This window comes from Desmodus rotundus, chromosome 3, assembly GCF_022682495.2.
Source record: "Desmodus rotundus isolate HL8 chromosome 3, HLdesRot8A.1, whole genome shotgun sequence".
Classification (NCBI taxonomy): Eukaryota; Metazoa; Chordata; class Mammalia; order Chiroptera; family Phyllostomidae; genus Desmodus; species Desmodus rotundus.
Window position 1 is genome coordinate 118,325,212 of NC_071389.1, and position 72,089 is coordinate 118,397,300.

Below are 72,089 nucleotides of genomic sequence, written 5' to 3' on the forward strand. Positions count from 1 at the left end.
GGGGTATCACCCCACAGGCAGAACAGAGTCAAAATTGCTTCAAGAGGTTAAAAGTCTATTTTTAAAAGGAAAGAACACAGAGTATGCCTTTAACTTGGAGTTAAAAATAAACTCAGCTGCCTTCCTTACACTGCCCACCCCCTCCCAGCGCCTCCCACACCCGCCCGTAGGAAAGAAAGAGTGCTTGTGCTTCACTCTGTTTCTTCTCCTGAGTTTCTCTTTTTCTTATTTTTCTTACTCTTAGCCACATATGAACTACTTTGGTTTTCAGTTCACAAAACAAGGTGCACTCTCTCTCTCGAAAATTCTTCAGCAACCCCCCCATAAAGGGGGCTGGATTATAATTTAGAATTAACCCGGATTCTGGGGTTGAGGGAAAAATCTACATGGAGATAAGCAAAATGGAGCCCTGCCAGCTTGCCCTGGGGCCTGGGAAGTGTCTGCAGGGACAGCTGCTCAGGCAGACGGGCCTTTCACTGAATGTGGTTTAATATTGGGCACAGGCCTTTCCTGAGGCATCGTTATTCATAGAAACACCGCTTTGCTGAGAGAGTTTCAACAAATTCCTCTAAACAACCATGAAAATCCTACAGATTAGATGTGCTAGTCTTTGTCCTTAAAAAGGCCAACCCGTATAGCAGAAAAGCTGCTGTCTGCACTGAGTGATCTCAATCTTTTGTTGTGCAGAGATGGTAGAGGGATGGCGAGACCCCAGGGGGAAGGATGAGTGCTGAAGGGGTCTCTGGAACTTCCTTACTTAAAAGGATTTTTTTTAAAAAAGCAGCCCTTAACCCACATAAGATAAAGAAAAAAGCAACAGAATTCATTTTAAGACATAAGTTCTTGTCTCAGGTCAGCCTCTAACTTGAAGTGTGACCTCCATCAAGCTGTTCACTTCCCTATAGTTTCCATCTTATAAAATGAGATCACCACCTTCTTAGATCTATTCTTCAATGGTATATGCAATTGCTGAATTATATGTAATTGATAAAATATTACATAAAGACAAATATTGAATACTAAAATCTCAGTACAAATGTGTACATAATTTAAATATTGTTAGAGTCAATGACCCATGCCTAGAAAGTTAAAAGGGAAATTTTATCAATAAAAGTTGAGTTTGAGCCAATTGTTTCCCATTTCTCACAAAAGGTCAATGCCCTAGTGCAACAGCACACTGGGGGCACCAGCACTTACCTAAAGATGCCTTCAAAGCCAGGGAAAGGCAGAATGCAAGGCTCCTGCGTGCGAGGCTCAGCCACCGGGGCACCACAGAGTGCAAGAGGTCTTCTGTCCAGATGCTCACAGGCATTGCCTGGGACCGAGTGGAGAGAGACCCTGCTTTCTCTGCGTGTATATACAACTATTTTTCAAATGGATATAGAATGATTGTGATCAATAAAATATAATAAATAAATTACAAATTGATTAATTTTATTTTTACATACATACTAATAAAATACAAACTCATTTATAAGCATTACCAAAATCAAGTAGGTTTTTGACATTTTTTTTCTTTTTTTCAGCACTGACCACTGTGGATTTCTTTGTGTTCAATTTACATGTGCTCAATTTAGCGCCTTTCCTTGATCCTGACTGTATGCTGTGCCTATATTTTACAAAAGCAAAAGCAGAAACACAATAAATGTAGTAGATAGGAAGGTGTATAACAGGCTGATATTAAAACATCAGGACTGCCTCATGTCTGGTAATTTTCATTTTAGCAAACACTACTTCTCAGTCACTCACTATCATTTCTGATGACTCGCTTACTCTTAAAATGTGAATCTGATTTTTTTGATCATTGGTATACTTTTACTGAGACATAATTGATATACAATGTATTAGTGTTAGGTGTACAACATAATGACTTGATATATGCATGTATTGCAAAATGATCACATAACACATTTAGTTAACATCCATCAGCACACACAGTCACAATTTTTTTCTCATGATGAGAACTTTTAAGATCTACGCTCTTAGCAACTTTCAAATATATAATACAGCATTGCTAACTATAGGCACCACGCTGTACTTTACATCCCAGAACTTGTTTATCTTATAGGTGGAAGTTTGTACCTTTTGACTCTCTTCTTTGTCTGTAATAGAGGATGTGTATCTGGTGCGATGAAGAAAAGAAAGACAGAAAGCTGTTAGGAATCCATTGCATGTGTCCAGGCATGAGGCAATAGCTCTAAGGCAATAGCCTAGACTGGGGTGGTGACAGAGAAGACAGAAAGAAACACAAAGCTATATGGGAGGTAAATGCTGTGGGACAGGCATTGGATTGGATATGGAAGGCAAGCAAGGAGACATCAAAAATGGTGCCCCAGTTTCTGACTTGGGTCAATGTATACCAGCAAGCAGCACAGCAGAGAGCTTAGAAGTGTGGGCTTCGATTGACAGTCTGAAATCAAAGCCTCGCTCTCCTGTTCACTAGGTGTTGAACCTGGGTCACAGCACCAAATCATTCTGTGCCTCAGATGTGTGAACTGAGGATAATAACTGTACCTTCTGTACCAGGCTGTGGAAAAGGTGAAACGAGGTAACGCATGTCAGATGGCTGGAACTGAGCCCGGGCCATCGTGAGTGTAGTCAATCACAGTTGGTGTTAGAAAGACAAGGATCTCAGGGGAAGGCACAGCCGCGGGCCTGGGAGCACCACAAACTCTGACCACACGTGGCGTGTTAGGGATGTCAGTGGAACCAAAGAATGAGGGGGTCTGGACTAGAGATGTGGATTTCATTTTATTTTTTATTACTAGTTCTTTTGGATTTTATTTTAGAACCATCAGCAACAGAGAGGGCAACCGAAGCTATGGGAATGGGTGAGATTGTCCAGGGAGTGTAGGTAAAATGAGAACAGGTAAGAAGCACAGGCAAACCCAGGGGGATGGCGACATTGAAGTGACATTTCAGGAAGAGAGGCCCAGGAGGGCAGCAGAGTAAAGCAGTCAGAGAAGCAGGACGAGCATCAGCAGGGGCAGCAGTCCAGTTGTGGGGGGGAAGGACAAATATTTCATAAAAGTAGGGGCTGGACTGAGCATCTTCATGTGACTTCACACTCTTTATCCTCCTCTCCAGCCAGTGGTCAGGTGACGTGGTAGCTAGAAGTTCGTCTCGGCTGACAGTTTTTAGTTTCTTTTTTTTAACTTTATTTTTATTGTTGACACTATCACATTTAAAAGAGCAAACGCCAAACGTCCGTGTCTGAGTTGTGCTAATCCGGAAGCACTGCTGGCTCACGTTGGAGACTGCAAATGACACAGCCCAGTTTTTCTGGCCCCGCCACTGAATCTTAACCTTTTCCTTCATGTGGCAAACTGTATGGCAGATATTCCTTCTGAGCCCAAATGGCTGCTGCTGCGATTGCGAACAAGCATGAGTCTGATTCCTCCCCTCTCCTGCACATAAAGCCATTTGTAGGTTACTCGTGCCCTTCCCGAGGTCCAAAAGACGCTCTGAGTAATTGTACCCCCAAATTTTTCTTTTTTTCTTAAAGAATCTGATTCCAGAATGTTGTCCACATGCTGCTCGCTAGAATCCCAAGACCCAAGGCCTCCCTCCCAGGATCCTGATGGCGATGCCAGCCTGCTGGGAGCCCGGGGTGGTGTTTGTTGGAGGACACCCACCGGGAGGATTTCTCTGCGTTGATGCAGAAACGTGGTGAAACCACATTATAGTCCGTCTAGCACAAGCAGGCAGTGGTTGTTATTTTTATAATCATCAGAGCCTCCTACTACGTACTTTTGGGCAGTGGTGATAAAAACCAGAGTACTTACCTCTTGAATGCTCCTACCGTCCGAACTTTCATTAACACCCAATTAATTTTAGCCAAGTTCAGCGTTAAGCTCTCTGCAGCACTTTGGTGCTTGGTAGCAGCTGTGCATTTGGGAGGACACAGTAATTTCTTAGTCTTGAAAAAAAAATCACTCTGGCAAAATGAGTCTTTTTGCCTGAGATGAACTGGTTCCGGTTCTCATTCTTCCAACCTCAAGGTTAATTGGGTTGCTGAACTTCCACCAACTGAAAATAAAGTACTAAACAGTGTCCAGACCAGCCTGGAAGGGACAGAGAAACACACCAAGACCGAGGCTGACCAGCCCGAAAGCTGGCACTGTTGTTAACAACCTCCCATCTATCAGTACACGACCGATGAAAAGGGGGGTGGCATGATTTTTTTTTAATTTCCATGAAGAAACAAATATAATTTTAAAATAAATTGTAAAAAGATGTTCATAAAAACAAGACATTGTAACGATGTTATCATGCAGCAATGACATAAATAACAATCCACTCTCACAGAATATTTATGTTGAGATTAGGAGATGGTAGGTAGCACATTTAAACACAAGAGCTAATGGAAACCCTAAATTTAGATTATGCTCCATCTGGCTGCCAAAAGCCTGCCTCAGCACATCAACCAGAGGACCAACCCAGAGAAGGGAAGAGCTTTAAAAATGCCAAAGAGAAGAGATTCACTTAGAATTGTATCGGGTAAAACAACATTAAGCCATGGGATGAGGCGTCATCTCTTTCACGGATTACTTATGACTCCAGTGTTAATGCTGATCTTCTTGTGAAATAAATGGAGAGAAAAAAAAGAGATTTTTCTCCCTTTAAACTTGAAAGAGTTTGGTTGCCAAATGTAATTCACTGGTAAGTGGCATTCAGTTGTTTAAGGTAATGTTTGGGGATTTTGTTGCAACACTCCCTACATTTGCACCATAAACAGAGCTGCTGTTTCTATTCCTCCAAGACCATTTAAACAATAGCCCCATGGAGACCCCGTCCCCTTAGCATTTTGCAGGAGTTATGTTTTGCACTAACTGAACAGCAAGCTTGTGTCTACAAAACAAAATTCTCTTTTCCAGCTTTAGTTTTGCTTATAACAAAGTAAAGTAGATATGTCACAAGCCAAAACTTCCCCTTTGTTTATGGTGAAAGATCTTGACCCGGACGAAAAAACAAAATCCATTGATGATTACAGACAATCACCACCACACAGAAATCTCTCTCTACAACAACCCCGTGGCACACAAGCTATGGTGATAACCAATGTACTCACAGAAAGTCAGCAGTGCCTACTTGCAGTTGATCCAGTTCCTATGTTTAGGAGATTTTTATGACATAGATTACAGAGTCTTAAAAAATGTGTACTTATGGTTGACTCTTTATGCTTTTCAGAATTTGTTTGGAGTGTTGAGGAATGCTCTCCTGAGTGTGTTGGTTTCTTTTTGTGCAAACTCTGCTGAAAAACAGGGACAGTGTACAGAATGAAGAAAGTTTACTTCAGGGCGTGTATTGATAGGGAAGATCACCTCTGGGTCTAGCCAGGGGTGCTTCAGCTCTTATTGAAACCTCCGGGGAAACTCTGACTCCCAAGTTCGATCAGAGCTGTAGAACCCTGCTCATCGGGCCCCTGCCAGACCTTTTCCTAGCCCTGTTATGGGATGGATTGCGTCCTCCCAAATTCACGTGTTCAATCCTTACTCTCCAGCACCTTCCATTGTGATTGTATTTGGAGACAGGTATGTAGAGAAGGAATTCAACTAAATGAGGTGACATGAGTGGGCTCTAATCCAACGTGACTGGTGTCCTTAGAAGAAGAGATTAGAACACAGACACAAAGAGAAAAAACTACGTGATGGAGGGAGTGGTAGGGGGAGAAAGCGGCCATCTATAAGGCAATGGGAGAGGCCTGAAAAGAAATCAGCACTGCTGCCCTGGCCAGTGTGGCTCAGTCCGTTGGAACATTGTCCCATACACCAAAAGGCTGCAGGTTTGATTCCCGGTCACATACCTAGGTTGCGGTTCAATATCTGATCGGGGCATGATGGGAGGCAACCATTCAAAGCTTCTCTCTCACATTGATGTTTCTCTCTCTCTCTCCCTTTCTCTCTATATACAAAGCAAAGGAAAAAAAAAATGTCCTCAGGGGAGGATTAAAAAAAAAGGAAACCAAGTCTGCTAACACCTTGATCCTGGACTTTAGCCTCCAAAACCATGAGAAAATATATTTCTGTTGTTTAAGCCACTCAGGTTGCCGTCCTCTGTTCCGGCTGTCCTAACTGACTAATACAAGCCTGCTCCCTTTCTGTTCCCTCTCCCAGCCCCACCCACCTTTGCCTTCGTTCTTCTTCTTCCAGTGTGCCTGACTGGTTTCCAGTGGCGGTCCCTGGCACTAGCTGTGCCCTCGCCTGGTCTTCATGGCGGCTCCTTCTTGCTTTTCAGGTCTCAACTCCAATATCAGATCTTCAAAGATTAGATCATCTGGAGTCACTCCCCTGACCCCCACTCTCTGTCTTTTCACCCCTTTAAAAGTTGAATCATAGCACTTATCACCACCTGCTCTTCTTATTTTCTTCCCTTTTGTATCCGCCAATGAACTACATGCCGGCAGACACAGAATGTTTATCTTGTTCATCACATGCTCCTAAGTCTTCAAATACAGCCTGACATTGGGGGGGGGGGGGGGATTCAAGACATAGTTAACGAATGAATGAATGTTGGGGTGAATAAACAGCAACTGAAAAAAAATTTTTAAGTCACTAAAATCAATTAGCTGGCATGAAATGCCTGCCACATGTAAAGATAATAGAGTTGGCTGAAGCCACTTCAGCAGAACTGAACGGAACCAAATTGAATTAGGCAAATAAAAACCAACCAATTTATAGAATTCGATTTTAAAATTTCATTCTAATTCTCCATGATCTAGTCTTGACAATGATGGCTTTAGTTCTCCAAAATAAAGCAAAGGAGATATGTAAGATGGTAATAAAAGAAAAGACTGTCTGGTGACAGTCCCACATGGACAGAAAATTAGGAGAAAAAGTAACAGGGAGATCACAACCCACCTGTTCTCTTTGGACTGTTGAAAACTTTTTACAGTGCACATATAACCTTTAGTAACAATTTTTTAAAAAGATAAAGCAAAGAGTTGAGCAATTACTTGCCTTAAGGATGTCAATGGAACCCTGGCCCTTTCCCCACCCACCCCAGACACACCATCATTCCTATTTCTGCCCCTCTGTTCCTGTTGCTAAGGCTAAGAGGACATTGCCTTCTCCCACACCTCTTCCGCACGGTGCCCTGTCAATCCAGAATCTCTCGTACATTCCTGTGGCAGGTAGATCACTTTGAATTATAATTGTTTGCTTAGCATATCTGTCTTAACTTGAGCAACCATCACCACTCTCTAATTCCAGAATATTGTCATCAGTCCGAAAAGGAAGCTCAAGCCCATTAACAATCACTCTCCATTTTTCCTCTCCCACCAGGCCCTGATAACCACTAATCTACTTTCTGTCTTCATGGATTTGCCTATTCTGGACATTTCATAAAAAATAGAATACAGTAACCATCCATTTGTTTCTGGCTTCTTTAGTATATTGTTTGAAAGGTTCATCCATATTGTAGCACGTGTCAGCACTTCATTCCTTTTTGTGGTTGAATAATATTCCATTGTATGGATATGAAATTTTGTTTATCTTTTCCTCAATTCATAGACATTTGGATTGTTTCCAGTTTTCTGCTATTATAAATAATGTTGCTATGAATATTTGTGGCTAACTTTTGTATGAACATATGCTTTTAATTATCTTGAATTATATATATCTAGAGTGGAATATCCTGGGTCATAAACACACATAATAACTTTGTGTTTAACTTACTGAAGAATCGCCAAGGTTTTTCCCTAGTGGCTACACCATTTTACATTCTCACCAGCAATATAGGAAGGCAGAGGGTTTTTTTTTAGAGATTAGATAATCATAAGTAAAGGACATTGTCCTTTAAAGATTGCCCAAGGTCAAAAGAGAGAGGAAAGAAATGTTTTATTAGGAAGAAGATGTTTTATTAAAGGAATGAATAGCTCACAAAGCTCTGTGGATTTATTTTCAGACAACTCTACCATGGCCTTGCTTAACTCACATTTTGACCCACAAACAGCCTGGGTGTCTAGGGCATTTTTCCCAAGCAGCATAAGCACCAATGAAACATCGTTTAATACGTGTAGCTTTGTTTCCTGTTCTGTGAGGGGGAATAGGTCTTCTTTTGCTCACTTGGCTTTATTTCTGGAAGTGAGCTTTTCAAAGAGCAGGAAGTTCAGGCTTGCTTTAAACAACCAAGCTGCCTGAATAAATTTCACCCATTATTTGAGTTTTTATTTTAAACTTAGCCTCAGAAAAACTTCATATGTCTAAAAGACTTCTGGAAGTTAAAAAGACATCAGGGGTGGTGTGCACGTGGGCCCACACCTGTGTTTGTGTGTGCGTGAGCACGCACCACGGAATGAGGGGCACATGCTGCCCCTCAGGAATGATCAACTAATTAACATCACAGAAGGCCACCACCTACCCTGTCTACAGCAGCCACAACCTTCTACCACACTGGCAAATACTAAGTTTCTGGGCCTCCTCGAGAGAATGTAGCCTAGATTGTTAATTAAAAGGATTCCAAATCTATGGGGAAATGGATGTAACTTATGGATGGAGTACCAACAAGTGGAAGAAATGTATTTACAAATGAAAGGGAACCTACATTTACTTCGCTAAAATTGATTATTTTTTCTCATTATAGATTTTTGTACTCATACTACTTAACATCCCCAAAATAATCAGCATAAAAGGCCACAAACTCAGCAAAACTTTTCTGTTCATAAAAAGTCCCATTCTGACTCCAAGTCAACACCCTAAACAAACACGCATGCCCTTGCCCCATGCCCTAGGTGGCAATCTCCTAAGACCTTGAACCTACAGAGAGCCTGTTTCCAACAAGAGGCCATTCCACTTGCCCAACTGTTCTCTGACCACACAGCTCAGCTCCAAAGACAGGCGGTGGCAGAGGCTCAGCTGATCTTGGCAGTGCAGCTGCAGAGACAGGGCAAGAGAGCCTGAGAAGGGAAAGAGAGCTCCCCAAGCCAGGACATGAGGTAGCAGAGGAGGCGGGCTGTCAATCCAGTGTCACTCCACAGCCTAACTGGTGATGCTGTCCTTGCTTAGGCCACGGGAGGTGTTCTGACTGGTGGTCTAGGATAACTGCCTCCTGGTGAGTCATCAGAGGCCGGGGCATCCTGTGATGAGCTCTGAAATGCTTTGTTGCGATGGAACACTATACAAGCTCCAAGAAGAACCTGGTTCTGGACCCTCCCAAACCACATCCCTAAGCCTCATTCCTGCAGCTCCAAAGTGGCAATAGGTCAATAGGACATCTGAGAGAATGCATGTATGAATGTTGCTAGGAAATGAATTACAAACTCGCTAATTCGACATCAGTGGCTTACCTTGAGCATGTACCAGAATCACCTGGAGAGCCTGTGAAAACACAGATCGCTGGCCTCACACTCAGAGGTTCCAGTCACTAGGTCAGGAGGAGGGCCCAAGAGTTTGCGTTTCTAACAATTTCCAGCAGGGGATCCTGCTGCAGCTGGTCAAGGGTCCCACTTTGAGAACCGCTAAAAAACACAGGACAAACGCCAGCTAGAGTTACAATGGGCAATCATTAGGCTCATCCAGGCTGAGCAGTAGAAAGAGAACAACTCTACTGTCCAGGAGAAACATAAAAATAATAAAGCATATAAAAATAATGGAATATATAATGCTTGAGTTGCCAGTAACAAACTGTTGCAATTTGGTCTTTAAAGTCGGAAAGGCCAGGAATTAATCAAACAGACATTTTGAACAATTCCTGTCCTCCAACTTAACAGAAACAAAGAGATCAAGTCTACCATCCCCTTGGAAGCCCTTGGCCTTGTAGCCTTGGCACTCTCCCTTCACAGAAGAGGAATCTCATTCCCTAATTTACACGCAACAGGGAGAGGATAAGAGCTAAAGGATATGCCCACCACACCCTGGCTAGTCACTGTACTAGTGACCAGTAATGGGTATAAAACTTTATGATTTTAAAAAACTTTCCAGTGATCAAGACAGTGTGGTTATTGGTAAAAGAGTAGACAAACTGGTTAATGGAACAGAATCGAGATCCCAGAAATAGACTCACACAAATACAGTCAAGTGAGCTTAAAGAGGCAAGGCCATCCCATATAGAAAGAAAAATCTTTCCAACTAATGGTGCTGGAATAACTGGATATCCACTCACAAAAGAAGGATGAGGAGGAGGAGAGAAAGGAGAAGGAGAAGAAAGAGAAGAAGAACAAGAAGAAGAAAAAGGAGGGAAAAAGAAGAAAAGAAAATAATCTAAACAAAGATCTTATATCCTCCACAAAAATTAATTCAAAATAAATCATAGACTAATATGTAAAATGCAAAACTATAATACTTTTAGAAGATATCCCAGGAGAAAAATGTAGATGAGTTGGGTTTGGAGGTGCCTTTTACATACGACATGAAGGAAATAATCCATGAAAAAAACAATAGGTTGAACTTTATTAAAATTAAGAACTTCTACTCTGTGAAAGACATTGTTAAGAGAATAAAAAGACAAGCTACAGATCAGGAGAAAATGTTTGTAAAACATATGAAGTAAAGGACTGATATCTAAAAATACAAAAATAATTAGTGCTTTGGATTTCTGTGGCTAAATCCCCAGAACAAGGATCACTGGGTCATAAAGCAGATCCATTTTTAATTTTTTGAGTCATCTCCATACTGTTTTCCACAGTGGCTGCACTAGTCTGCATTCCCACCAGCAGTGCACGAGGGTTCCCTTATCTCCACATCCTGGCCAGCACTTGTCATTTTTGGATTTATTGATGATGGCCATTCTGACAGGTGTGAGGTAGTATTTCACTGTGGTTTTAATTTTCATTTCTCTGACAATTAATGACGTTGAGCATCTCTTCATCTGTTTATTGGCCATCTGTATGTCCTCTTTGGAAAGATGTCTATTCAAGTCCTCTGTTCATTTTTTAATTAGATGGTTCCGGGTGTTTTGGGTTTTGTTTTGTTTTTTGGGGGGATAGGTGTTGAGTAGTATGAGTTCTTTATACATTTTGAATATTATCCTCTTATCAGATATATCATTGGTGAATATTTTCTCCCATTTAGTAGATTGTCTTGTTTTGTTGTTTTTCTTTGCTGTGCAAAACTTTTTAATTTGATATAATTAATCTTTGTTTAATTTTTTCTTTTGTTTCTTTTACCCAAGGAGATATACCAGAAGAAATATTGCTAAGAGAAATGTCAGAGATTTTACTGCCTATGTTTTCTTGTAGGATTTTTATGGTTTTTGAATCTAGCATTTAAATTGTGAATCCACTTTGAGTTTATTCTTGTATGTGGTATAAGAATGTGGTCTAGTTTCAAATGGAGACAACTCTACCTGAACAACAATTTTAAAAAACACTATAAAAGCAGAATGTGGTCTAGTTTCATTTTGGCAACAAAGTCAGTTGCAAACCAAAATTTGGACATTTATCTTCCGATTCGAACCTCTGATTCTTCCCATTGCGCCAGATGTGTGTGTCGCCTGTGTGTGCTACACTGGGACAACCGCACCTTCCTACCTCCTCCTGTTTACCCCTCACAGACGCTGCTGAGGCCAAAGAGAGCTCCAGAGAGGCCAGAAAGAGGAATGGGCACATGGACAGAACCAAGGGCACATCGTCTCTCACTGGGGTGAGCCCTGATTCCCAGGTCTGGTCTGAGCACTGACACCCACTCACCAAGTCCCCACTTTTATGCATTACTTCATAATACAGCAACCTGAAATGAGAGGCTTTGGGGGTTAGTCAAGGGAAAAGGCATTAAATCGCTTGTACATGCCTAAATTATTCAGATTTTCCTAATAGGGTATTTCCCAAAGTTCAGTCCTTTATATCCCATCTTCATAATTTTTGCCATCCCTGCCCATCACCTACACCATTTTTGCTTGATATTTTCTTTTATTTAGGCCCATCCTAAACAGTGTCAACTCATGAAATCGGAAGTGTTCGGCACGGTACCACTTCAAACCACCTTGAGCACCCAGGGGCTCCCATAACACACTTGAGAATGGCCACCCGAGGGAGATTGCCCCGATACTCAGAGCCCACTAGATGGAAATCAAGCGGCTTGCTCTCCTCTGTACTCCTACCAGCCATCACAGTCTCTGGCACACAGGAGGTGCTCAAAAAAAAATGTGTGGAATAAATGGATAAATGATAAAACAACTGACCACTTTGTTGCTCAGTTTCTCGCAGCCATTTTAAATCTAATTTTTTAGTCAACATCTCTAACCAACAACAACTGCCCAATGTCCCCCAGAGCTATTGGCACCCCAGACCCTGCCCCAGTCACCAAGGACAGGCTCAGTCCGGATCACTTCCAGCTAAGGCAACACACAGTTGCCTCTGGCCCCACACGTTCCAGGCCCTTCAGGTTCTTCTCTGCTTTGAGGGCTCTGGCCCACGGTGCCCTGACTATCCAAGGAAACGTCACCTTTTCTGGGACACTTTCCCCAATGTCCCCTGGTGGAACTCTCTCCTTTTTGCGCTCGTAATAAGAACTCTCCTGCTCTTAATATTCTATATTATAATTGTCTATTTCCAAGAGTGAGCTGTGTTGGGTCAGGGATCCCATCCGTCTTATGGTCCAGTGCCTAGTTCCATAGTGCCTGATAGGCGCTCCTGAATGAAGTTAATGCTGCTCATGTTCGCCTTCTCCATAGATAGGGAGCTCCTGTGTCTGATTCATCCTCAGGTCCCCAGCACTCACCACATGCCAGGGACATAGGAGATACAATGTCATGGAAGAAAGGAAGGAAGGAAGGATGGACAGTAGGAAGGGAGGGAAGCAAGAAATGTAAACTGAAAGTACAATGTTTTATTCCATTGGTCTCATAGCTGGAATTCTGTACACAAATCCAGCCATGAACTCTCTGCTGTCTTCAGCTATACTAGGTGACAGCCAGAAAAAACCAAACAATAATTAAGTGACTAGTAGAAGCCAGGTATCATGTTAGGTACTTTCCATAGCTTATCTCATTACTCCTTAACTATATACAAAAGCTATTATTCCCAATTTACATACAATGAAAAGTATTTTTTCTAGTAGTAGCAAATTTTTCTACATGACTCCTACACGATCTGGGGCTGCAGCCTCACTTTCCTACCAAAAAGAGAGGAAGCTAAAGAAAACTCTTATTTCTTCTCTTTGAGGGAAGCAACCTTCAAATCAACCTTCAAATCAGTCACCCTCTGCCCTTTCAGCTCTCAGAGGGAGAGACTCACAAGGCAGACGGTGCCCCTGGGACCCAGAATCTTCTCTTTCATGTTCTTTACCTCCTTGCATGGGGAGCTCAAACATGAGGCTGAATACAAAGTCAATGTCACTGCAAAGTATACACAGACCCTGCTGACAAGTTCATGAAAACCTGCACAAATTGCTTAATGAAAGAGGTGCATGTCACTAGTATGCCCAGCACATCCTGTGTTGGAAGCAGTACTTTTCATTAGCAGTAACCCTTCTTCTGACCTTGGGGCTCACCGAACAGCTAAAATCAGGTGATATTTATGTGTGGAACATGTGACACAGTATGCCCTTTTGCTTAGTGACCCATACAGGAACCGAATAGAGCCAGACTAGAAAGCAACGTCAAATTGTTCAAATAAATTCCACTTAAAGAATGGTGACTTGAGGGGATTTCTCAGCCAGAAAGAATTCTCCCAAGATTTGTTTACTGCAAAGAAGAAGAAAAGAGCATTCTAACTCTGGTTTGAAATGACATCTGATGGAATTACGTGAAGGTGATGAAACGCCATCCCCTGAGCAACGGTTGGGACTCATTTTTGTGCCCCCTCTCTCCTGCTTCTCATTTTACTAAAGTCACTAAAGACCTTTTCATATGAGAGGCTAAGAAAACCAACCCACATAAGGTTTAGTTGAAACTGAGCACTAGAAACTTATGAAGAGCAATCCATAATTAAGCTTAACAATTGTCTCTTGAAAATTAATTGGCACCAACTCTGAGCATTGCCATAAAGTTATAACATGTCTAGCATCCCATTTGTTTGTCCCTTCACCCAATTCTCTCTCAGATCTCTTTCTCTCCCCGCCCCCACATATTTCTTATTTAGTAAACCTGTTTGCAAGAAAGGCTTCCTGGGTTAGTCATTCATACTTCAGTACGAATTAAAGTCAGTGAGTCAACTCTCACAGCAATGAGGATTTCAAGCCATAGTACTAACTATGAAAGAGCTGTTTTTGAATACTTTTAAGGATATTTTGTGGAACAGCTAAATACAAAGAAGAGAAACTGTTGGAGTCTGCCTGTGCATAAAGGCAGGCTTGAGTCCAATTTTGAGAAAGGAAAGCCTTCAGCTGCCACTTCCAATTGAAAGTGAATTCAAATTAATTCAGACATTGGGTGAGAGTTACAATTTTCCTTCAGAGATTTACTGGTTTCAATGCCCTCCCCTTCCCCTCTAGGCCCAGGAAACAGATCTATTTCTGATGGCCTGTGTCAGTTCAGTAGGATCCGTTCTCACTTGACACCTGGTCTGTCTACTCCAGATGCCCTTTCCCCACCGGCTCTTATTTGAAAAGGCACAACAGGAGCTGCCTGGGCCAAATGGGGCCGTGAGTCCTTCAACAAGTGTTCTGCATTGAGTGCGACCCTCGGAGTGGAAAGCTGATAGCGCTCTGACATGCGGCCGGTCCCCAGAGGCTCTCATCCTCTCTCAGCCGGAAGAACTTCAAAACTAAGCCAGTGGAAAATTCAGTCTGTTCCAAGCAAGAGAGACAAGTGTGCTCCCAAAATGAATACTGGCATTTGGTAATGCCCTAGGGTATTATAAATATAATCTTTCTGAGGTGTGAGTGTGTGTCAGGGATGGAACGGGGTGTGTGTGTGTGTGTGTGTGGTGACAGAAAGAGGAGTGAGTGCAGGCCTAGAGCCCAGAAGTCCCAGTGTAAGGAATGCAAGGCCAGGCATAGAGAGGAATGTCCACTCTGTGCCCAATTATTAAATTCAGAATTTTCTCTCTCTTCCTCACTGAAGAAATGGGAGAAAGGGAATCAGAGAGAGAGGGTGGGGGAGGAAGGGGGAAGAGGATGATAAAGAAGAGACAATGACAGAGAGAGAGCTAGAGAGAGGAGTGGGGCTGGGGAAAGGAATGGGAAGTGGGGAGCTTTTCTGGACATAGACCAAAAGGCCTAGACTGTGAGAGACAGAATGAGAGACTGCTGGTAAGTCACATGTCCCTCCGCCAGCTACAAGTGATTGATTTCAGCCTCTACTGTGTGTTGCATCTATCCGGTTTCATGGCCAAATGGCCCACCTTCTATAGTGCAGTGCCAAGGCTACTCCACCATCCACAACACACTGTGTTTCCTGCCAAAAAGATGGGCTCATGGGGCGGGTCTTAGTCCCTCTGGGTTTCCACACATAATGACCAGCCTCTGGAACTGAAGAACAGAATAAAGTGAACTGACCCTACAAGAGGGCCCTTATGACTTTCACCGCTCGTTAACCAACTACCCTGACCAGCCCCAGGGCAGGGGCTCTTCAATTCTTCTGTGCTATGACTCTCTTTCGCAGGCTGGGAAGCCTACAGACCCCTTCTGAGAACCATGTTTTACGTGCATAAACTATAAAGGAAAACAATTCCACTGTTACAATTATCAAATATAAATAACATGAAATAGTAATACTGGTACCTCCATTAACGCTTTAAATGATAAGCTCTGAGGAAGGATCAGAAAACTACTGTCATTTCAATCTGCAACGGAAGGAAACATGGGGTTTTTGTTTGTGTTTTTTTAACTTGTGATGTGGTGATACATACGCTTCTTTATTAACACTTTATTTTTTAAGTGTATTTTATTGATTATGCTACTACAGTTCTCCCATTTTCCCCCCTTTTATTCCCCTCTGCCCTACATCCCCCTCCCACCAGCATTCACCCCCTTAGTTCATGTCCATGGGCCGTGCACATAAGTTCTTTGGATTCTCCATTTCCTATACTATTCTTAACATCCCCCTGTCTATTTTCTACCTACCATTTATGCTTCTTACTCCCTGTACCTTTCCCCCTAATTTCCCCCTTCCCCCGCCCCACTGATAATCCTCCATATAATCTACATTTTTGTGATTCTGTTCCTATTCTACTTATTTGCTTAGTTTGTTTTTCTTTTTGTTTTCTTTAGGTTCAGTTATTGATAGTTGTGAGTTTGTTGTCATTTTACTGTTCATAGTTTTAATCTGCTTTTTCCTAGATAAGTCCCTTCAACATTTCATATAATAAGGGCTGGGTGGTGATGAACTCCTTTCACTTGACCTTATCTGGGAAGCACTTTATCTGCCCTTCCATTCTAAATGAAAGCTTTGCTGGATAGAATCATCTTGGAGGTAGTTCTTTGCCTTTCATGACTTGGAATACTTCTTTCCAGCCCCTTCTTGCCTGCAAAGTTTCTTTTGAGAAATCAGCTGAGAGTTTGATGGGAACTCCGTTGTAGGTAACTGTGTCCTTTTCTCTTGTTGCTTCTAAGATTCTCTCTTTATCTTTAATCTTGGGTAATGTAATTATGGTGGGTCTTGGTGTGTTCCTCCTTGGGTCCAACTTCTTTGGGACTCTCTGAGCTTCCTGGACTTCCTGGAAATTATTTCTTTTACCAAATTGGGGAAGTTCTCCTTCATTATTTTTTCAAATAGGTTTTCAATTTCTTGCTCTTCCTCTACTCCTTCTGGCACCCCTACGATTCAGATGTTGGAATATTTAAAATTGTCCTGTAGGTTCCTAAACCTCTCTTTATTTTTTTTGAATTCTTGTTTCCTTTCTGTTCTGATTGAATGTTTAACTCTTCCTTCTGTTCCAAATCGTTGATTTGAGTCCTGGTTTCCTTCCCTTTACTGTTGGTTCCCTGTATATTTTCTGTATTTTACTTTTCATAGCTTTCACTTCTACCTTTATTTTACAGCCGTACACAAACATTTCTGTGAGTATCCTGATTACCAGTGTTTTGAACTCTGCATCTGATAGATTAGCTCTCTCCTTGTCACTTAGTTCTTTTTCTGGAGCTTCGATCTGTTTTTTCATTTCAGCTATATTTCTTTGTCTCATTGCACCTGTTACATTGTTAGGGGTGGAGCTTTAGGTATTCTCCACGGTGGGGCAAACCAGTACACTGCACTGTGGTGCTATATGTGTGGGAGGGGTCAGAGAGGGAACAATGCTGGTTGCTCAGCTCTTGCCCCCTTTCAGTCACTTCCCCCACTACCCACAAGTGAGTTTCACCTTTCTGGTGCTGCTTCCCAGGCGGGTGGGCTTGTGTACATTCTAGTACCACATGGGCCTCTCCAACAGACTCTCCTGTGAGACTGGCAGTTTCTCCAGCCACCACAACCCCCACGTGTTTTTACAATCAGAGGTTTTGAGGCTTTATTTCCCCAGGCTGGATACCTGGGTTGCGTGGTCGGCCTCACTCCCCAGTTGTTCCTCCCAGTTTATCCACATGCAAATGTGGGACTCCCCGCTCTGCCAGCTGCCACCTTGCTGCATGTCCTCTCTGCCCTAGTTGCCCATCTCCACCCCTCCTGCCTGCCTGGGTGAATGTTTCTTCTCTAACTGCTTGGTTGTCAGACTTCCATACAGTTTAATTTTCTGGTAGTTCTGGTTGGATTTTTGTTTTTAAATTGGTTGTTATCCTTTTTTTGGTTGTGCGAGGAAGCGAAGCGTATCTACCTATGCCTCCATATTGAACAGTGTCTCGAAACCAGTGTTTCCAGGTGTCTGCAACAACTGTCAGGTGACATGAAAAGGTCTGTGATTTCTGTGGTTCATTGTCACAATACGGTTTGTTGCCCACATTCTTCCTAGAAGGAAAACCCACATTTCAGGGAAAGGTTACAGATTTAGTTTCTTCCCCATCCAAATTCTCAAATCAGAATAAAAGAAATAAAGGATAGGTGATTGCTGATGATAATAAAAAGTGACAACATAACTATAGCAACAAAGCAACATCTGCCACAAGCACAACACCGACCATGGCTGCCATCTATGGAGACTCTTCTCTGCACCAGGCCCTGAGCTCAGTGCTTCCAACGAATCATTTCCCTTCATCATCACTCTGAGGAAGGCTCATTTTGCCCACTTCAGAGATGAGGAAACTGAGGCATAGGGATTTTAGGGAACTTTTCCAGGATCACAGCAGATGAGCAATACTGGAAGTCAGGGCTATAGCTGCCTAGCACCAGAGCCCACATTCTCTGGTCTTCTTGAGAGAAGAGCAAGTGTGTGTGTGCGTGTGTGTGTGTGTGTGTATGTGTGAGAGAGAGAGAGAGAGAGAGAGAGAGAGAGATGAATGCTGTTTACTTTTTCTTATCTATGCTCATGTCCCATTGGTATAAAATGGAGAGATAGGTGCCCAAGAGGTTTGGAGCCTATCGATCAGCATCACCATAGAAAATTTTCTCATAAACACTCACAAGGAAAAGCTGTGTGGGGAGAGTAGCTCTATCAAAAGTAACGTACCTCTATAATTTGGACAGAATGTTAATGGCACAAGAATAGACAGATCACCTGAACTTGGATGGACTTAACTCTCCATGCAGCCACAAACATGACTCATAAGCAGTTACTACCCCTGACTGAATTGCAAACACCAGTTACCCAACAAGACTCTACAAGACTTAGGGATGAAGGAGAACTAATTCTTTAAAATGGTGTTCGAACAGGATCTGTTTCTGTTTGGATCATCAGATGAGACTTGCACTTCAACCAGTAAGTCATAAGACCAAATTAAGCTGAATTTAATGCAATCCAGAATGGCAATAGTTTTCTTGGTGGTCACATCACATCGATGACTCACACTGGATTTATTGTCAAATAAAATCTGTCAGCCTTTGTTATACACATTCTTGCTAAGCTATGTCACATCCTGAAAGTGTGCCGTTGGTGTTTTGGACCAAAATACAGTGTCTTTTATTTATCCCCATTAAATTTAATTCCATGGCCGTGTCCCATCATGCAAGCCCATGACTATTTTTAGATTTGTGTTCTTATTAATGAGCATGCCCTGGTGAACATTGCTTTTTCTCCTTCACTAACAAACATTTCAGTAATCTCTTCTAGAACCTCATATAAAGTAATCAGGAAACTATATAGCTTGCAGAAGCTGTCAAGATCAGACCTCTGGGGGAGATGGGGGTGTGGTACGCCAGGAACCCTTGGAAGGGAAGTATCACTTCTTTTTCAAGTGGAGTGTTTACACTTTGATGTCACATTTGAACTTTCAAAAGAGACATAATAATTTTGATAATAAAATTCTTAACTATAATAATCGTTTTAAAAAATCAGATGGGCATTTGACTGTCTTATCTTTCATCTTCTCATAGTCCCAAATTCACAACTTCTCGTAGTCTCTTCAAGTATGAAATATAATTTGTTTAGGCCAGAAGAATGGGCTAGTTTGAACATCTGTACTTCATCTTCAATATCCATTTCTGTTTTATCAATGCTTGTTCAATTCTTACCAATTCAAGGATCATCCTGCTTCACTTATGCAATGTATGTTGGTACTGAGTATGCTCTAGACACTGAAAATTCAAAGATAAATATGTTCCCTGACTTTAGGAAGCTATCAGCTTATGGGAGAAAACATATGCGAATAAATAAATTACATGTCGTGATTAGAACACAAAATAGCTTATATAATAAACAGAATTTATTGACTCATGTAACTGAAAGGTGCAGAGATAGGACAGGCTTCAGGCATGGCTTGACTAGGGCTCCTTCAGTAGTGTGGTACAAAGTACGTAACAACTAGCTGACCCTCTGGAGAACAAAGCCTTGATTTGCAGTGTTCACCAATTCCCACGTTGTAAATACTCACGCCATGACCTATTTCAAGCTACCAACATGAAGTCCCTGAACACAGAATTGATAATAGATGTGTACAGTCACCTCTGACCTCATGAAGGCCAACTCTAGCACACTCCTGCCATCCTCACTTCTTAACAAATTGCTCAGTTCTTCCTTCTTCAATATGCTGGTTTTGTCCTGATGAGGCAACCAATAACTGGGACTACATACTTTCTTGCTAGTGTTTAGTGGAAGAGAACAAGCTTCTCTTTCCTTAACCACCAAAAAAGTCCTGCGCTCCCCCTGAATGTCAAGGAATGTCACTTCCAACTGGCTTAACTCTAGGAAATATGTTTAAATGAGCACATAATAGTATATGCCTCCCAAGGCTCTTCATTTCATCTACCAAGTGCTCCTTGTTGAATACAGTTCATACCAAAAACCTGTCTTTTAGAACTGACATTATTGGCAAGACAAGAAAATAGCTCATTCATACTTGTCCATTGTAGTGGCTACAGATATTCCCTTCAGGCTGGAGGCTCTCATCCCCCCACTGATGGAAGGAGTTGTCACTGATGGTTCACAGCTGAGTTCTTCCCCAGGCATTGCCCTGGCCAGAAAAAAAAGAAAAGAAAAACCCCACAAAACTCCCTGCCCCTCTTGAGAAGAAACTGCCTCTAATGAAGTGGTCAGTGGGTAGGTACAAAGCCTGGCCCTGCCTCAGTTCAAACATCTCTAAAGAGATATTCCAGCTCCAGGGCTCCAGTGGGGGATCAGGTGAGACCTTGGTTGCAACTGCATAGCAGGTCAATGATTCCTTCTGCTCCAATGGGCTTCCCTCTGTCTGTTACACCGTTCCTGTGAGCCCTTCTCACCACATCTCCTTCATGCAAATCTCGGGGCCTATTTCCATGGAACCCCACCTGCACTGTCCATCCCTGAACCAGTCACTGGGGTGTTCTAGACAAATCAGGGCTCATCACTGAAGCTGAGTTGGATCGTTGCCACTGACATCCCATGCTGCCCCACTGTCAGGTAGCATTAGAACGGATCTTGAGAGCAAACCACACTGTCTGCTACACAGTATAACATGCGGAGTGATGTAAGCAACATATGAACTATAACATCATTGCCCAACCAGTATGTTGTAGGTGTTGAGAAAGAAAGAAAGCAAGACACCAATAGTATTCCAAACAATAGTATTCCAAATCTGGAAATCATCACAGCAAGACACCAACAGTATTATAAGCTGATCTGACACTCCTAGCCAGGCCATTTTGTTCCCCTGTCGGGCATGGACAATCTCACAGAGCACCAGCCTCAGACAAGCTTCTTCTGAACCATGATAAAAGGAAACAAAACAAGGTCACTGCATAATTTTGTCTGTGCAAAGACAAAAATAAGGTCACTGTGCCACCCACAAAACACTCAATCATAGAAGTGCCCTGGCTCTCTGGTGGTTTCCAATCTGAAGCACATCTCTGATTTCTTCCCTCCTAAATCCCAACCAAACCCTTAATCTCGTAATAAATTCTTTGTAACTCTCTATTACTGAGGTGCTCAGTGGTTCACCATGGAGTATGTTCTTCCTCCACCAACAATCAGCAGGCCCCCTGGCTTCACTGTCAGCGTGCCCCTCATGGTCTCTGGCTAACGGGCATTGACACTCCATAAGCATGCATGGAGTGCATAGCCGAGTATGTGCATGATCGTGCCACACCTCTTCCAGGGAGCCTTAACAGAGGAGGTGCCTTCAAGCTGGTTCTTGAAGGATGCTTGGGTTTTTCCAGGCAAGCAGGGTCAGAGAGGAAGAAATCTTTCTAGGCAAAGGAAGCGGCATGTACAAAGGATGGCTGCACAAAAATGAAGGGTGAGGAGACCATGTGGGAGGGGTGTGGACTGAGCTGGAAGGACGCTGGGCCTAAATGTGGAGATGCTGGTAGGGGTAGGTCCACTTAATCCTGCAGACAAAGGGACCGGGAAGTGGGAGGTAAACAGTTCTGAACTTGAAATAGAGTTGAAGGAGAATTCCCTGAATAGCCATAACTACTTTTTTCTAACCGTTATTTAAATTTTATTAAATTTATTGGGGTGACATTGGGTAATCTAACCCCTTTTTATCTTTTTTTTCTGGGGGGGGAGGATGAGGTAAGGTGGAGTGTAAGAGAGACTTACTTTTGTTAAACCCAAATAGAATATTTTGAGTTTTCCAGTTTTCCCAACCTTAAGTTTATAAGGCACATGCCTGACAACATGGAGCCCTTTACTCCCTCCAGACCTTACTAATTGTTTTGTGAACACTACATAAGTGTTTGTTAGTGGTAGGCCTTTTGCAAATAACATAAATCTGATAAAGTTCAAGTACACTGAAAAGCCTCCAGTCTTATAAATGCTCCCTCGGGTCCCTTCGACTACCATTATAGAGAATTTTGTGTATATTTATAAAATCCATGTTTTCATATTGTTAGTATATATATATATTGATAAGCCATATAAGTATTATTTTATACTCTTAAATATGAATGGTATCACAATGTTGTATCATTTTATTTTGCTCTTTTTTCATTCAACATTATGTTTTGAGATCCAGCCTTTTTGTTAACACATGCATAGCTCTTAGGACAGTGCTGATAAACACCATGTAAGTAGTGACTATTATTATTTTTATTATTAATATATAGATTTAGATAATTCATTATAATTAATTTGTAGTAATAAATTACTATAAATAAATATAATAATATATTATTAAATAATATGTTGAATAATTATATTAAATAATATAATATATTGTTGTAACATAAATAAATATACTATAATAAATTACTATAAATAAATAGTAAATATATTATTATAATAAATTATAGTGTATCATTGATTACACTACAATTTATTTATCTATTTCTCTATTGGTGGATATTTCCAGTTTGGGGCAATTTTAAACAATACCCCATAGAATATCCTTAAACGAATCATGCTTCTATGTTCAAGAGTTTATATTTACTTGAAAGTAGAGAATTCTTACTTTTCTGTATCTTTGCCTACCACTGTGTCAAATTTTTCAAAAATGTGTGGGTGCAGCCCCAACTGGTGCAGCTCAGTTTGTCGGGCATCGTCCCGCAAAGCGAAAGTGACTGGTTCTTCCTGGTCAGGGCGCGTGCCTGGGTTGCGAGTCCGGTCCCCATGCTCAGTCATGGGGCACATGTGAGAAGCAACCAATCAATGTTTCTCTCTCACATCGATGTGTCTCTCTCCCTCTGTCTCTTCCTCCCTTCCCCTCTCTCTAAAAATAAATAAATAAAGTCTTTTAAAAAATCTGTAGGTACAAAGCCATAATCTTGTTGTTCCAACTCTTATTATCCAGTTCACTAGTAAGTTAGATTGGGCTTTTTTCCCCCTATATTTATTCTCCACTTAGATCCTTAGGCATTTCCGGGGTCACAGACCCCCCCTTTCACCATCATAAGATGCACACATGTGCATTCACCATAATCTGTCTGCACATCGAGGGGCTTCATCGAGCCCCTGAAGATCAGCCGGGGACCCTCAGAGCAGGGACTGGGCAGCTTTAGTGGAGATAAAAACCAGCTGGGAGGCTTGCGCAATGCAGATTCTCAGGACCCACTTTCCAGAACCCTGACTCCGGGCTCCTGGGCAGAGTCACAAGGGTGATCACTTTGAGAAAGACAACTTTCGGGGTTTCTGGATTCCTGATGAGAAATCTTGTTTCTGCCTTCTAAAATTTCCCCTTTTCCCATAGCTATGAAACGAAAGATATAATCACCAAGTTTAACTTCATCACAAAATCTTTATTTAACATGCCTTCAAACTGATGCTGTAGCTGTTAAACCCTGAGCTACTACTAATGACACACCTTGCACCACTCATCAGCTTAGCTGGGAGGGTGGGTGAAAGAATGAACAAATAGGGTGACATGTGATGCGAGGAAAAACACAAGGAAAGGAAAAAATTTAGGAAATTCTAAGCTATGCAGAAAATGCTACATAAAAAGCAACTCCCTACTAAATATGAACAGCTTGTGTTTGGAATGGCTTCTGTTACTAATTTTATTACATGAACAAGCTCATTTTTTTCTCTGCCAGATACTTCAAAGATTCCCTTGTGAAAAGAAGGAAATAAATTTCCTTTTCTCTCAGATCTAAATTTGCATAAGTGCCTGTGTTGTAAGATGCAGAAAAGTGATTGCTTGGACTGCAAATAAGATATTCATGCGGAATCTGATGAACAAAATAGAAACAGAGGCATGGATACATGGGATGGACTGACACTGTCAGAGGGGAGGGGCGTTGGGGGGCTGGGTGAAGGGATTGAGCAAAAAAACCCCACATATACATCACACATAGGCACAGACTACAGTGTAGTGATAGCCTGAGGGAAGGTGGGGTGGGCAAAGCTGGGTAAGTGGGGGAGGGGGACGGAAAGAGACTTTGCTTCGGGCAGTGGGCACTCGGTGCAGGGTGCACGTGGTGTTTTATTGAGTTGTACACTTGAAACCTGTACCCCGATAAATTCAATTAAAAACAAGAAAAATAAAATAAATTTTAAAATAAAAGAGATATTTTCTATCTAAAAACCTAGTACTAAGGAACCAGAGAATTTTTTAAACATTTTGAGAGCCCTTAAGAAGCTTTTTGGTAGGATGATGAAGTTACACAGACACATTTCTCCCTTTTCTTTTTCAGGCCTGTGGGTTTCAGGAGAGCTAGTCATTGTTTTTGAGTCAGCCGCACAAATGCACTTCTCCCTGGTCTGTTCAAAGGCCAGCAGCCTCTTGAACCTTCAGCATAATGTGGTGCTGTGACTGATGCCAGGAACAAGAACTGGGATCCAGTTCTAGGACTTCAGAATGACTCATGGTTCTAACTGGTTAACTTTGGTCCAGTAACAATAGAAAAATGACTCAGTTGCTCTGCCTGTGAAACTGGGGCAGTGATGCTGACTGCCTGCCTGCCTCAGAAGAAGGGCAGAAGGAGGGCCAGGCTTGGGAGATAACAAAGGCCTCTGGAGAGGAGGTATGATGTGGGTGGGGGCTGGGGGGGGGCTGCCGAGAAGGAGCCGGAAGGTTGTGAGGGGCAACCTGTCCCAGAACTGAAGGAAGCCTGCATGTGAGGTGCTCTGTAAACAACGGAGAAAACCAAATGAAGTCAACTCCCATCCCCTGTCCTTCAGGAGACCATCTTTCTACTTCGTGTGTAATTCATTGGGTTCAGAGTAAAAATGGTGTCCCAGGCTTTCAGAAGCTTTCTAGTGCCCATTATCTTGTTCATTTGGCCATAGAGTATTTCTCATGCTATACAGATTGTCTGATTCTAGACTGTATTTATAAAAATGTAAGAATTATGATTGAGATATAAATATCTGTGTATATGTATAGGCCTGGTAAGACGCCTACCACTCTGACATAAATACTCTATGTGTCAAGTAAGTGAATTCTTTCACACAGAGTAAAACAACATACACACACCCCGGCATTTTTTCCAGGATTCAAGCCATGAAGAAGAGCATTGGGAGAGGGCCTGGGTGAGACAATTCTACCACCGTACTCATTCCTGCCTGTATTGTTTACAGTCTAGACACGATTATAGTAATGGAAACCAAGTAACCATAACTTAAAGTAGAAGTTAACTTCTCTCTCTAATATAATATATCTGCTCCATAATGTCACAAACCCAAATTCCTTCCATCTTTCTTAGGTTGTTACTTTCATCTGCATAGTCAAGGTAGCTCCCACAACACCTGCATCTCTGCTTATAGAATGGGCAAAGTAAGAAGAGCATGTCTTTCCTTTCCAACAAACCTCTCTTCTCAGCCCTAGGACTAGAATTTAGTCACATGACCATACATAGCTGCAAAGAAGCCTGGGAAATGTAGTCTATATTCTAAGGATCTATAGATCCAACTGAAAACCAGGGTTCTCTAATAAAAAAGAAGGGAGAAATAAATATTGGGACAACTAGTCATCTCTGTCACATTTCCCTGATTTTTTTTTTTAAAAAGGGAAAAGTTTTGGATTTTCCAGATTCACTAGAAAAATTCCCAGTGAACTCATAAGCAGCTGGCACTAGCTGGTCTCATGAATGTACTAATCTACATGCAGTCACCCCAGATGTTCATTTAGGGAAAAGACTACTTCTCAATTTTGTACGTTTGCCCTTTAAACAGCCTGTACTTTCATGTATTAATCTCTGATACCCTTAAACCTTCTATCCTGCATCAAGTTTGGGTTTTCATACTGCAGCTAAAATCTTACGTTTTTTGGCCTCTTTGAGAATAAAATCCCACCTTGGTTACTACACATACAAGATTGGTGGATGAATGCATTTGGTGTAAAATCAGGGATCTACCTGCATTTAAGTTGGGAAATAAGAATAAAGAGCCAGTGAACATGCCCTGAGTAGAAGAGGTTATGAATGACCACACAACCTAATAGTCATAATAATTAAAGTAACCATAAAATAATTAAAACCTGTTGAAGACTTACTTTGTGCCAAGTGCTTTACCTTCATGATCTCATTTAGAAAAGAAAGAAAGAAAAGAATACATCAAGGAGAGTTATACTATTATTATCCCAACCTACAGTTGAGGAAACTGGGCTTAGGAAAGTTAAGTGACTTGCCCACGACCAGCCAGCTACCAAGTGGCAGGGTCTGGACTTGAATTCTAGAATCTAACATAGTATCATCACCTTCAATCACTGAGCTGCCCTGCCAAGCTGATGGAATGGAGGACTGTGAGCAATGCCCCATGCATCCTTTCCGCCCAATACCGCGTGCAATCACCCTATCTGGGAGTATTGGAGCAAGGGACCTAAGCCAAGGAATAAAGGTGTCAACCTTCAGTATTTAAGAAGTAATCTTAGAAAATTCATTTAAAACCTCCACAAAGTCTTTGTACCATAAAGAAATTCAGAAAAACTTTACATATATTAAAAATTAGTTCTGCACTTGATGATTACTAATGTTCACAAAATCTAAGCTACTCCGCATGTCCGCATGACAAACTGCTGCTTTACAGCCTGTCCTGCTATTGTAACCCATCGCATAGTAATGTCGACCTAGTCGATGGAGAGTGCGCTCCGGGAAGGGATGTCCTTGGCTTTATTCCCAAACTGGGACCCGAATGGGTGCACAATAATTATTTATGAATGAATCAGTGTTTTCCTCCATTAGAAATGGTTAATATAAATAATTATATTATTAGATGTTGCTGTGCTTCAAAATTTGATACTAAGAACTTGCACTATAAAAAGTTTTGCTTAATCCATGTTAACTTATCGGAGGAATTTAATATCCCACTGACTTGTGTGTGCCTGTGTTCCCTGTGGAATTTCATTTCTATTAATAAGTTTGTTTACCGGACTACTTTTGCCCCCAACATTTTGTGTGGTCGGTTTTAAATTTGACACCAGTGGATAGGAAGGAGTCAAGTCATTAAGATCTCAAACTGCTTGGGAACATGGTAATTAAGCTCCAAGTAAAGTGACCCCAGGATTCATCTGTCCTTAATGAATCCATTCTTGAAAAGAAATTCCTACTCCTTAAGACATATAATTAATGTAACATGGTTATATTAATTTTTCCACAGAAACTCCAGGTGAAAATTTCAGGATCCTTTTTACCCTGGAATTCTAATTTTTCATCACCTAGGCAGATGAGATTCCTACTAAATTTACACAGATGCTTACCAGGCCAAATACCTGGCAAAAACCGAAGACGCCCTAACTTTCTTAGGGTTTTTTAAAATGACTTCTTTCTCAAATACCTGCCTGTTTTAGGGTTCCCTTTTTTGAGCAAGCCCTCTCTCCATACCTATCTACTAATTCAAATTTTCAGCTAAAGGAAAGTACAGAACTGGGGATTCCCCAGGTGAGATTCGGCCAAGGGCTTACCTCCATACTTTTCATATCCGGTGGAGCCCTTCCTCCCGAAAAGTAAGAGTTCCCAGTGTTTTTTTTGCGATGGACTCCAAGGCGCCTTCCTGGAGTTTGCTGGGAGAAGATGTGTGGATTTACCAGCTGCTTTTCTTCCAGGAACTTTTCCCCCCAATTTTTCTTTTGAAAAATTTTAAACCTACAGAAAAGCTGAAAGAACAGTTCGATTAACACCTTTAAACCTTTCACATAGGCTAACCAAGTGTTAACATTTCCATGTTCCAAATGTTCCAAAGAACACTTCCTTTCCCTTTATGTATCTGCATATACTTACAGATGTAGACATTTATATGCTTTCCTACCAAACCATTAAAAAATAAGTTGCAAAAATTGTACTTCATCCCTGAAGATTTAAGTTGTATCGCCGGAAAAATAAAATAAAATAAAACAAGAATATTCTCATACATAGCCACAATACCATTGTCATACCCAAGCACTCTACCATTAATTTAATCATATTATCTAATAGATAGTTTATAAACAAAATTCCCCAGTTATCCCTTAATGTGTTTTTTGGTTGGATGATTTGTTCATTTGTTTTGAGGGATGGAGCTATTCATGTTCATTCAAGGTTCATGCATTGCATTTGATTATCATGTGTATTTAATCTGTTTTCATCTAATTTTATCTACTTCCAGCCCTTCCTTTTTTTTGTTTTACTTTACTTTTCAAGTTTTTGGAAAAGTCCAGGGCAGTCGCCTTGTAGAATGTGCCATACTCTGAATTAATCTGTTTCTTTGTGATTCAATTCTGCTTAGCGATTTTGGCAAGAATCATATATTGTGATTCTGTTCCCATGAACTTTGAACAAACTCCAGAACAAGGATTTTACCAAGGCCTCAGCAACTGGATCCAAAAAAGGGAAAAAAAAGTCACTTTCAAAAATGAGATTTAGTATATACTGCTTTTAACAGAAGGGTGAGATGTCCAAAGCAAAATGAAAGATGGATTGTCCAACATTCATGTCCAAGATTATTAATAACTTATGGATGTTTGAAAGGGGCCCTTGTTCTGTCAAATCTAACAACCTTTGTTGAATCATCAGAACTGAGATTTGGGCAGGGTCAGCCTCTGCCCTTGCAAAGTGGATAATTACTAACTTGGTGCAATTTCAGGAATGCAGGAGGCCACTCTTTCCCCCTCAGCTACACAGCCTCTATTATGTGAGCAATGATTCCCAGCTGCTATTATTAATCACCAAGGCTCTTTAATGAATAGCTATTATAAGTCAGGCCTTGTGTTTTATTGATCCAGTCTGAGAGCACCAGATACAGCTCACAAGAGGTGTCTTACATAATATCTCGTTTCTCTGCACAGCTCCGGACTTGCACACTGGACATTTCCATGTGAGAATCTAATAGGCACATGAAGCTTAACACGGTCAAAAGATAACTTTTCCTCCCTCCCCACCACGACATACTCCTCCTAACAGACATGCTCTTCCCTTTCTTGGTTAATAACTTCTTAATCCAATTGGTTGCTAACCTAAAAATTGAAGAGTTACCACTGGATCTTTTCATTTCCTCACTCCACACTCATCTACCAGTATGTCCTTGTGCCACTAGCTACAAAAATGTATCCTAAATCCACTCGCTTTTCTCTGTGTAGGCTACAACCAACCCAACCCATCCATCACAAATCCCAGGTGGACTCTTCTTGACTTAACTGGCACATCCTGCTCTTTGTGATACAGTCTCCGAGGTGCCTGTTGCACAGTAGGTAGTGTGTCAGTCTCATATGACACAACCTCCCTCCACAGAGCTGCAGCTGCAGCGAGCCTCTTTTTCTCACATGTCATTATAAAAAATTTTCAAATGTATGCAAAAGTAGAAACACTAGTAAATCAAACCCCAATTTGACAAGTATTCATGATTAAATAAAAAATCCTGTGTCTTCTCTCTAATTTTAGGGTAAATCCCAGATACCATCATTTGATCTATAAGTGATATGACTTTGTATAAGTTTGTACCTCATAAAGAAGGCAAGTTTTTTAAAAAGAAAAAATGTAACAAAGGGGCTCTGGCTGGTGTGGCTCAGTGAATTGAGCGTGGGCTGCAAACCAAAGGGTCACTGGTTCGATTCTCAGTCAGGGCACGTGTCTGGGTTGCGGGCCAGGTCCCCAGTGGGGGCCACATAAGAAGCAACCACACATTGATGTTTCTCTCCCTCTCTCTCTCCCTCCCTTCCCCTCTCTCTAAAAATAAGTAAATAAAATCTTTTAAAAAATGCATCAAAGGAACAATCAATAAAAAATGCAAACAATTTTTTTAAAAACTTTAACTATGTAACATAATAGGATGCTCTTTTTAAAAGGTAAAGCAAGTCACATCACTTCCTTGCTGAAAACCTTCCAATGGTTTCCAATTATGCTTTGTATCAAAGCCAAACTCCTTATTAATGCCAGGAAGGCCGCTCGTTCCTGCCTGGGAGGCCTCACACTGGTTGCTCTCTCTGCCTAGAAGGCTCATCCCTGTCATCTTATGCTTGGCTCCTTGTCATTCAGGTCTCATCTTACGTGAGAACACCTCTTATCCCCAGTCTCAAGTAGCTACTCAGTCATTGCCACATCTCCCTCTTCTAATTCTCTCCACAGTCCTTTGCCCAAGACATTTCAGTGTGTCCTGTACACCTTTACGCTTATTGTCAAGTGCAACTCTTAATAACACCTCTTTCACTTTCAAGTGTGGGCAACAAATTTTATGGTCAATCTATTTATAAGAATCTGTCCTGGCCAGGTGGCTCAGTTGGTTGGAGCATCGTCCCATTCACCAAAAAGCTGCGGGTTTGATCTCCGATCAGAGCACATACCTGGGTTGCAGTCCGATCCCCAGTCAGGCACATGTGGGAGGCAACCAACCCATCCATGTTTCTCTCTCACATGGATGTTTCTCTCTCTCCTCTCTCTCTCTCTCTCTCTCAAATCAATAAACATATCCTTGGGTGAAGAGTAAAAAAATGTTTCTGTTTGACTTTGGCTAGCTTATTGTCTATGTCCTTCTACAAGAATATATGCTCTTTCACATCTGACTATTTCTCCACTGTATCCAGTATCCATAGTGCTTGACATGTGGGAAGTCCAAGGAAGTAAGGAAGAAAGTGGGGAGAAAGAGAGGAAGGGGACAGGGAAGGAGATCTCAGGATCTGATCAGTTCCTGGTTTGGATCATTCTTTGTACTCAGTGCTAGGCTTCCATAATCTTCCAGAAATATTCCTATTTTTGCTTAACATAGATGGAATGGGTTTCTGTGACTTATAACCAAGTAATTCTTGAGATCTGCTAATTTGTTCTAAGAAATTGTTCATATTTCCCTTCATAGTACATTTTCTTCCAGTCAATTGCTTTATTTAATTAAAAAAGAAAACTATTATAAGAGCCATAGTTATGGACTAAATTTTTAAATCCCTCCCAAAACCATATGTTGAAATCCTAACCTCCAATGCTAGAAGGTGGGGCCTTTGAAAGGTGATTAGGTCAATGAGGGTGGCGTCTTCATGAGTGGGATTAGCGCCCACATAAAAGGGACAGCATAGAGAATATAGTCAATAATATTCTCATAGTTGTTATTAGAATATGTATGGAGTTGGGTGGGTATGAGACTTATCAATAAGATCACTCAATAAGTTATATAATGTCTAATCCCTGGGCTGTACACCTGAAACTAATATAATACCATATGCTAACTGTAATTGAATAATTAAAAATTATGTTTAAAAAAAGGGGGCACCCCAGAGAACTCTCTTGTCCCCCCTGCTATTTAGAGCACACATAGAGAAAACGGTCGTCTATGAGCCAGAAAGGGGGCTCTCCCCAGACACCAAATCTACCAGCACTTTGGCCTGGGACTTCCAAGCCTCCAGGAAGTGAGAAATAAATTTCTGTTGTTATAAGTCACCAGTCTATGGTATTCCATTATGGAAGACCAAATGAAGTTAGGCAGGTGTCCTTCTAAAACAAAGAAAATCCCCCCCAAAATTGTTTTCTTAATCATAAGCCATTGAGAACTCTGGAATTGTAAACAAGCCATCCAAATAAAAAGTAATCATTTCTGCTCCACAAACTAGAATAAATATTTTTGACATTGGCAATAAAGCTTCAGGTACTGATTATACATGGCCCATTTTCATAAAAAACATTTCGGTGGAAGATATAAGTACATTGTTAAAACAGCAATAAATTCTATAAATAAGACCCAGGTTTTCTTTCACGTAGGCATGTAAAGCATGTATACTGCCATTGTCTCAGGTCGCTCCATTTCAGGAAGTCCATGCGTTCGGTATCATTGTACAAACAGAGCCGTTTTGTAAGGAAAGGATGGTAAGAGCACTCATTCAATCAGAACAATACAGAAATCAGGTCTTTAGTGTTAGTAAGAACGGTGGGGGCTCAGAATTTCCCCAAACTTCAGATGGTAGCTAATGATAGAAATGTTAACTCGTAGCACACAATATTGAAAAAAGTCAAAAAGCTCACTTGCCAAGTAATAGTAGCAGTCTTTGAGTAAAGAATAAGGAATAGTAGCAGTCTTTGAGTAAAGAATAAGGAATAGTAGCAGTCTTTGAGTAAAGAATAAGGTAACTGATTATGGGAGGAGATGAAGAAGTTTTACTTAAAAAAAAAATGTGCCCCAGACTACACGTCCTCCAACTTCAGATCTACTCTCTTTCCCCAACCATAAAAGAAAAATGATTTTTAGCAGCCAAAAGAAGAACAGAGGGCCTAAGTATGGAACACACACACACCTTCCCTTAGTGAGCCCACTACCCTGAGAGACAAGTGCCACTCTGTGCAAAAGGCACTATATATTCACTCATGTCAAAAATATATGGCTCTGATACGAGCTAGGGTCTGGGTGTACAGTGGTGAGTAGAACAGATAAAATCCCTGCCTCCGTGGAGCCTACAGTGTCATAACATCCTCAGAAATGACACTGCCCAAAACCAGCCTCTGTCATTTTTCTGTCAGGGAGCCAGCACTGCGTGGGCAGTCAAAGGGCCTGGGCTCAAACTCTGGCTGCACAATTCCACTGCTGTGTAGCCTCAGGCAAGTTACTTTCCCTGGGCCTCAGTTTCCTTTTCTATAACCTCATAGGTTTGTTGGGAGGATTAAATGAGTACAGCAATTACTAAAGCAATTAACAGTGTAAAGCAATTACATTAGTGCCTGATATAAGATGAGAGTTTGCCATTTCTATTAATATCACGGCGAAGGGTGGGTTTGATTGAAAAGCCTGTATTGGGCACACTCAGTCGGTAAATGTGTTGCACCCAAACATGCCTGAACATAATTTCCTGGTGGCCAGGCCCCCTTTCCTCCAGTCGGGAATTATGGGGTTTACCTGGAAAAACTGAATGGCTCCAGAGAAAAGCACAGAAGGGCATGTAGGAGTAAACAAAGAAAATATAGGAAACAAGAGAAATCTTCTGAAAGATTAAGAACGGTATTGCAAAACAGCATCAAAATGCTATTTCAAAAAAACAGAACAGAGAACAAGAAAGAGTTCTTGAAATATTAAAAATAGAATTGCTAAAATTGAAAATTCAGTAGGACAGTTGGGAAATAATATATATAAGCAATTTTCCCTCCATGTCCCGTGTCCTGGGCTGCAGTGGAGGGTGCTTGACCACTAGCAACATTTATGACCACAAAGCCTGTGATTTAAGCGTGAGGTGGCAAATGTCCAATGAGTGAAGGAAAGAACGAGTGACTGGGGCCCAATGAAGCCTTTGTGTCAGTCACACCCTCGCCAGCCTCCTCCGCTCAAATCCTACTGCCCCCCCGCCCTGGAATATTCTCTCCCCCCTGCACAGAGAGGAAGCCTGCCAAAGGTTCACGAGTACATAAACATCAGACTTGAAATCACACAGACTGACTGTTACATCCAGGCTCTGCTATGAAGTGTCCAGAGAGGCAAAAGTGTATCTGTCAGAACACCATCAGCCAAAATGGTAACATCAATTTTTTTTGTAATAGTCTTTGTCAATGTTGGTCTGAGAACACACTGCTTAAAATTATAATTTTTAAGTATTAAATTAACAATGATAATTAAATACACATACCCCAAAATGTAAAGATGGACATTATGAGAGAAAAAATAAAATATATAAAAGATCAATCCAATCAGACATCTGAGAGGAGTTCCAGAAAGAAAAAGCAAAGTTCTTTATCAATTAAAGAACTCAAAAAAATTTCTCAGAGTTTGAAGAACATGAATCTTCAGATTGAGAGGACTGGGCACAAAAGAGAATAGCTATACCAATATACATCATGAAATATATACTTCATAAAATTCCAGAACACTAGACATAAAGAGAAGAAATGTAATCCTCTCCTCGTACCAAACACCAAAACTGATGCCAGGCAGATTAAAGACTTAAATGTGTAAGTCAAAACTTGAAATCTTTTAGAAAAGAATATAACATAATATCTTTATGTCCTTCCAAAAATAAGTATTTTTAGATAAAAAACTAAAATCATAACTTATAATGAAAAAAAGGACACATCGGACTACATTAAACTTAAAACTTCTCTTTCATCAGAGGAGACTGTATCAAACCCTGCCTAGTTGTTCATTCATCCTTCAGGCCATTCCTCCTGTACACACAGTCAGACTGTCTTTCTCAGCCTCACCCACAATAAGATGTGGCCATGTGACTGATACTGGCCAATGAAATGCATTCATTTGGGACAAGCTACCCTCCATCACTTTAAAGATATCTAACTAATGGTGTTTTTAGTATATCAAGGGTTCAGGACATATTTATGAACCACTATCTTTTGGCTCAGCCTGGAGGTAAGTGCATCAGAGAGGACACCACTCTGGAGCCTCTCCGCTATGCCAACCACTAGCTGTGTGACCTTGGGCAAGTTACTTCACTCCTCTGTGCCTCATTTCCTCGCCTGTAAAATATGAGACATAACAAGGACAGGGCATTACTATATGCAGACATTGTAAAGTTTTAATACTATACAGTAAGTGCTCAAATATCTTGATTTTTATTACATATTTCCAAAATATTTAATCATCAACATGAGTGCCAAAATAGGGTGGAGGGGAAATAGTAATTAGTGCATTGCTATGACTTTCTCACTGTCTAGTGAGGTAATAGACACAATAAACGTTTTTGAATGAGCAAATGAATGAATGTGAGAGTGATGACAATAAATTGACTTAGGCGGGATAGGCATGAGCCCCTCAGCACTATTCAGTGATTATCTCAGTGTTTCTCAGCCCCAGCTCACCTTACAATCACTTGGAATCTTTCTAAAGACAGCAGTGGCTGAGCCTCATCAACCAGATCAATTAAATCAGAAACCCTGGGGTGGGAGGCAAGCATTGGTATTTTTTTTAATACAGGTGATTCTACTGTGCGCCAGGTAGAGAATCACTGCTTTAACTCTTTCTGAGTTTACTCCTGTCCTATTCCCCCACAGTAATGATTCCCAAACTTCTTTACTTCCTCAGGCTCCCGCTCTATCCCTAATCCCCTCATTCCTGGCACATGGCTATTCTTCCTCTTCTCTGTTCTAGCTTATCTTTTGCTCCCCCTCTTCCCTGCCCTTCCTATTTCATGAGAATATGTGTATCCCCGGACTCAGTCACAGCCTCCATTTGAACCTGCAGCTGCCCATGTTGGCAGTCACCATGCTGTGCCATTGAGTAGATCACGCACCCGTCCGCTCTGCACCTAGACTGGTAACTCCCCAGAGGCAGGTTTGTTCATCTTTGCAGTATCACTTCAAAGAAAAGTAGTACACTCCCCTCGGGGATCAGCGAATAAAAGGAGTGTGTAGGCATTTCATAATGGGAGACCTTGACTTGGGACATGAAGGATGAGGAATATCAAAAAAGAAAAGGGGGAACTTTATAAGGGGCATAGGAAATAAAAACTAAAATATGGGGTTCAGAACAGCAGCATTTAACTCTGTCTAGAACTTTGTGGAAATTATCATTGTTAATCTTAACACATATGTATCACTATTACTTCACACCAAAATTCCTATGGCTGCAAATAACGTGGCTTTTGAAAGTACCTTGTCAAATTTAAAAAGCAACACAAATAAAAGAATGCTGCTAAGAGGAAAAAAGGGCACACGAGAGAGAGAAATCCACCAAAAGCATAATTTTATCTCAACAAGAAGATACAACTGCTACTTCCTCTCTTGGCCCTCAGTGTCTGCACCTGTAAAATCGAGATGGTAAAAATAAGAACACCCTTCATGGGGTTACTGACAAGATTACATGAGTTAATACATATGAAGAGCATAGAACAGTATCTGGCGTAAAGCAAGTACAATTGCTAGTTTTTAATACAACTATCTTCAAAATGTTAATGCCTACAGCTTTCAGACAGGAAAGGAAAAGGAGCGTGACCTTGAGAAAAGAGGAGGATGGATGCGTGCTAGGTGCCCGGCAATTCTCATATACCATGTGATTCAACTTCTTCCTACAAAACTGGGCTGTACATAATACACAAGACAAAGAGACTCCAAACCATATGGCTGTTCAGTGAGCTTCAGGCACATTCTCCTTCTACAGGACACTGCCAGTGCTTTTCATTCAGAGAAGACCTCCCTGTTTACACGAACAAGTAACTTCATTATAATGTGCGAAAGACCATTGAAGTTGTTGCTCCTGCTAAATGGCACTGTAATCAAGCTGTTGAGAAGGCTTGGAAATTCAAAGGCTGCTTAAATCACCCTCCAGGCCCCTTGTTGTCAGGGAAAGGATCTCATTTCCTCCAACCTTTCCTCATAGGTGTTATCTTCGCAGCCGTTCGTCACCGTCCCTTTCCTCTGCAGTTCAGAACCTCAGAGGGACCCAAGAGAGGCTGCCTTGGATGACCCTGTTACTCCACACATCCCACCTCCTATCTTTAGTCCTTTTTGGCAACTCTGGTTATTGATACCACTGGAGATGCATTTAATTTTGTTAGGTTTCCTAAAAAGGTAAGTTGCCATGATTGATAACTTTTATCTTTGTTTTCTATGTCACCGATAATCATTTCTTTTTTTAAATTACTGAGGTGCAATTTTCAATATATACAGTAAAGTTCACCCTTTTTAGTGTATAGTCCTATGAGTTTTAACAAATGCACACAATCCTGTAACCGCCACCAGGAAGATATAGCTTTTATATTTATAAAAATTCATATGTTTTAATGATTCCAGGAAGTTTCCTTGTGGCTCTTTGTTGTTCCCTCCAGCTCTGGAAACCACTCTCTGTTTTCTGTCTGTCCCTATAATTTTGCCTTTTCCAGAATGTCATATAAACAAAGTCAGATTGTATGATTTTGAGCTTTTTGAGTTTGGGTTCTTTTACTTAGCATAACCCTTTTAAGATTTATCCATATCGTTGCATGCATTAGACGTTAGTTCCTTTTCTTTTCTTTTCTTCTCCTACTTTTCACCCAAGGATATCATTATTGATTTGAGAGAGAGGGAGAGAGAGAGAAATATCAATGTGAGAGAAACATCAGTTGGTTGCCTCAAACCCACAACCCAGGTATGTACTCTCACTGTGCAGGGATTGAACCCACAATCTTTTCGTGTACAGGACAGTGCTCCAACCAACTGAACCACCCGCCCAGGACAGAAATTAGTTCCTTTTTATTGCTCAGTCGGGTGCCATTGTTTGGGTGGCCTAGTTTGTTTATCCATTCTCCACCTGAAGGATATAGGGGTTGTTTCCAGTTTTGGGTGCTTAGAAATAAAGCTGCTATGAACATTTGCAGACAGGTTTTTGCATGAATATGAGTTTCAATTAATTTGGATAAACACCTAAAAGTGGTATTACTGTGTCATATGGTAAGTGTATTTTAACTTTATAAGAAACCGCCAAACTGTTTTCTAAGCGGCTATACCATTTTGCATTCCCACTAGCAACAGATGACAGTCCAGTTGGTCTGCATCCTCACCAGCACTTGGTATTGTCAAGCTTTATTTTATTTTATTTTTAGCCAATCTTTTATAGCGGAGCTTCTCATTGTGGCTTTAACTTTCATTTCTCTAGTGCTGTTGAGCACCTTTTCACGTGCTTATTGGGTATCTCTATATTTTTAAAGTTTCTTTTCAAGTCATTTGCCCATTGTTTTAATTGGTATTTTTCTTAGTTTTGAGTTTTTGAGATTTTTTTATATACTCTGAATACAAGTCCTAAATTACATATTGATTACCTGCTTGCTTTTTTATCTTCCCAAGCAGCTTAGTCCACAGCCATTAGAAAGGGAGATGTTTATGAAAGAAGACAGGGGAGGTCTTGATTGCATACTAACCCAGAGTTTTTCACTCTCACCATCCTATTTCATGTAAATTAGGACAATACAGAGGATCTAGGATAAGAGGGAAGATAGACACAAATATTTTCTTAGAGCGGGCCAACACCAGGAAGTGAAGAGTTAGTCTGGTGGCTGTTTCATTTTGAGACTGGGCCAGGGAGTGACATTTTCATTCTGCCATTTTTCTTACCATCTCTCCAAGCTCCTTATCTCCAGCTCCAATAGGACCCATCTGACTAGCTGAGCACACGAGCCAGAATCAGAGAGGAAGAAGAGGTTGGTCCGGAGATAAAGGAACTACGGAAAAAGGGAAGGAAGAGGAGTTTCATGGTGCCCATCAGGGGGACTCTGTGTGTACTAATGACTGTCTACATTGCAAGCTCATTTGAATTTGTAAACCCATCTGTACTCCTAGTGTATGTTTGGTCAATAGAAACATTTTTAGGTAAAAGAGGCTTAGAGGTGGTAATCTATTTGGGATTGCCAGAGGACCAGTGGAAGGGGCACGAAGCTGTGTCTGCAAATCTCTTCACAAGAATTGCAAATATCTATTCTCCGTATCAAAGAAGGAAGAAAAGGTAAAGTTTTCTACTATGGACTGTAGCATCCCACCTTCTAGCCAATAAAGACAGACTTAGGAAGAGAGGGAGCCCAACTCCCTATCTGAATTTCCACCACTTACCTCTCAAGAAGAAAAGATAGATGATAGATAGATAGATAGATAGATAGATAGATAGATAGATAGATAGATAGATGATAGATAGATAGATAGATAGATAATCACTGACTTTCAAACCAAATAATCCTACAATTCTTAGTTCTGTGATACTTACTTGACCTGAAAATATGTTATGGTTTTGAGGCACTCAAAACATCTAAAAGGAAAAAAAACAACTATGAATTGCCCTACATTTCTATGATAAACATAAGTAGTTAATCTACTTTCATTTTCTTTCTCTTATGCCAAAATAGACAATTAAACCTGCAATACACAAGTGTGAATTCCTATTGGTACAAGTGATATCAAATGTTTCTCAGTAAATCACTGAATGTCTTGACCTCTACAGTTCTTCTGTTGATCCCTATATTCTGGGTTGAGTTTTTTTTTTTTTAATTATCTGCATTTTCCTATGTCTGTTCCACATCGTGGCACCTTGTATAAGATGAGTGGTTCTGAAAACCCATCATCATGGATCATTGGTTATAATGAGAAGTAAAGCAACCCAGGGGCATGCCATTGAATAATCTGCCAAAGATACAGTTGACAAAGTCTTCATTAGTCAGTACTGATATAAATACCACCCTCCTCAGCTGAACATTTGCAATGTGTCTCTCAGAGCTAAATCAGTACTCTAATTGCAACATCAGTTATGGGCCCTGCTCAGTGATGAGAGAGGCAAAGATATGAGGATGTTCTCAGCTGCAGCTATTTATACACGCCATGTGGTCCATACTTATCTGGTAGGGAGGGGATAGGAAGAGTCAGAAAGTTGACACGACTAAAAATTGAATCTACCCACCCCCTTTGCACCATTCCTCCAAGGGAGAAAATTCTAGGTACTTTCTTTCTAAGAGGAAAGGTGAGAAACCTCAAACCCAGTGAGAAGGCAGTCTCCCCATTTGCCAACTGGTATTTCACTGTTGATACTCCTTTTATTATGGGAGTTCAAGGGACTGTGGGGAGGAAAATTCAAGTTCTGTGAGCCCCAAATTAAATGAGCATCTTGGAAGAATCTCCTTTTATCCTTAAAGATAGAGGAAAGTTGTCCATTAGAAAAATTGATTTGGCTATTTCAGAACTTTGCTCCAAAGAATTCTTGACTTCAGTACGGAAACTTCTGAAACATAACATACAATCATAAATTACACACTCATAAATTGGTATGTTAAATGCCAGACATTCAAAATGTAGTATAGGAATATGATTAAATATAAGACACATTTGGGAATAAAGAGCTATAATAAAAACTACATTTATTCAGCGTTTCTACGTGTTGGAGACAGTGCTAAGAGCCTTACTTATATTATCTTGATAAATTCTTCCTGCAACTCAAAAACAGATAGGTTATTATCCATGTGTTACTGACAAGAAAATACGGCTCAGAAGATTAATCGGTACAAGTTAAGTAGAAGTGTCAAAATTCAGGTTCTCATCTGAGTTCAAAGTCTTTACTCTAAGACACTACTCTTCACTCTACATATTTATATCAACCTCAGAGCATACCTTACTCATACATTCTGCTTCCCTACAATATCAACTGACCTATCTATGCCCTTTCAAGACAACTATTCTCCCTCTCGGCTCTCCAGACATCTTTAAGCTGTGAATCCACTGTGAACAGTTTGACTTTCTACTTATTTCTCAACTCAAATCTAACAGTGAGATCATGATTGGTTAGGAGCTTTTCCCTGTTGGAGGAAAGATTTTGTGCCTCACTCCCTCATGTCCCAGGTCTTGTTCAACTTGCTGCTGGCTTGTAGGGAGAGAGCAGGAGCAGGGAGGAGCCCCACAGATCCTGCAGAGGCTGTGAGTGGGCCAGGTCCCCTTGGCAGAGGCTGCAGAAACTGGGGTTGACTTGGGTAATACAAATATGGCGAAGGGATTCAGAATACACCACTGTGAAGAATTTTATTTCTGAACTCTTCCTAGCTACCTAAAAGCAGAACTTCCCAAAAGAGTTCACCTGTCATAAATGCCCTCCAGGAAACCAGGAAAAATAGATTTCTCTCACTGGAGATCAAAGTCAGGATAAGTCATCTAAATATACATTGTCACTAAACTGTTACATGTCCTGTCAATTCTCCTAAGGACCCATTTATCTCCCTTAAATGTCTTTTCCCCTATTCTGATGGTATAGAAGCCCCAAATTCTAACTGCCCCAAGCCATATTTTTGTGTGAATTCCCATGGGTATACATGAATTTAAAACCTCTTTCTTTCCTCTTACTAATCTGTGTCTTGTCAGTGTAAATCATAGGCCCCCAAATATTGAATTTAAGAGAATAAAGGAAAAGTTCTTCCTCCTCTACAGTTGGATAGTTTGAAACCATGAAAAATTATACTATAGAAGAACATTTAATGACATGGAAAAAATCCACTCTGTGCTAAGTTAAAATAAGGTCACTCAGATGTGGGGCCAGATCTCATTTTCGTGAATACCTATGTTTGTATGCCTGCATTGAAAGCCTAAAATAATACTTACTAAATTGTTAACAATAGTTACCTTGAGGATTAGGAGCAACCTTAGCTTTTCTTTTTATTCTATTTTCTATTATTTGAACCTATAAAAATAAATGTATAATTACTTTTTATATTGAAAGATATGCAAATATTTCCTCTTTTTGAATAAATAAGAATCCATATACCATTTTTAGAACCATCTTATTTTTAAATTTATCCAGAAAAGCAAAGATAAACTTAAGAATTTCACTATCAAAATATTTATTGTCATATTAGCAAAATAAAATTTCACAGAAAAATGCCCAACAAGATTAAACAAACAAATTAAACAAGATCCATAAAAGGAATATTTCATGATCATAAACACTATTTCATGGGGAAAAGATACAACACAGACATATGCTGTCGACATGAGAACATCCAAGCTTGCAGAACATTTGTGTAAGAATTATTTAAGCTAAACTGACAGCAAGCAAGGTCTCAGATGCTCTGGAGAATGACGGTTTTGCAATTTCTTTTATACATTAGAAAGTAAGGAGGGAACATGCAGAAGATTACGTGAAGGTGGAAGAAAGCAAGGCAGGGAAACTCTATGATTGAATGACAAGAGTATGTGCTCCCTTGAGGGTGGCCATGCCTCTGAGGGGTCTAGAAAGAGGATGACTCTGCCTTTCCAAGGTGTGTTAACCTAGCTGCTCAAGAACGAGGGACAGGGCTTCCTCAAAAACCTTTTACTGAGGAAGTTACAGGCCTGGGACATGACTACCCACCTTGACCTGGCCAGTTGGGAATTTGTGACCCGATCGCCCTGTGAGGTTACTTTCAGTCACTGAGATCTGTCAGATGTATGCATACAAGACACTAATTGGGACAAAACAAGTTACAAAACAATAAATTGCAGTATGACCCTATTTTATACTTAAAAATTACACAAAATACATTACACATATGAAACAATATGAAAAAGTTTAACAGAAGTGTGTGGGAATACAAATGGTTTTAATTTTCTTATTTTTATGTGTCTATGTATTTATTATCCTGTAATGAACTTGTATTACATATGCAATTTTTAGAAATAAAAGTTGGGGTTTGGGGTTTTATTTGGAGTGTCTTTTTTGTTTAGTGTAACTATCAGTGGTTCTAATGAGGATTCAGGACTTTTTAATGTGCTGCATGTTAACAGAGAAGGCAGAGGCAATTTCTTAATCACCACGTTAAGTTTTCCCCATGAGCATTCATTTACTCGTCACTGAGTCTCCAGAGACTGGGTCTGCTGTAACAGTGCCTCTACAGAACGCTGTGCTCCTCGCCTGAGTGGAAAGGGGGGTGTGTAACAGGTTCAGTTGCCAAAAGTAGCCTCACAGGGTGATGTGATCACAAATTCCTAACCGGCCAGGTCATGGTGGGTAGTCACATCCTGGGCCCATAGCTTCCTTAGTAAAAGGTTTTTAAGGAAGCCCTGCCCATCGTTCTTACTCATCTAGGTTAGCACAACTTTGAAATGCCAGAGTCACCCTCTTTCTTAGATCCCTCAGAAGCACAGCCACTCTCAAAGCAACCCATAATCTTGTTAACTGGTCTGGACTTTGCTTTCTCCCCACTTCACGTAATCTTCCCTACATTCCCTCCTTGATTCCACATGTATAGAAGAAACTGAGAACCTGTTATTCTCTGGAGAATTTGATTTGTTTCTTGTCATATTGTCAGTTGGGCTCAAATAAACTCTTATAAAAATCCTCTACAGGTTTGGCCACTTCTTAGGTTGGCAGCTCTGACACACCCACAATCTCCGCAGGGGTTCCAAATCTCTTTCCTTTGTGACAGTCACATACAGGCATACACTGGACTAAGGTACTTGAAATCTAAGTAGTGAAGGATATATTTAGTAGTAAATAATACATTTCTTGAATATTTTAATCTACTTAAGTAAACAAATATTTTCCTAACATTGCTAGCACTTTATTTTTTTTCTTTTTTTTTAAGTCATAGGAGGGAAAATCTTTTAATTTTATTTTTCAATTGCAGTTATATTCAATGTTATTTTGTATTAGCTTCTGGTGTATAGCACAGTAGTTAGATTGTCTAAATCGTATTTTTTCTTTCTTTTATTTTAAAAGACATGGAATTCCTATGGAGAGGAAGTCTTTTATTTTAAAGTTATTTTTAAAGTACAGTTATATTCAACACTATTTTTAATATACTTTATTGATTATGCTATTACGGTTGTCCCATATCCTCCCCTTTATTCCCCTCCACCCTGCACCCCTGCTCCCGCTCTCCACCACAACCACCACAGGTTTTTACAGTCAGGTTTTAAGGCTTTATTTCCCCGGGGCTGGAACCCTGAGTTGCACAGTCTGTCTCACTACCCAGTTGTTCCTCCTGGTTTATCCACACGCCAATGTGGGTCTGCCCAGTCCACCAACCGTGCCTCACCCAGTTCACCAGCCGCCACCTCGCCTGGTCTTCCAGGTGCCGCCTCTCTGGCCCTGGTCCTCCAGCTGCTGCCTTGCCGAGAGTCCTCCCTACCCCAGCTGACCATCTCCACCCCTCCTCCTGGTCTGGATGACTGTTTCTTCTTTAACTCCCCGGTTGTCGGACTTCCATACAGTTCGATTTTCTGGCAGTTCTGGTTGGTTTTTGTTTTTAAATTTGTTGTTGTCCTTTTGGTTGTCCAAGGAGGCACAGTGTATCTACCTACGCTTCCATCTTGGCCAGAAGTCTGTGTTATCCAACATTATTTTGTATTAGTTGCAGGTATACAGCATAGTGGCTAGATAATCATATACCTTACAAACTTCTACCCTGATATTTCTAGTATCCACCTGGCACCATACATAGTTATTACAATATTATTGACAACGTTTTCTATGCTGTAGTTTACAACCCCATAGCACGTTAAATTTTCACGCTTAGTTGTTGATGTGCTTATCACATCAACATAGAAAAATCTTATCTTCTCAAATTCTGGACCCAGAGGTCAAGAAGAGGCCCAGTGGCAACAATGACGGAAGCCAGCCCAGGCTGAGGTAGACAGCCGGTGGAACTGAGAGGAACTGAGTGGAACTATGGAAAACTACACTAACAGATGTGATTTTCTAGGAAAGGCCAGAAATTTCTATTTTTATGTGAAATCTCCTGTTTCTAAAAGTTGGCAACTAATTCAAAATAATTTTAATCACGTTGATGGACAAATAAAATGTATATGCAGGCAGCCAAGATTGTGGTCTCTTCTTCCAGAAGTCCACTAGCCAAGACTTCAATAATTAACCTCAGAGTCTCCTTAACTTTATTCTACTTTCTCCACCCATCTCTTAGACCTGAATTAACTGTTTTTTTAATTCAGTTACTAGTATAATTCTTCTGTATCTCTGTTATAGTGTTTATTACAATCTGTGATAGTTTTGTTGTTATTGTCTCTTTTTTGCATATCCATCTCCCTTGCTACAAATAATTATAATTTAATGCTGAACCTGAACTTGGTGTTCAGTTGGACTTTGAGGAAATCAGTTTGAGTCCTAGCTCCGACATGAGTCAACTTTGTTGAATCACTTGACCTCTTTAGGCTCAGTTTTCACATCTAAAATGTCACTTAATAATAATAGTGGCTGCATTATTAGCTGTAACAATGGAGATACAACACATACCTGCAGTCAAACCTTCCCGAACCCTCAGGATGAACCTTGAGTGTAGATGGTTAGTTATGATAATTGGTGGAATATTGAGAGCTTATGTGTCAGGCACTTCCCATGGTCCCATAATCTTCACAACTCCTTACAATAAACACTATTACTTATATTTACCAAATATTACTTATATTTACTTACAGTATATTTACTTATACTTATATTACTTATATTTAACAATAAGGCTTAGGGTGGTCAAATAGCACTTTTGCTGGGTGGCAGAATGGGAGCCAAGAGGTCCCACCTCAAAGTCCGTGATCTTGAGCCAGCCCCAACTCACGATAGTGTAAAGTCTTAAAACGGGGTCTTTTCCTCAACCTGTTTGATTCTGAAGGCAATAAAACAGACAGGCAGTCACATGTACTCTAGTGTCTTCATACTCTTTTTTATGGAGAAAGATGCTTGTATTTGTTTATGAAAAAAGTATCGATAGCAGCTAGAATGGATGGACGTTTGACTGTGGGGGCAGGGAACGGAGCTACCTAGTCAATGATTTTAAGCAGATTTCTCTAAATAGACAGACTTTGAGAAAAGCTTTCAAAAAAAGAAAGGAGGGGGCTTAGCTCATGCCTTCCTGGCCACTATCCCACCCCAGCTGTGGACAGCATGACTACGGATGCCGTGCCACCAGCCAAGCAGGAACCAGGAGTTCTGGGGCCAGGAGTGACAACTGCCCTGGGAAAGGTGGGGGCTGCTCGAACTTTGGGAAAGTCCTGTATATTGGTGATGGCGAGTCTGTCCATCATGGAAAGGTATAGGAACCCAATAGATAGCCATCAGCTAAGGGAGGGGAGGGTTACTTTATTAAAGCAGTTCTTACTCTGTTCGCATTTAAGAGCAATCCCTGATGAGGAGTTGGTGCTTCTCTTGTACATGTTAAAGGGTCTTGACAGTGCCGTTTCCAAAGGAGACAAGGGGGTGGGAAGTGAAGGACATCATTCTGAACACATTTTGCCCCTCATTGCCATGTAAGTCCTTAGCATTTTTTTAAAAATAACTTTGCCCAAGAAAAGGACATAAAACACTCCCAGAGACCTTTACCAATTTGATAAACTTGTCTGGAGCTATTGGTTGTTTCGTCTGTGGAGAGTGGTTTTCATAATCCAGGGCAGGGATACATGAATGTCATGGCATGCCCCCGGAAACCTGGGAAGTGTTTACGCAGATGACCTAGCTGAGAAGCAGCCAGCACTTGTATCCAAAGTTGCTATTTTCTGAAGATAGAAAGGGTTGGGGCAGGGAGTTCCTGTAAGGACATTTGGACCAATGCTAAAGCAATAAAGACAACTAGAGCCGAAACAAACTGGATTAAACTAGATGAGAATAGTAGGTGGGACTTCAAGGGTGCCAGGACCAAGAAAAAAGAATCCAGTTGCCAGGGCTTGAGGTTAGAGGGACAGCCTGCGGTGACTTGTTGGCCAGCCTTCAGTGTCCTGTGGAAAAGTATGGGTTGATCCAAGCCACTGAGGAGAACTGCTCTCCCTAGGGAGCAGTCAGATACTTGCCCACAAGTCCATGGGGTAACCCACATCTTTTTTTTTACCAGCAGGAGTGAGCATAGCAGTGGGTTGACAACTTAAAACACAGCCCAGCTGACCAGCATCATGGGACTCAACCAGCCTGCTTTGCAGAGGACATCCCACTCTGAATTGAGATTTCCTTGTTTACCACGGGTCAGTCCAGTGTGGTGTCTCTGCCCTGCAGTCTGCCAGGGATAAAAGAATGAAGAAAGAAAGTAAGAGTTCCAGCAATCAGAAGAGAGCCTGGGGGCTGGCTTACTTTATCCCAAGACAATTCTATGAGAGAAATACTATCCTGGTTGTCTATAGATAAGAAAACCAAGGCACAGAGTGGTTAGGTAATCTGCCCCAACATGCCAATATTAACACATACACACACACACACACACACACACACTTATGTGGCCCTGGAATCCAGGTGTTTAAACACAAAGTTGTGCTCTGTCAATGACAGGATACACGGAAAGTGCTCGGCAGTACCCTCTGTATAGAGTTCAATAAATATTGGCTACTATTATTACTCTCCTTTTATACACAGACATCCGTATTATAGTTAAAATTATCAGTTAACTAAAAGTTATTTAAAATCAGTTTGTCAAAGCATATTCCCTAGGAACTTCTACTAGGTTTAAGTAGTACCCGTAGAGCCAGTCTCCTAGTATTCGTACCCTTGTATAATCTTGACCACCTTATGTCAGGGTTGATCTGTATGACCAATAGAATATGGAAGAAGTTATAGAATATCACTCGAGGTTAGGTTATAAAAGACACTGTGGCTTTTGCCTGTCTCTTTCTTAGATTCCTCCCAGAGTGATCTAGTATGGCAGCTATCTCACGACTAGCCCTATACAGAAGCCCCAGTGGCAGAGAACGGAGGCCTCTTGCCAATAGCCATGTGAGTGAGCCACCTGGAAAGCGGACCCTCCCACAGCCAAGCCCTCAGATGACAGGAGTCCTGGCCAGCATCACAATTGCAACCTCATGAGAGACCCTGAGGCAAAGCACCCAGCTAAGCCACTCACGGTATCTTGACCCTCAGAAACTATGTGAGATAATAAAAGCTAATTATTCAAAGCTACCATGTTTGAGAAAATTATTACACAGCAATATACAACTAATACATTATCTCTTCTAGAAACCTCCTAGTGAGCCCCAGTATTTTGTGCCCCCCATGGCACCTGCTACATTCTACACAGTGAGCTCAAGGACAGGGACTGACACTGTTCCTGACTCCTGGGTTTCCCAGACCTAGCAAGTGCTGCAATCAGCATGGACCTTATTCAATAAGTGTATGTTATTGGGCCAATCTATAACCTCTATGTGTCTTTTTTTCTTTAAAATATAGTCTGCATTTCAGATTTTTCATGAATCCAGATAGTTCTTGCCATCTAAAAAATTAGACTTACTTATATTCAACTGGTACTTGGTTATCAAAGTTAATACTAAAATTTTGTACTATCAAAGATTTTGGCCCTGTCTCTCTTACTTTTTCAATATAGTCATATCAGCTTTTAACAGAAGAGGTTAAGTAATATGTAAGACAGAAACATTTCTGTGCTTTCAAAACCATTGTTCCATTAGCCCAGAATTATTTTTTCCCTATAAGTTCAAGCACCTAGAGATAAAAGTAGTTCAACAGTGAAAAAGGTAAAATAATTCCTCAGAAAATATTGCCTGAGTGGTATCAAGGAGTTGGGATTAAATTGGGTGTTATATTTATTAAGTCATATTTAATATAACTGTATTATTATTAAAGATATCCATTTATCTATGGTTCATCCTGTACTCTGATCCTGTGAAGACCAAACTCATCATTTTTTTTCCTAAAATTTAATATAAAAGTTGAGTGATCGGTGGCCCTTCTTATTTTGTATTTGTAAACTAAGAAACCCATTAAAGACACCCACATCAATGTATTCTCCTTCATTGTCATCACCAAGGACTGTCATTGGACTGACTATAACCACTGTACATCCTTTTTTCTTTAAAATATAGTCTGTATTTCAGATTTTTCATGAGTCCAGGTAGATCTTACCATCTACAGAATTAGGCCCAGAAGTGGTGGCTTCTAGGAGGCCCTATCCTCAGGAATCAAACAAAGGTCTGACTCAGAATTTCAAAGTTGTCATTTATCCTTGCTCCAAAATGCAGTGAACTCCAACAAGAGAATGAATTCCTATCAATTCCTATCAATATGTCCCCAGATGAAACCTTTCTAAAGAGAACTTTGTCAGCTCTGGGTCATCTGAGGTTCATCTGTGAACACTGACACAGTATACAATCAAAGTTGTGGGGGCGCATAGAGACCTTGGCATTGACACACACGATAATATAATCAAGTCAAATCTTGAACTGTTCACCAGACAACAGACAATAAGTTGAGTGACAAGGAGTTGGAGCAAGGAAAGTGACTGAATTCAGAAAGCCGGCAGGTCATGAAGACGGCAGATTAGCATCCTAAAGAAACATTTTGAGAAAGTACAGAATTCAGGCTTCTTTTATGTCAGAGAAAGGGAGAAATGGGAGAGGGTCAAGGTCAGGAGGTTATTGATGACTGCAGATATCTGGACACCAACAAGTGTCCAAGGGGGATGGTGGAACTTCTTTGCTTTTGGTCAACAAATTCCAGTTGTGATCTCAGTCATGAGGTCCCTATAAATCTTCGATAAACAATCATTATTTTTGTATATGCATTCCTGATCTCCATGTGGAGGTGGTTTCAGTAATTCCTAAGCTATGGGTTAGATTCCCTTAATGATTGGCATATCCATGTGCAGGACTCAGCAGAAGTTGCTCACCAACATGCAATGGGAATGAGGCAGGATAGAGCAAGATGGAGTCAGAAAGACTCATTATTTTATTCTATTATGGTAACTCAACAATAGTGAAGTTGTAGAATCTGACACAACATCTCCATATCATATGCTGTTGCAGTCTAGACTGGAGGAAATACCTAAAGTAAACTAGATAAGCATTCAACATCCACGCAATAAATTCAAATATTAAGGATGAAAATGGAAACCACCTACCCCATATACTCACTTCCTAACTGAGGATCAGAACTCTCTAACCCTTACCCCCAACTTACTTTCTACAATACATTAAAATAACTTTACTATCCATTGTCTTTATTATTATACCTTTACTAGTCCAGGAAACTCTGGCCCAGGGAAATAATTTGATTGTTATAGGAACTTCCCAAATAGACCCTTTACCTCTTCAATGGGAAGCATCAACAGACATTTAATACTCGACGGATCTTCAAATTTCTCACTTCAAAATCTTTTTCCTGCTGTTTTCAATCCTAAACTGTTCTATCATTATCTTTACCCAATCAAGTCTACTCATTCAAAGACCACCCTAAACCAAACTTCTAATTTTGAATAAAATCTGACCTTGCTCTGTCTAGGTGGTTATCTGCCATACCACAATAAACAATAAGCACAGCTTACACTTAGCAATGGCTTGTGTTGGTGGTATTCAGAGAGCCAGCCCTTCCAGAGTGCTTAAAATGGCTCTCACAATAAACTGAAGTGGTTGGAGACGAACATACGGTCTTTAACCTATTTCCCCCAGGGGATCAGTGGTGCGCATTGTTTAAGTAGTCCTACATCTGGACGTTTAAACTTCTGCCTGGTCCAGCATTTGCCACAGATGTTCTGACAGATGTTAAGAGGTGTCACTTACTTTAAAGAAAAAGGTTTCCATGGCCAAACATTTGAGAACTGCTTAGTTAAGGACAAAAATTAGTATTTCTTTCCTGTGGGACTTCTCAGGGCCTTTAGTATACTACCGGGTATCAAAACATCCAAAAGGGAGTTATTAATATGCAGCCTTTGCAAAATGTATTTGAATGCTTTGTCCTAAAGCAGCTCACTAGATTGTCACTGGATACAATAATGGATGAAGGACAGTTTTATTTAACTTAACCTTCCACCCTGCCTCTTACCTACTACAAGAGCTAAACGGAAACAGCTGCCTTAGCATGCAGCAATCAGCTCTGCGGAAATTTGGGGGCAGCCTTGAGCTGTGTGGGCAGATGAGGTTGAAGGAACTGAATCAGCCTGAGTCTTGCCGCCTTAATGGTGCGGTCTGTGTGCCCTGGGCCGTGCATAGGTAGTCCCAGCTTTCCCCCAGAAGTGGAAAGCTAGCGGTCCAACATCCTGCTGGGAGTTCCGCAAACCTTTCCCACACTTAAGAACAGATATGAATTGGCTGAATACTCCACATTGCTAATCTTTGCTCAGAAAAAGGCCCTACTGGCATGACCTGTCAGGTTACAATGAGGTGGCATCTGGCACATGCTGCTACACCAACAGCTAAAACGCTCAGGCTCTTATCTTTTTTCACCCTGCCCTCGTAGGAAAATCTTCACTTAAAGGACATTCTGTCTGTCAGCACTGACAAGTCTGACTTCCCTGTTTGGGACCGAGGAGAGGAAATTGACATTTACTGTGCATGGCACACGACAAGACACTTGATGCGCTTTATCCCACACAACCACTGAAAAATCACAATAGTCCACCTTTACATGGTGTTTACCATGTGCCAGGAACTATTGTGAATGTTTTACACATTTACAGTCTCTCAGTGCTCCTGGCAACCCTATGTGGGAGACGCTGTCATTACCCCCACTTTATAGGTGAAGAAACTGAGGGATTCAGAGGCGAGGTCCCTTGTCTAAGGTCACAGAGATGGTTAGTGGAAGGGCCAGACTGAACACAGTCTATATGTCTCACCACTCTATCCTTGTCTGCCATCATTTGCCCTGTTACGTGAGAAAACCAAAGCTCAAAGAAGTGGCTCATTCAGAGGCACACCGGAGGTGCATGAACAGAAAACGGGATCCATGTCTGCCTGTTCCCAAGTTCTTTTTTTTTTCTTCCTGTAGACCAGTGGTTCTCAAAGCTTGGTCGCCAGACCAGCAGCATCAGTATCCACTGGGGCCTTGTTAGAAATGCATTTCAGGACATACAAGAACCAAGATGGCAGCGTAGGTAGACACACTGCGCCTCCTCGCACAACCAGAACTGACAGAAAATCAAACGGCAAGGAAGTCCGACACCAAGTAGATAAAAAATAAACATACATCCAGACCAGTAGGAGGGGCAGAGACAGGCAGCCGGGGCGGAGAGAAGTCGCGTGGCTGTGGGGGGACCAAGACCAAGACTGAGACTGGCGGAGTGTGGGACGAACAGGGCAGGCAGTCTGACCACTAGCAGACCCTGCGACCCCACATTCGCACACAGATAAACCGAGAGGGCCAGACTCAGAGCGGCGGAGAACAGGGCAGGCAGAGTGGTGGGTAGCACCCCTCAACGCCACACTCGCGCACAGATAAACCGGACTACGGCGGGGAACAAAGCAGACCTTGCAACCCAGGGCTCCAGTGCAGGGAAATAAAGCCTCAGACCTCTGATTGAAAATGCCCCTGGGGGTTGGGGCAGCAGCAGGAGAGACTCCCAGCCTCACAGGAGAGGTCGTTGGAGAGACCCACAGGGGCCTAGAGTGTGCACAAGCCCACCCACTCGGGAACTAGCACCAGAGGGGCCCAGTTTGATCGTGGGTAGTAGAGGGAGTGACTGAAATCCAGCAGAGAGTAGAGCAAGCGCCATTGCTCCCTCTTAGCCCCTCCCCCACGTACAGCATCACAGCGCAGCGACCAGCGTTACCCTGCCCTGGTGAACACCTAAGGCTCCGCCCCTTTAAGTAACAGACGCACCAAGACAAAAAAAAAATTATTTTAAATGGCCCAAATGACAGAACACTTCAAAGCTCCAGAAAAAATACAACTAAGCGACGAAGAGATAGCCAACCTATCGGATGCACAGTTCAAAACACTGGTAATTAGGATGCTCACAGAATTGGTTGAATTTGGTCGAAAACTAGATGAAAAAATGAAGCCTATGCTAAGAGAAACAAAAGAAAATGTACAGGGAACCAATAGTGATGCGAAGGAAACTGGGACTCAAATCAATGGTGTGGACCAGAAGGAAGAAAGAAACATCCAACCAGAAAAGAATGAAGAAACAAGAATTGGGAAAAATGAGGAGAGGCTTAGGAACCTCCAGGACATCTTGAAACCTTCCAACATCCGAATTATAGGGGTGCCAGAAGGAGAAGAGGAAGAACAACAAATTGAAAACTTATTTGAACAAATAATAGAGGAGGACTTCCCTCATCTGGCAAAGGAAATAGACTTCTGGGAAGTCCAGGAAGCTCAGAGAGTCCCAAAGAAGCTGGACCCAAGGAGGAACACACCAAGGCACATCATAATTCCATTACCCAAGATGAAACAGAAGGAGAGAATCTTAGAAGCAGCAAGAGAAAAGAACACTGTTACCTACAAAGGAGTTCCCATAAGACTGTCAGCTGATTTCTCCAAAGAGACCTTACAGGCAAGAAGGGCCTGGACAGAAGTATTCAAAGTCATGAAAGGCAAGGGCCTACATCCAAGATTACTGTATCCAGCAAAGCTATCATTTAGAATGAAAGGGTAGATAAAGTGCTTCTCAGATAAGGTCAAGTGAAAGGAGTTCATCATCACCAAGCCATTATTATATGAAATGTTAAAGGGACTTATCTAAGAAAAAGCAGATCAAAAATATGAACAGTAAAAATGACAGCAAACTCACAGTTATTAACAACCACACCTAAAACAAAAACAAAAGCAAACTAAGCAAACAACTAGAACAGAAACAGAACCACAGAAATGGAGATCACATGGAGGGTTATCAATAAGGGATTGGGAGGGGGAGAGAGGGGGGAAAGGTACAGAGAATAAGTAGCATAAATGATAGGTGGAAAATAGACAGGGGGAGGGTAAGAATAGTGTAGGAAATGTAGAAGCCAAAGAAGTTATAAGTATGACCCATGGACATGAACTATAGGGGGGGAATGTGGGAGGGAGGGGGTGGGCAGGATCGAGTTGAGTGAAGGGGTGGAAATGGGACAACTGTAATAGCATAATCAATAAATATATTAAATAAATAAATAAATAAAGGACACATGGACAAAATCAAGGGGGAGGGTGGAGGTGGGGGAGGGAGGTGGGTTCAGCTGGGGTGGGGTAGAGGGATGGGGAGAAAAGGCATACAACTATAACTGAATAACAATAAAAAAAAATTTTTTTTAAAGATACATACATTCGAAATTCTCTGCACTTTGGTGGTACATAAAAAAAAAAGGAAAAAGAAATGCATTTCAGGCCCAATCCCAGACCTAGTAAATCTAAAACTCTGGTATGGGGCCCAGAAATCTGTTTTAAGGAGTTCTTCAGATGATTCTGATGCAGACTAAAGATTGGGAACCCTGCTCTGCACTGAGCTGCCTTTTGTGGAGCATTGAAACTGGAGGTTACCTTCAAGGGCTGGAGAGGCTGTGTTGCCCACTGATTAGAGGCTCCAAGAAGTTCGGAGAATCAGTGCCCGCCACTAACTGCCTTGCTGACAGACCACTTGATTAGACCCAGCATATTTCACTGCTTGTCAATAGCCCAGCAAGTGTTGCTTTTTGTCCCCTTAACCACTCACAGAACAGGAAAAAAAAACAGCTTTATTCTAGCCTGTGGTCAAGAGGAAGACCAGGTTCTCTCCTTCGCCATCCCTGACCAAACTGGCTTCCCAAATACAGCGATTCTCAATGAGTTTCAGTTCAGTGTTTTCCCTCTTTTGCCTGCTGGCTCTGTCTGTTCCTACCTATAACCATTCTTGTCTCTCAGCTCCTCCCTGTTCACGAGGAAACACTTCTGTGGCAATATGGTCAGCTGATGTGCTGCCCTCCTGGTTGGTTCCTTGTGCAACAAAAAACTTCTTACAGTTCTGGAACATAACCTTTCCCCACCCCACCCCACACCCCGTTTTGCCCTAAGGATAAGTTCAGTACTTACACAAACACTTTCATCACCCAGTGCTTCTATACAATGTTTCAGATCTCACCTTTCCCCTGAGTCAAGCTGTTGTAGAGAGGCTCGGTGTATTTGTAAGAGACAGGCAGAACAATGCAGTGATTTTTATTGAGGGCAAAAGGAACTTAAAAAATACTTGATGGAAAAGCCTTTGGCTCAGGACACAGTTCTGAACTTGTGGCTAAAGCTGTACCACAGGGCAAAGAGATAAGAGAGAAGCTAAGCTAGCTCCAAGGTGCTCACTCACAGTCAGGGATCAGAAGCATATTACTCTTTAAACCTGTTGTCCTTCTTTAATACAAATTAATTTGAGATCATTGAGTTTCTGCATTCATTGAGGCCATACATTTATTTCAATGCAGCATCAACAGGAAATGCTTCAGGTTCCTTGAAGGCTGAGGGTGCAGACCTCCTGGTGGGAGAACCCGGAGGTCAGCAAAAACCTTAGTTCTAATGTTTTTGAAAATATTTAACATACAATATGCCACACACAGAGAGTCTTTAAAGTTTTTCCCACACACACAAAAGAAGCACAGAAAAATTTTCCCAGGACCCAAGCTCAAGATATTTCTGATACCAGATGCTTCTGCAAGCTGGGCTGCTGTCAGTAGGACACAGAAGCTGCCAAGAAGCCAGGCCATTTTCACTCCACATTTGGTCTGAGGCCAGAGTGTTGCCTTTCACCTTTATAAAGACCTCCTGGGGTGGTGTGGGCCCAGCAATGAATGTATGTGACCATCATGGCCTGCAGGGTGCAGAAAAAGAGTAAAAGCCTTTGTAAATGGCCAAGATCTTGTTGCCAGCAAAGCATGGAAAACTCCTTCTTCCAATGCAAAAAAATAACAGAAACAGTCCAGATTCATCTTTGCTTGGGGAGATAGGGAGTCCTAATCCAATGTTCCAAGTGATGGTAATCAACTTCTGATGAGGACGGTGTCCTAGTGCTGTGGGCCTTGGAAAGCAAGCTGGGTCCCACAAGTCTGGTCACAGGATGACAATGCATGCGTTATTCAAAGTGAGTTGCAAGGAATGTTGTGATAAGCTTGGGAAGGGCTCCACATCAGGGGGCATACGCGTGTGAACGCCTCACTGAGTCAGTGTGGTATAGAGAGGGGATATTAAAAAGGGAATATGTTAAAGGCATAGGGAAGGAGAGCCTATTTAAAATCTTTTGCTTTGCTCTACCAGATGTTTACATTTATAGGCTTCTGTAGAAGGATAATGATGTATATCCTTGGCCACCAGTACGGCATGAGGGGGTGGAGGCAGTTGAAAGGAAAATGCTTACAGTCATTGACAGTCCTTAGTGCATTCATTCAACAACAACTTGGTGGTGGAGGGGGGCACCACGTACTGGGCAAAGTGCCATGTTCTACAGACACAAATGACCAAGAGCGGGCATCACCACTGCCTTCATGGAACTTGGTGTCTAGTAGAGGAGATGGTCAAAAATCAAATTGCCACATCAATATACGAAAAATTGAAGCTGAGACAAATACTAAGAAGGGGTGGCTACGGTGCTTGGAGAGCCTAAGTTAGGAGAATCTGACCTCGTCAGAGAGGTCACCAAAGATTTCTCTGAGAAAGCAATGCTTCTGCTGGTATCTAAAGGGTGAGTAGAAGTTAACTAGGTAAAGGAATGGGGGCGGGGGGCAAACTTCTGGCCAAGGGAACAGCAGACCTTGTGTTGAGAGGGAGTCATCCTGATGAAAAGTCAGAAATATGATCTAAAAATCACCAGGAAAACCCTCCAACCCCTAAATACCTCTGGCTCTGATATCTAAAGTCCCACCATTACTCAGGCATGCTTTGGGTTACGAAGGTTTTTCCCTTAAAGTGTTCTTTTAAGTCAAGTGAATGATTTTATCTCTTCACCTTTCTTCATAACAGCCACGTCCTTGAGGTCATGGCCACAAGTCCTTGAGATGTATATAAGGATTTAAGTAGTGTTAAAGAAAAAAAAAATCAATTATTGAAATAATACTTTACCAGGAGTCAGGTATTTAATGAGGAGACTTTATATGAAAATAAAAGAAAAACAAAAATTAATAGAAAGCTAATTTCTGAGTTGAGGACAGCCAGTCAAAAATTTTAAGCTTGAGCTTGAAGCATCGCCAGAAGGTCCCTAGTGCATTCATTCAACAACTATTTGGCAGTGAGGAGGCTGGGGGTTGATGTACCACATACCAAGTAAGGTGCTCTGTTCTACAAATACAATTTTAGCCATGAGTTGATAAAACAGTAATAGTAACTCACTGGTTCATCTCTACTTTTATATTTATCTGAACTGTGTTTCCAGCCAATGGGACAAGTTAAGGTTATTTGTATTCCTATATTATGAAGGAGACTTCTAAGATTTTCTTTTGCCCTGGTGGATAATCTTGTGAAAGTTATGGACTAAATCTTAGGCCAGTGACTGAGGAGTTACCTAGCAGCTGTCTGGATATCTCCAAGGCACACTTGAGTAGACCGAATATGCATTCCTGTTTCTAAGAAGTTTTTTTTCCCTTTATTCAGCCTTGGGTGACTGCTTTTGGAGGTCCCAGGTCACTTGAGAGTCCCTAATGAAGGGTAGAGGGCTTAAAATTCAAGAGGCAGTGGGGAGCGGAGGGACTCAAGTGAGAAAAGTCTGGCAGGGGTCAGAGGGATGGAGGACATGGAAGTTTGAAGGGGGCCTATACAAATATTCAAGGGAACTGGAGGAAATATTGAAGGTGGGAAGAGGAGGAAGTGGGAGCAGGCACAATGTGAAGGGAAAGGTCTCACAGGAACCAGTTTGGGGAGAACATAAGTTTTCCAAGGGGACCAATGAAGTTACAAATTTTTCTCAGCAAAATCATACCAACAAGAAAAATAGCAGACAGAGTTGGCAGAGCATATGGTCAGTACAGGTTCAAAAGGGCGGTTTAGTTGACTGAGAAGTTCCCATGGGAGAAGCAGATCCAATAGAGAGAACACAGAGGCTTCCTGGAGAGCCAAAAAGAAAGACTTCTAGACCAGAGAACCAGGGGAAAATCCCCACTTGGCAAGAAAGCCAGGAAGAAGAGACTTCCAGCTCAGCAGGTACTTTTCAAACAAGGAAGTCAGGGACTCTAACTCAGCTTTTTAAAAACAGAGAAACCTAGGACCCTAAGCCAGCATCTGTTTGCCTAGGACTCTGATTAAGTTTCTGGAATATACTCAGAATCTTAGGAATCAAAATGTGTACTTACCAGCTTCAATAGATGTCTGTCTATCTGGAGTGCTGGTTCGGGAATCAGACTCTCCAATGGATCCTCAGTCAGTCAATAGGCCATGAAGACAAGGGCTTCAAAGGTGCACTGTTGAGGTCCTGGGGGAGAGGTCTGGGGTCCAGTGATGAATCTGATCCTGGCCAAGTTACAGCACCATAACTGCTTAAAAAAAAAAAAAAAAATCCATGACACCTGTTAAAGATGGTGAGGCCCACTTTATTCAAGACCATGGCAATATGTGTAGGGAGCGCCGCAATGAGATTTGCAGTAGGGGAGCGAGACTGGGCTCAACTCTGAAGACAGTTTGGGCAAGTGGGAATTTATAGCCACAGGGCAGGGTGGGGGCAGTGGGTGGAAAATTGCTAAGGGGAAACATCCGGGTTAAGAAGGGTTCTGGCTAAACCCACCCAACAGGATTCTTGTTGAAAACAGACTAGGGAGATCATGCATCACCTGGGGGATGGCAGAAGATGAGGAACCTCATATCCAGAGTGAGGGGTTCTGGGAAAACTAGCCTATCAGGGTTCTTGCTAAAACTAGTGCACAAATGGACCTAGGAGAAAGTTCAGGAGCCTGACTAAAGTTTGGTCAAGCAAGAAATCTGTCAGTGGGTTTATTTTAAAGAGGAAAAGAATAACAAGAATGAGCAATGGGGGATCCCAAAGACAAAACTTCATATATTTCTAAATTTAGCTCAATACCATCCAGCCAGGACTCATTAAAAGTCTCATTCCACAAAATCATGTAACCTTTCACCCTTATGGAGATTAATGAGGCCCCAGAATAGTCACAGCCTTTGAGAAAAGTCCATGAGAGGAAGCAATTCAATGAAAAGAGGGAAACATCACGCCGTAGGAATGCCAATAACTAATCATAATTTACCTCACCCGAATCCCCTACCCTGAGTCATTTTCAGCAGCTCAAGCATCCTTAAAGGTGTTGTAGCTGACAAAATAGGTTGATTTCAGTATTATTTTCCTAGAATCTCCTAACAGAAGTTTCACCCCCATGGCATATGATCAAGCAAGAAAATTATACTAGCATTTCAGTTAGTTAGGCCTGGATTCAAATCCTCACTCTTCAACTCTGCCATGGGGCTATAGGCAGGTCTTCTGACTGCCCTAAACCTTGTTTTCTTAACAGTAAACTGGGAACCCTAACTGTACCTACCCCACAGAGCTGCTTTGACAATGAGATAAAATAATGCATTAAAGTGCTTGGCAAATTGCCTGTCATACAGTTAGCACTGAATAAATAAGAAAAATTTGAAAAGAAGGGATAGCTTCAAGGGGCTGGCAAAGTCTAGAAAGAGTGTCTTGCTCCTAAGCTATAGAAGTGCCATGGGTTCCTGGTGAAGAACCAGCTCAGCAACACAGCACACATACTAAGTCTCAAAAGAAATTAGGAATCCTGAAAGAAACCTGATTTGGGATGGCCAAATAAAATGGAAGAGCCCTCCTCTCTTGTTCGTTCTCTTTAGATATGCGAGCCAAGCTCACCAATAGACAGGAGAGAAAAAGGATGAGGGCCACCCAGGCATCACAGAGTGGGTTCTGCTTGGAGAAGCCTGTGGTATTGAAATAGAATCTATAACTGAGACTTGAGTAGGGAAGGACATCTGCTTGGGGGGCTTCCAGTCAGAGTGATGCTTAGGAAACTGGTAAGAACTTAAATAAGTGGGAGTAAATTTAAAAGCTGGGCAAAAAGATGAAAGGCGAATGACTGCCTTCCCGCCCATTGTGAGCTGCAGCCCCTGGGACTTGCCTTGTTACGGATGGATTCATTTCTCACTGGAAAGTTCCTTGGCCTTGTTGAGCTTGGCTGTGGGCACTCAACATTCTCAGGGTTGGCTTGGTTTTTTGCAGTAAGATTTTCTCTTTCTGGAAAATAAAAAAAAAGAAATAGAGTAAAAAGAGGGAAACTATACAGTGCGAATGCCAAAGAATGTCTGAAAATATGAATCATGGGGGAGAGAATTCTTGAATTCATCTTTCCCAAAGTTATTTTTATCTAGGAGAAAGAGATTTCCTTTTTGAGCCCCTGGATGTACCATTTCTTAAAACACTGTCTTATGAAGTTCCTGCTTGGGTTTTATTCTTAACATATTGACACTTTGAATACCTGTTTCTGTCTCTGTCAGCTCTTTTCTCTCACACCCATGTGGCCGTGAGAAGCATGTGAACAGACCCTGCAAAAGGAGCTAATGACCCCACGAAGTCATGCCCCATGCATTTGGAGGCTGAGGTATGAGGACTGGAGATTGTCCATACAATGTAAGAAATGACTCATGGTGTTCTGGATGTTATAGCTCATGCAGTTGCAGCAATGCCTCCATCAACTGGCCTGGTCTCCTGCTCCCATGAAGCAACTGAGGGGCAATGAGCAGAGAATATCTATAACGTGCTGTACACATCTCCATCCAGGGGACTACTGGCCTCAAGCACCCAACAGCCCTGCTGAGGAAACATGGGCAAACTTCCCACCCAATGTTTTAGGAAGCAGGACGAGAAAATGGAGGTGGTTGCAAGTTGGAGATTCCAGGACCACTTTAGCACAGCAGATTTTAGGGCCCCTTGGATCCGCAGAGTAGACTAAATGGACTACGAGTAGTATACAAAATATTTTATGTTTTGATGGAAAACCATGTATAACCTTCTATAGATTTCCCTTCCGGGCTGTGAGATTCTAGGCCCATTTATTGTATTTATGTTATTTTTAATGTTTTGTAAGTTGTAGGTAATTGATAGATATGTAATTTCTATCCTACCTGGTAGCGATTTAACTGACCCTTCTCCCACAACCATCCTTAGTTCTTTGGAAAAACCAGTTTTATCTCCATTTGCAATTCACTTCAACATTTCTTTATTTGTATAAATCTGTGTTATTTTGATTTTTTCTTTGAAATAGTTGTTACAGGTTGAATAGAGTCCTCCCCAAAATATGCTGAAGTCCTAATCCCTAGAATCTGTGAATGTGGCCCTATTTAGAAATAGGATCTTTGCAGATGAGGTCATTAGGGTGGGCCCTAATCCAATATGACTGTGTCCACATAAAAAAGGCAAAATTTGGACAAGATAGACATGCACACAAGTAGAACACCATGGGAAGAAGTCAAGGTAAGAAGAAGGCAGAGATTGTAGCAATGCACCTGCAAACTAAGGAAGGCTGAGCATTGTCAGCAAACCACCGCCAGCTAGGAGGAAGGTACGGGACAGACTCTGCCTCACTGCCCTCAGAAGGAGCGAACCCCGCTGATATCCTGATCTCAGACTTCCAGCCTTCAGATCTGCAAGAGAATAAATTTCCATTGTTAAGCTACCTGGTTTGTGGTACTTTGCTATGGCAACCCTAGCAAATTAATAAGCCAATTATAACAACTGCCTGGTTCCCTTGTATCATATGAGTAAAATAAACATTTTAAGACCTGTTCATTTCATATCTGTATTAGAGTCATGACTTTGCCCTTTTTTCCTGAAAATTAATCTTTTAGCAAGATAAATGGATCTTCTGTTGTCCCTCTCCACTCCTAAAGACTTCTTCCCATGACCTGGATATTCTCTGAATATTCTCTTTTTCATTGAATTGTTGGGTTGCATAAAGGCATCACAATATATCTTTTTAAAGACAATTGATAAACTAATTTCTAATTAGTTAATCAAATGCTCTGCCTCCTGTCATTCAGATGAAAGGATGAGAAGGAAATTAAGCTCTCACAGTGACCAGGCTCCGTGTGGGCACTTGGCATTCTGTAGGATATTTTTAAATGCCTGCCCAACAGTTATTGCCCTTCTGTCAGTGGTAAAAGAATTCCAGTGTTGGACCAGTAGTGTTCACCTTTCCCTCCAAGTTTCAAGGAAGGTGAGCCTGGCTCCTCTAAGACTGCCATGGTGGTCCAAGTCCCCTTGGCTGTGATTAATCAGACACGGCTGGGGTGGGGGGAGGGCAGAAGAAGAGATTCTAAAAGGAAAGTTTTCATGCTTTTAAAAAGAGCTACGTGAGGAAAAGCACAGCGTTTTTATGAGACTACATGTGATGCCTGGGACCATAGCATCCATCTTGTGATCATGAGAACAGCTAGTTTGGACAAAATTTTGGATATCAAAATGACAAAATTTGTCACATCAAATATGACTAAGGACAAAATTTGTCACATCAAATATGACAGAGCAAAAAGAAGGAAAATCCCTGGGTTCTTGATAACATTTCTGAGCCATTGAACTAACCAAGGCTGGAACTGGTCTTCTTTGGGACTTCCTGATAATATGAGAAAATACATTTTCTTATTGAAGCAAGTTAAATGGGAATTTTCTATTCCTTACATCCTCTGCCCTATAAGATATCTTTGGCCATTCTCATTTTACAGATGAAAATCTGAGGTTCCAGAGAATTATACCTGGCATCCAAGGTAACCTATCCAGGGTCACAGGTAAGACAAAATTTGTATCCAGCTCAAATTTTGAACCCATCCTCTCTCCACTACCACTTACCTCTTCCATGTTTATTATTGGTCCCTGAAAATAAATTAATTTCTTTGTGTTTTCTGTTTGTTTTTATCATTTAAAGTGTCATAGGAGACCACAGAGCCTAGTGGATAAGAGCAAACTCTGGTGTCAGGTGGGCCTGGTTTTAAATCTGCCTCTGTGTGACCTTAGGCAGGGCATTTAACCCCTTCAAACCTTAGTTCCCTCATATGTAGAAGGGAGTTAGCAATTACTGCAATAAAAGGCTATGATGAAGATTAAATGAAACTATATATATATGAAGTACTTATCACAGATCCTGGCACGTTACACACCCACAGAATAAAGCTGGTGTCTATTACGGTTCCCATTACTGTGCCACGTAGGGTTACCCTACCTCTGCAATAGGCAGCTGGCATTCTGACTGTGAAGAGAACATCTGTTCCCCGTACACAGAGCTGAGTCATCCATTTGACCCTAGACTCAGCAAAGACTCCCCTCTCTGTGCTAAACTGGTGAGCCCCTCCTCCACCTGCCCAGGCAGCCACCACCAGAACAGCCCAACTCCCAGGCTTGGGCCAGGTAGCTCAGTTGGTTAAAGCAGTGTCCTGATACTGTAAGGTTGCTGATTTGATCCAGGTCAGGGCACATACAAGAATCAACCAATGAATGTATAAATAAGTGGAACAAGTCGATGTTTCTCTCCCCACCCCCTTTCTCTCTCAAAAAAAAGAAAAGAAAAGAAAAGAAAAAGAAAAAGAAAAAGAAGCCTAACTCCCCGGGAACCCCTGGCATTTCTTGGTGGAGCCCAGCCCGGTTTTGCCTCTGCTAACATTCCTCCTGCCCAGGGCCTTCAGAGCTTCGATGTTCCCGGCTGCCTCACAGGGGCAGGAAGATAAAACCCCACTTGTTCCCTCTCTCTACAATAAGACCTTTGGCAATTTAGAGAGACACAGAGATAAAAGACTGAGTTTTTTTTTCTTTCTCTTCAGTTTTTTTACAACAACAAATGGTGGCTTGTCTTTGCCCGCTCTCCTTCAGAGCCACACCCCCATCAAAGAGCATGAAATCTGCCAAAAACCAAGGCAGGGGAGATCTGTCCCACCCTGTGGGGAATTTGCCTCCCTGCAGGACAACCAGACAGCTGGGAGAAGGGAAGCGGTGTGCAGTGTATCCCACTCTGGTGATCTAAGCCCACACCCCCTCCCCATTCTCAAATTATGTTTCCTTAACGTTTCTGCTCTGCCGCTTCAAGCTTGGCACACAGACACAACAGAGACAGGGAAGGACATGGAGAAATGAAAACTTATCTTGTCTCGTGGATAAATCTTGAGCTGATGTAACATCTTGTACTCCAGAGGGCTTACTGTGGGTAGGCCTGTGTGTGTGGAACATGCAGCTGGGGCTCACAAGTCTGGTGTCAGGCTCTGCTCCAAGTCTACGTGACCACATGCAAGTGGAGGAGGAAAGAGAATGGTCCATCTGCATGACAATTAGGCCTATTGTTTTTTTAGTATGTCCCATGAGTCAGTCCTGTGCTACATACTCATTGTGTAGCAACTGTGGGATAGGTAGACTACTTGCCCTATTTTACAGATATAAAAAGTGAAGCTTAGAGAGGGAAAGTCGGTTGTCCACGGTCATGTCCTAAGGGGAAGAGGCAGGAATAAAATTCAGATCTGCACCAAAGTGTGTGCTCTTAACCTGATATTATAATCTGTTTTCTGTAGGGATTATGAGTGACTTTGAAAATGTCAAACAAAAGAGATGTTAAATACCTACCCCCAGTACCTCTGAATGTGATCGTATTTGGAAATAGGGTCTTTGCAGATGTAACCAAGTTAAAATGAAGACACACTGGATTAGGGTGGGCCTTTAACCAATGACTGGTGTCCTTATAAGGAAAGGGAAATTAGTACACAAATACGCAGAGGAAAGAAGATGGCCATGTGAAGATGGCGTGATATGGCCACATGTCAAGGAACAGCCAAGGATTGCCGGCAACCAGCAGAAATCAGGAAGTGGCAAGGAAGGACCTTCCCCAGGAGCCTTCAAGAGAACATGGTCCTGCCAACATCTTGACTTCAGATGTCTGGACTCCAGAACTGGGAGGGAACACATTTCTGTTGTTTCAGGCCACCAAGTTTGTCATGCTTTGTTACAGCAGCCCTAGGAAACTAATGTAGCACCTGTCTTAGTGAGGCTGGGGAGAGAGAGAGAGAGAGAGAGAGAGAGAGAGAGAGAGAGAAGTGATGAAGGTAGTGCAACAAGGGGTTTAAGTGAAGGAAAGGAGAAGGAAAAAGAGAACTGGATCTGAGTTTGATGGCTCAGCTCCTTGAAAGTGAGAAGAGTGAAAGTTCCGACATGCCTGCCAGTGAGGGAAGGGATTGAGAAAGAGCAGGAGGATGCTGCCACAGATGGCCCAGTGACAATGACCTTGCCCCACACCACCACCCTGGCCTTCTCACACATCAACAGGGCCCTGACATCAGACTCTTCTTCAGTTACTGCACTCATGGACCACGTGTTTAACAATCTCAGAGTCACTGGTGCTGAAGGGGGCCTAGGGATAAGGGCCAGAGAGCAGCACTAAGGAACAAGGATCTAAGAGCCTCACAGTTTATTCATCCTGGTTGTTCTTTGCCTCCCTGTCATCGTAGAAAGTGTGCACTCTGACCTCTAGCCCATCACAAATTGGATGAGGTACTCACCCACCTTGCTGTGCCCGTGACACCTTCCACACCCCTTTATCATAATGTTTGGGTGTTATACTCTGTTTCTTTCTATATATCTAAATAAAGATAGATGATAGGTAGGTAGATAAGATAGATAACATGTAACAGCTCCTCCATTACAGTACAAGCTTCTGGAAGGCAAGGCCAGTGTCCTGTTCAATGCTGTGTGGTCAGTGCTTCCACAGACCCTGCTGCACCGTACTCGATTAGTGAAGAGTCGATCAACGAATACCCAGGGTATTCTAAAGCAAAAAGTTTTAAACAATTGAAAAGTAGGCAAAGGGAGGGGGGGAAATGGGACAACTGTAATGGCATAATCAATAAATATATTTTTTAAAAAAAGAAAAGTAGGCAAAGGACATAAATGCATGATTGACAGAAAAAAAAGAAATATTAATGGCTCTTAATCACTCGGAAGGATGGTCCATTCCAGTCATAGTAAGAGGAATACAAGTTAAAGCCACAATGAGACAATGTCTCACTTCTCAGACTGGCAAGTGTGACAAGATGTCATGTTGGGAGTCTGTGGGGACAGGAGCAGACTCAGCTGCTCACAGGAGTACAAGAGACGTAACTGTAAGGAAGTCAATTAGGCAACGTCTATTAAAATTGCAAATCTGTTTACCCTTGGTCAAGCAATCCCACCCCTGGGGAGTATCTGTAGGGTACCTCACGGATATGCCTGCAAACGGAAAACTGCAGCATACACAGCACTGCTTGCAACAGCGAAAGATTCAAAGCAATTCAAGAGCCCTTCTCCAGAGAACTGGGAAAGTAAACTGTGGTTGGTGCTTGAATAAGAATGAGGAAAATAGAGATTATATTTGTATTTGTTGAATTTGCATTAGGAAACACTGGGAGGAATTACATGAAACTAGTTACTATGGTTCCCTAGGTGAGCATAGGGAGCCGGGGAGATAGCTGGGGAGGGAGCAAGGTTTCTCAAGGCGTGGTTTCCACATCGTTTTGATCCTTGGGTTATGTAAATGCACTTCCTAGTCAAAAACAATCATATTAAGTAATATTTAAATTACATGAAAAAGTCCCACAACTCTCTTGTACATTACAGGCAGGTTCATGAAGAAGAAATAAAAAAACACTCAAAAGTGAAAATAAATTAAAATTTCAAAATAGCCTTACAAATTTACCCATTGGGCAATCAATTTCCTAGAAGATTAAAGAAGAGACCTATTTTTCTTAAGAACAAAACACTGGGGTGATTAACAGTACCAGTCAAAAGCCCTTAAGCTATCCAAAGGAAAAGTCTCACTGCCCATTGCGGGGAATTTCATAGTTCAGGACACACTCTGCCTCACTACTCAGGTCTCTCCTTTCCCAACGTCAACGCCCCCATTTCCATTTATTTCCTCCTCTCAGCCTTTCCTAGCCATATTCAGCCTCTTTCTCACACCCAGTATCCTCACTTACCTTGACCTCCTTAGACTCCGCCCCACCCATCACAGCCATCTAAGATCTCTAGTTCATACACCCTTCATATTTTTCATTTAAAAACTAGATGTCTCATAGGAGTGAACTGCCCTGTCCAACCCAAGACACTATAACTTATGAAACCCCAAAGAAGATAAAGACCATCATAACCCATTTTATTTGCATTTTCATATGAGAAAAGGAAGCCTAGGGAAGTGGAGCACTTTGTCAAGGTTATGCTGTGAGGGGAGGTTGGCCAGAAAGGAAACATGAGCATTCTGACGTAAGAGCCCACTCTCACTAGTGCTGTCTCCCTAGGTGCCCCCCAAATACTTCATGGTCTATAGACCTTTACTTTTGCTTCTCATCCCTCTGTTCATGCATTCGTTTATTCACCAAACATCTATGGCCACCATTTATATACCAGACACTGTGCTAAGTGAAAGGGATACAGAGATGAAGGAGACATTCATTAGTCCTTCACTCTGAAAAGCTTACAGAGAAAGAACACACTCAAGTAAACACACAGCCCAATAGAGAGGAGGTTCTGCAACAGGAGCCAAGAAGACTGCCCTCTGCCCACCCCAAACCATCCACTTGTACATGTATCTCTTGTTTTTCCTCCTCTGCTCAGAAAGTCTTCATTTGGGATCCTGCATATATCACAACTGGAAAATCAACTCTATGAGGATTCTCCCAGGTGAAGTAAGAGACCCAGACAGACTAACATGCTAACAACTATCCGATTTGGTTAAGGGGTCTGCTCCCCTGCAGCCAACAGTTTTATCAATGTCATTTCGTATTGAAACGAAAACAAAAGTATTATGTATTTTTGCTTCTTACTACTACAAGAATCCAGGTTGAAAACAAAACAGAAAGGAGATCTAATCTGATACTTCTCAGGCTAGAACTCAGAGAAGAGAGCAGGAAAAAAGAGCCCAAAGAGCTTACCTATTGCCTTTAAATATACTCTTCCTTATCACAGTCCAAAGGACCCATACGCCTAAAACCATTGTGCTAACTGAGAGAGAAAGGACCTCCTACTCACTAGATATGCAGTCTTCCCTATGATCTACTTGGTTTCCATACAGCAGGAGGGACTGCCCATGTTCCATCCCCTAAACAAAGCACCAAAACTAGTCACACAAACTTGGGTTCAAAGACTAACCTCAGGCATGACCCAAATTCAAAGCTTTCTTGGGACATATAACCAGAGGTCACTGCTGAGTTCTGCATGCACACCCATCCAGCTCAGCTCCTGAGCAAATAATGATGTATGTAGAGCCCTGGCCCACTCTGCCCGTCCTTATTTCTGCAGCCATCAGCCTGGCCTCTAGTGCTACAGAGGAGTGGGGAGAACAGGCTCTGAGACCTGGATATAGAGGGGCCTGAAAGAGAGGGATTATTCCAGCTACAGTCACACAGGCTGGGCTTGGGGTTACACTCCAGACTGGGAACACAGGGGGAATGTGGGTAAAAGGAAATGCTGTGGGGTTTTTTCTAATTTTTTTTTTCATTTTTCAATTACAGCTGTACAACATAGTGATTAGACATTTACACAATTTACAATGTGATCAACCAGATAAGTCTAGTATCCATCTCACACCATCATACTTATTATAATATTATTATTAATATATCTTATTCTGTACTTTACATCCCCATGACTATATTTATAACAGGCAATTCGCACATCTTAATCCCTTTCCCATTGTTTTTGCCCATTCCCCTAACCCCTCCTCCTACCTGACAAACATCAAAATGTTCTCTTTATCGGGAACCCTAGTGCATTGTCAGTGGGAATACAGATTGGTGCAGCCACTGTGGAAAACAGGATGGAATTTCCTAAGAAAACTAAAAATGGAACTGCCTTTTGACCTGGAAATTCCACTGCCGGGATTATACCCTAAGAACCCTGAAACACCAATTCAAAAGAGCCTATGCACTCCAATGTTTATAGCAGCACAATTTACAATAGCCAAGTGCTGGAAGCAACCTAAGTGCCCACCAGTAAATGAGTGGATCAAAAAACTGTGGTACATTTACATAGTGGAATACTATGCAGCAGAAAGAAAGAAGGAACTCCTACCCTTTACAACAGCATGGATAGATCTGGAGAGCATTATGCTAAGTGAAATAAGCAAGGTGGTGAAAGACAAATACCATATGATCTCACCTATAAGTGGAACCTAATCAACAAAACAAACAAGCAAAATATTACCAGAGACATTGAAATAAATAACAAACTGACAGTAACCAGAGGGGAGGTGGGAGGAGGATAACGGCAAAAAGAAGGGGAAGGGTCATCAAGAAACATGTATAAAGGACCCATGGACAAAGCCAAAGGAAGATAGGATTGAGGGTGGGAGGTGGGGGTGGGTGGGGAGGGGAGGGTAGTTAGGGGAAAATGGAAATAACTGTAGTTGAACAAAAAAGATGAAAAAATGAATTTTCTGTATTAAAAATAGGTTCTCTTTATGAATTCATTTCTGTTTTATTTATTTTGGTTTTTAGATTCCACATATAAGTGAAATCATATGGTATTTATATTTCTCTGTCTGATTGATTTCACTTAGCATAATGTACTCTCCAAGTCTACCCATGCTCCTGCAGATGGAAAAATATCATTCTTTTTATGACTGAGTAATATTCCATTGTATATATGTACCATCTCTTCTTTATCCATTTTTCTATCAATAGACACTTGGGTTGCTTCCATATCTTGACTAATGTAAATAATGCTGCAATAAACATAGAAATACATGTGCCTTTTCAAATTAGTGTTATGGATTTCTTGAGATAAGTACTCAGAAGCAAAATTGATGAGTCCCATTGATTCCACTTGTGGGAATTGAACCAAAGAAACCCAAAACACTAATTTGAAAGATTATATGCCCCCCTATGTTCATTGCACCATTATTTACAATAGCCAAGATTTGGAAGCAGCCCATGTTCATCAGTAGATGAGTGGATAAAAAAGTGGTGGTACATTTACCCAGTGGAATACTACTCAGCCATAAAAAAGAAAGACATCTTACCCTTTGTGACAGCATGGATGGGCCTGGAGAGCATTACGCTAAGTGATATAAGTCAGTCAGAGAAAGACAAGTACCATATGATTTCATTCATTTGTGCAATCTAATGAACAAAATAAACTAGCAAGCAAAATAGAGACAGATTTATAGATGACAGGCTGACAGCTGTCAAGGGAACAGCTAAGTGGAGGGCAGAAGTATTGAATAAAAAGAAAAAGCTCATGGATACTGACAGCAGGGTGGTGATTACATGGGGGAGGGGAGTGGGCATAGGTGGAGGAGGGTATACAAGGGATAAATGGCAATGGATAGAAACTTGTTTGGGGTGGTGAACGCACAATACAGTGTACAGATGATGTGTTGTAAAATTGTGCACCTGAAACCTGTATAAGTTTGTTAACCAATCTCCCTCCAATCAATTCAATAAAAAATTTAAAAAATGCTGGGTTCTTCTTTGTCTCTTGTTATAATCTGTGTTTTAAAGTCTATTTTGTCTAATATAAATATTGCTACCCAGATTTCTTTTTATATTTCCATTGGCATGAATATCTTTTTCCATCCCTTTACTTTCAGTCTGTGTGTGTCTTTGAATCTGAAGTGAGTCTCTCATAGGCAGTATATGTATAGGTCTTGTTTTTTTATCTATTCCACCACACTGTGTCTTTTGATTGCAGCACTTAATACATTTACATTAAAGTAATTATTGATAGATATGTAGTTATTGCCATTTTATTCTTCTTCTTTTTTTTTTTTTCCTCTCAAGGAAGTCCCTTCAACATTTCATGTAATGCTGGCTTGGTGGTGATGAACTCCTTTAACATTTTCTTGTCTGGAAAGGTTTTTATCTGTCCTTCAACTCTAAACATATAGGTCCTTGCTTTTCATCATTTTGAATATTTCATGCTAATCCCTTTGGCCTGCAAAGTTTCTGTTGAGAAATCAGCTCACACTTTTATGGGAGCTCCCTTGTAGGTAACTAACTGCTTTTCTGTTGCTACTTTTAAAATTCTCTTTGTTTTTAATCTTTGGCATTTTAATTATGATGAGTCTTGAAGTGGGCCTCTTTGGGTTCATCTTGTTTGGGACTCTGCACTTCCTTGACTTGTATGACTATTTCCTTCACCAGATTAGGGAAGTTTTCCATCATTATTTTTTCAAATAGGTTTTTAATTCCTTGCTCACAAATGTTGGTATGCTTGTTGTTGTCCCAGAGGCCCATTAAGCTATCTTCATTATTTCTGGACTCTCTTTTTCTTTTTTGCTGTTCTGATTGGATGTTTTCTGCTATCTTGTCTTCCAAATGATTTATTCAGTCCTCTGCTTCATCTAATCTACTGTTGATTCCCTCTAATGTAATCTTTATTTCTGACATTGTATTCTTCATTTCTGACTTGTTCTTTTTATATTTTCTATCTCCATTTTTACCTTTCCTCTCTCTTTGTTGACATTATCACTGAGATCATTGAACATCCTTCTAACTATTGCTTTAGTTATAAGGATGTAGCTTGCTTGTTTCCATCTCTCTTGTTTAGTTGTCTTTCTGGAGTTTTGTTCTGTTCTTTCATTTGCAAAATGTTTCTTTGTTCCTCATTTTGGCTGCCTCCCAGTTTTTGTCTCAATGTATTAGGTAGAGCTGCTACATCTTCCAGTCTTAATAGAGTAGTTTTATGTAGTATGTGTCCTGTGGGGCCAACTGACACAATTTTCCTAGTCACCTGAGCTAGGTGTTCCAGGTGTGTCCCTTGTGTGGGTTATGGGTGCCTTCATGCTGTAGCTGAGCCTTGATTGCTGTTGTTACATCAATGAGAGGGATTTACCCTCAGACTGATTGTTTGTGAGGACTGGTTTGGACTATAGCTGATAAGCTGTTGTGCAGGGGCTGGCCCCACAGAGCAGGATTTGCTTTAGTGGGACTCTGGTTCCTGCTGAGTCTATCCTTTGGGTATGTCATTTATGGAGCTGGTTGCATGGTACTCTGGTGTGGTCTGAAGCAGGCCACCAGTTGTGTTGGTTCTGGGGCCTCTAGGGAGGGGCTCTGATGTAGGCCAAGTTCAGCTGCTGCCTTTGCTTTTCCTGGGCCACCTAGTATAAGCTACAAAGTGACCTGCAGATGGTTGTTGCTTATGCTGAGCTTGCAGGTGTTTGGAAGACTAAGCTGTGAAGGCTGGCTGCTTCTAGTGCCAGGCTTGGGGCTGCTTAGCAAGAGGTATGGGGTATGCCAAAGCCAGATGCTGTTTGTTTGGGGTTTGTGAACCTTTAAAAGATTTTGGGAATGTCGCAGCATTGCCAAGACAGGCCATTTGTATGGGAAAGCCACTGGAAATGGCTTGAGTGTGCTTGTTGGGTGGAGCAGAGTCTCATGGAATCACCAGGGTGGGGTGAACAGTGTTAGGTTGATGGAGACTCAGATAAGGCATCTGGCTGTGCCTGCAGGCGGAGGGCTCAACAAAGAAACAGTGGCTTCTGCCAGACTTCTGTCTGGGAGAAAGCTGCCCCTCCAGTCCTCACCGTGAAGTCAGACAATTCAGTTCTTCCTCATATATCCCTGGCACCTTTAAAGCTGCTGTCCCAGTGCCAGAGCTCAGAGCAAGTGAGTCCAAATAAGGGCATGTGCAGATCCTTTAAGAAGAACACCTGGGACTTCAGAGGCTTTCTGTATCACTACTCCACAATCTCTGCTGGTTTTCACAGCCAGAAGTTATGAGGACCTCTCTTCCCAGCTCTAGAACTGTGGGCTTGGGGGCTCAGGGGGGACCTCCATAGCTGAGATCTCCCTCCCAATTTTTAACCAGCCACACATGGGTGTGGAACCAGCCTATTACACATCTCCACCCTCCCTGCCAATCTTGGTGTGGCTTCTTCTTTATATCTTTATTTAGTTATAAGACTCTGTTCAGCTAGACCTCAGGTGGTTCTCAATGATGATTGTTCTATAGTTT